A 72,089-nucleotide genomic window follows, 5' to 3' on the forward strand; every position below is an offset into this window, starting at 1 on the left:
TAAGACCAACTTTTCTGCTGCAAGAAAGCTGCCTGGTGAGCTCGGGACACACGGAGGCAGAATTCCTCTAGGACCGGGCACGTCCTGTGTTTACCGGAAGTCCCACACCCGCGGATCCCGGCCTGCAGCAGCTCTCTGCTCCCAGACTCCGTGAGAGAGAGACCCAACCGCCTGGTCAGGTGGGCACTCCTGAGGCTGCAGAGCAGAAGAGACCACCAACACTGCCCACCCCTGCCCACATCCCTGGCCCAAGAGGAAACTGTATAAGGCCTCTGGGCTCCCGTGGGGGAGGGCCCAGGAGCGGCAGGACCCCTGCCTGAGACACCGCCGGAACCTGAGGGAAACAGACCGGATAAACAGTTCTCTACACCCAAATCCCGTGGGAGGGAGAGCTAAACCTTCAGAGAGGCAGACAAGCCTGGGAAACCAGAAGAGACTGCTCTCTGCACACACATCTCAGACGCCAGAGGAAAACACCAAAGGCCATCTAGAACCCTGGTGCACTGAAGCTCCCAGAAGGGGCGGCACAGGTCTTCCTGGTTGCTGCCGCCGCAGAGAGCCCGTGGGCAGCACCCTGCGAGCAAACTTGAGCCTCGGGACCACAGGTAAGACCAAGTTGTCTGTTGCAAGAAAGCTGCCTGGTGAAATCGGGACACACAGAGGCAGAATTCCTCTAGGACCGGGCACGTCCTGTGTTTACCGGAAGTCCCACACCCGCGGATCCCGGCCCGCAGCAGCTCTCTACTCCCAGACCCCATGGGAAAGAGACCTCACCGCCTGGTCAGGTGGGCACTCCTGAGGCTGCATAAGCTCCCGGAAGGGGCAGCACAGGTCTTCCTGGTTGCTGCCGCCGCAAAGAGCCCGTCGGCAGCACCCCGCGAGCGAACTTGAGCCTCGGGATACAGATAAGACCAAATTTTCTGCTGCAAGAAAGCTGCCTGGTGAACTCAAGACACAGGCCCACAGGAACAGCTGAAGACCTGTAGAGAGGAAAAACTACACGCCGGAAAGCAGAACACTCTGTCCCCATAACTGACTGAAAGAGAGGAAAACAGGTCTACAGCACTACTGACACACAGGCTTATAGGACAGTCTAGCCACTGTCAGAAATAGCAGAACAAAGTAACACTAGAGATAATCTGATGGCGAGAGGCAAGCGCAGGAACCCAAGCAACAGAAACCAAGACTACATGGCATCATCGGAGCCCAATTCTCCCACCAAAACAAACATGGAATATCCAAACACACCAGAAAAGCAAGATCTAGTTTCAAAATCATATTCAATCATGATGCTGGAGGACTTCAAGAAAGACGTGGAGAACTCCCTTAGGGAAACACAGGAAAACATTAATAAACAAGTAGAAGCCTACAGAGAGGAATCGCAAAAATCCGTGAAAGAATTCCAGGAAAACACAATCAAACAGTTGAAGGAATTAAAAATGGAAATAGAAGCAATCAAGAAAGAACACATGGAAACTACCCTGGATATAGAAAACCAAAAGAAGAGACAAGGAGCTATAGATACAAGCTTTACCAACAGAATACAAGAGATGGAAGAAAGAATCTGAGGAGCAGAAGATTCCATAGAAATCATTGACTCAACTGTCAAAGATAATGTAAAGCGGAAAAAGCTACTGGTCCAAAACATACAGGAAATCCGGGACTCAATGAGAAGATCAAACCTAAGGATAATAGGTATAGAAGAGAGTGAAGACTCCCAGCTCAAAGGAACAGTAAATATCTTCAACAAAATCATAGAAGAAAACTTCCCTAACCTAAAAAAAGAGATACCCATAGACATACAAGAAGCCTACAGAACTCCAAATAGATTGGACCAGAAAAGAAACACCTCCCGTCACATAATTGTCAAAACACCAAACGCACAAAATAAAGAAAGAATATTAAAAGCAGTAAGGGAAAAAGGTCAAGTAACATATAAAGGCAGACCTATCAGAATCACACCAGACTTCTCGCCAGAAAATATGAAGGCCAGAAGATCCTGGACTGATGTCATACAGACCCTAAGAGAACACAAATGCCAGCCTAGGTTACTGTATCCAGCAAAACTCTCAATTAACATAGATGGAGAAACCAAGATATTCCATGACAAAACCAAATTTACACACTATCTTTCTACAAATCCAGCACTACAAAGGATAATAAATGGTAAAGCCCAACATAAGGAGGCAAGCTATACCCTAGAAGAAGCAAGAAACTAATCGTCTTGGCAACAAAACAAAGAGAATGAAAGCACACAAACATAACCTCACATCCAAATATGAATACAACGGGAAGCAATAATCACTATTCCTTAATATCTCTCAACATCAATGGCCTCAACTCCCCAATAAAAAGACATAGATTAACAAACTGGATACGCAACGAGGACCCTGCATTCTGCTGCCTACAGGAAACACACCTCAGAGACAAAGACAGACACTACCTCAGAGTGAAAGGCTGGAAAACAGCTTTCCAAGCAAATGGTCAGAAGAAGCAAGCTGGAGTAGCCATTCTAATATCAAATAAAATCAATTTTCAACTAAAAGTCATCAAAAAAGATAAGGAAGGACACTTCATATTCATCAAAGGAAAAATCCACCAAGATGAACTCTCAATCCTAAATATCTATGCCCCAAATACAAGGGCACCTACATATGTAAAAGAAACCTTACTAAAGCTCAAAGCACACATTGCACCTCACACAATAATAGTGGGAGATTTCAACACCCCACTCTCATCAATGGACAGATCATGGAAACAGAAATTAAACAGAGATGTAGTCAGACAAAGAGAAGTCATGAGCCAAATGGACTTAACGGATATTTATAGAACATTCTATCCTAAAGCAAAAGGATATACCTTCTTCTCAGCTCCTCATGGTACTTTCTCCAAAATTGACCATATAATTGGTCAAAAAACGGGCCTCAACAGGTACAGAAAGATAGAAATAATCCCATGCGTGCTATCGGACCACCACGGCCTAAAACTGGTCTTCAATAACAATAAGGGAAGAATGCCCACATATACGTGGAAATTGAACAATGCTCTACTCAATGATAACCTGGTCAAGGAAGAAATAAAGAAAGAAATTAAAAGCTTTTTAGAATTTAATGAAAATGAAGGTACAACATACCCAAACTTATGGGACACAATGAAAGCTGTGCTGACAGGAAAACTCATAGTGCTGAGTGCCTGCAGAAAGAAACAGGAAAGAGCATATGTCAGCAGCTTGACAGCACACCTAAAAGCTCTAGAACAAAAAGAAGCAAATACACCCAGGAGGAGTAGAAGGCAGGAAATAATCAAACTCAGAGCTGAAATCAACCAAGTAGAAACAAAAAGGACCATAGAAAGAAACAACAGAACCAAAAGTTGGTTCTTTGAGCAAATCACCAGGATAGATAAACCCTTAGCCAGACTAACGAGAGGACACAGAGAGTGCGTCCAAATTAACAAAATCAGAAATGAAAAGGGAGACATAATTACAGATTCAGAGGAAATTCAAAAAATCATCAGATCTTACTATAAAATCCTATATTCAACAAAACTTGAAAATCCGCAGGAAATGGACAATTTCCTAGACAGATACCAGGTACCGAAGTTAAATCAGGAAGAGATAAACCAGTTAAACAACCCCATAACTCCTAAGGAAATAGAAGCAGTCATTAAAGGTCTCCCAACCAAAAAGTGCCCAGGTCCAGACGGGTTTAGTGCAGAATTCTATCAAACCTTCATAGAAGACCTCATACCAATATTATCCAAACTATTCCACAAAATTGAAACAGATGGAGCCCTACCGAATTCCTTCTATGAAGCCACAATTACTCTTATACCTAAACCACACAAAGACACAACAAAGAAAGAGAACTTCAGACCAATTTCCCTTATGAATATCAACGCAAAAATATTCAATAAAATTCTGGCAAACCGAATTCAAGAGCACATCAAAACAATCATCCACCATGATCAAGTAGGCTTCATCCCAGGCATGCAGGGATGGTTTAATATACGGAAAACCATCAACGTGATCCATCATATAAACAAACTGAAAGAACAGAACCACATGATCATTTCATTAGATGCTGAGAAAGCATTTGACAAAATTCAACACCCCTTCATGATAAAAGTCCTGGAAAGAATAGGAATTCAAGGCCCATACCTAAACATAGTAAAAGCCATATACAGCAAACCAGTTGCTAACATTAAACTAAATGGAGAGAAACTTGAAGCAATCCCACTAAAATCAGGGACTAGACAAGGCTGCCCACTCTCTCCCTACTTATTCAATATAGTTCTTGAAGTTCTAGCCAGAGCAATCAGACAACAAAAGAGGTGAAGGGGATACAGATCGGAAAAGAAGAGGTCAAAATATCACTATTTGCAGATGATATGATAGTATATTTAAGTGATCCCAAAAGTTCCCCCAGAGAACTACTAAAGCTGATAAACAACTTCAGCAAAGTGGCTGGGTATAAAATTAACTCAAATAAATCAGTTGCCTTCCTCTATACAAAAGAGAAACAAGCCGAGAAAGAAATTAGGGAAACGACACCCTTCATAATAGACCCAAATAATATAAAGTACCTCGGTGTGACTTTAACCAAGCAAGTAAAAGATCTGTACAATAAGAACTTCAAGACACTGAAGAAGGAAATTGAAGAAGACCTCAGAAGATGGAAAGATCTCCCATGCTCATGGATTGGCAGGATTAATATAGTAAAAATGGCCATTTTACCAAAAGCAATCTACAGATTCAATGCAATCCCCATCAAAATACCAATCCAATTCTTCAAAGAGTTAGACAGAACAATTTGCAAATTCATCTGGAATAACAAAAAACCCAGGATAGCTAAAGCTATCCTCAACAATAAAAGGACTTCAGGGGGAATCACTATCCCTGAACTCAAGCAGTATTACAGAGCAATAGTGATAAAAACTGCATGGTATTGGTACAGAGACAGACAGATAGACCAATGGAATAGAATTAAAGACCCAGAAATGAACCCACACACCTATGGTCACTTGATGTTTGACAAAGGAGCCAAAACCATCCAATGGAAAAAAGATAGCATTTTCAGCAAATGGTGCTGGTTCAACTGGAGGGCAACATGTAGAAGAATGCAGATCGATCCATGCTTATCACCCTGTACAAAGCTTAAGTCCAAGTGGATCAAGGACCTCCACATCAAACCAGACACACTCAAACTAATAGAAGAAAAACTAGGGAAGCATCTGGAACACATGGGCACTGGAAAAAATTTCCTGAACAAAACACCAATGGCTTATGCTCTAAGATCAAGAATCGACAAATGGGATCTCATAAAACTGCAAAGCTTCTGTAAGGCAAAGGACACTGTGGTTAGGACAAAACGGCAACCAACAGATTGGGAAAAGATCTTTACCAATCCTACAACAGATAGAGGCCTTATATCCAAAATATACAAAGAACTCAAGAAGTTAGACCGCAGGGAAACAAATAACCCTATTAAAAAATGGGGTTCAGAACTAAACAAAGAATTCACAGATGAGGAATGTCGAATGGCTGAGAAACACCTAAAGAAATGTTCAACATCTTTAGTCATAAGGGAAATGCAAATCAAAACAACCCTGAGATTTCACCTCACACCAGTGAGAATGGCTAAGATCAAAAACTCAGGTGACAGCAGATGCTTGCGAGGATGTGGAGAAAGAGGAACACTCCTCCATTGTTGGTGGGATTGCAGACTGGTAAAACCATTCTGGAAATCAGTCTGGAGGTTCCTCAGAAAATTGGACATTGAACTGCCTGAGGATCCAGCTATACCTCTCTTGGGCATATACCCAAAAGATGCCTCAACATATAAAGAGACACGTGCTCCACTATGTTCATCGCAGCCTTATTTATAATAGCCAGAAACTGGAAAGAACCCAGATGCCCTTCAACAGAGGAATGGATACAGAAAATGTGATACATCTACACAATGGAATATTACTCAGCTATCAAAAACAACGAGTTTATGAAATTCGTAGGCAAATGGTTGGAACTGGAAAATATCATCCTGAGTGAGCTAACCCAATCACAGAAAGACATACATGGTATGCACTCATTGATAAGTGGCTATTAGCCCAAATGCTTGAATTACCCTAGATGCCTAGAACAAATGAAAGTCAAGACGGATGATCAAAATGTGAATGCTTCACTCCTTCTTTAAATGAGGAAAAAGAATACCCTTGGGAGGGAAGGGAGAGGCAAAGATTAAAACAGAGACTGAAGGAACACCCATTCAGAGCCTGCCCCACATGTGGCCCATACATATACAGCCACCCAATTAGACAAGATGGATGAAGCAAAGAAATGCAGACCGACAGGAGCCGGATGTAGATCGCTCCTGAGAGACACAGCCAGAATACAGCAAACACAGAGGCGAATGCCAGCAGCAAACCACTGAACTGAGAATAGGACCCCCGTTGAAGGAATCAGAGAAAGAACTGGAAGAGCTTGAAGGGGCTCGAGACCCCATATGTACAACAATGCCAAGCAACCCGAGCTTCCAGGGATTAAGCCACTACCTAAAGACTATACATGGACTGACCGTGGACTCTGACCCCATAGGTAGCAATGAATATCCTAGTAAGAGCACCAGTGGAAGGGGAAGCCCTGGGTCCTGCTAAGACTGAACCCCCAGTGAACTAGATTGTTGGGGGGAGGGCGGCAATGGGGGGAGGGTTGGGAGGGGAACACCCATAAGGAAGGGGAGGGGGGAGGGGGATGTTTGCCCGGAAACCGGGAAAGGGAATAACACTGGAAATGTATATAAGAAATACTCAAGTTAATAAAAAAAAACAAAAAAAACAAAAAAAAAACAAAAAAAAAGAAAAGAAAATATCATCCTGAGTGAGGTAACCCAGTCATAAAATAACAGACATGATATGCACTCACTGATAAGTGGATATTAGCCCAAAAGCTTGGAATACCTTAGAAAAAGTTCACAGATCCTATGAAGTCCAAGAAGGAAGACCAAAATGTGGATGCTTCATTCCTTATTAGAAGGGATAACAAAATACTCATGGGAGAAAATACAAGGACAAAAAATGGAGCAGGGACGGAAGAAAAGGTCATTCAGAGACTTCCCCACATGGGTTATCCATCCCATATGCAGCCACCAAGCCCAGTCACTATTGCTGATGCCAAGAATTGCTTGCTGACAAGAGCCTGATATGGATATCTTGTAAGAGGCTTTGCCAGAGTCCTACTGACACAGATAAGGATGTTTGAGACTAAGCACTAGACTAAACAAGGGGACCCCAATGGAGGAGTTAGAGAAAAGACTGAAGTAGCTGAAGGGGTTTACAACACCATAGGAAGAACAACAATATCAAATAACCAGACCCTCCCCTGTCCCAGATTTCCCAGGGACTAAACCACCAACCAATGAGTACACATGAAGGGACTCATGACTCCAGCCGCATGTGCAGCAGAGGATGACATTGTCTGGCATAAATAGGGGTAGAAGCCTTTGGGCCTGTAAAGGCTCATTTCTCCAGTGTAGGGGAATGCCAGGGTGTTGAGGTGGGAGTTGGGTGGGTGGGACTTGGAGCATCTTCATAGAAACAGGGGAAGCGAGGAAGGAAATGGGAGAGGAGGGAAAGGAGATAACATTTGAAAGGTAAATACATAAAATAGCCAAGAAAAATAAAATCAAATAAATAAAAAGAAATAAAAAATAATAATTTATATTTATCAAAAGTTTACATACTAAGAACTTCCATCAGTGTCAATATTTGCTGAAAGTGAAAAATGACATGTTTATATATTATTAAATATACCATTGCATATATAGTGTGTTAAGCATAGGAAATACACAGATGATCAAAAGACAACACCCTCCCTCTCATACTATATATGGTTACATAGCAGGATGTGGTGTTTTGAATACAATCCCCACCCCCGTAGGCTTACAGATTTCAATGCTCAGTCATTAGAAAGTGGTATTACTTCAAAGATATTAGGAGGTGTGGTCTTGTTGGAGGAGGTGTGGCCTTGTTGGGGGAAGTGTACCACTGGGGATTGGCTTTCAGATCTCAAAAGCTCAAGCAAGTCCATGTGTCTCTTCCTGGTTCCTGCAGATCCAGATGTAGGACTCTCAGCTTCTCCAGCACCAGGTCTGCCTGCGTGCCACTATGTTCCCCACCATCATGACGGTGGACTAAAACTCTGAAACTGTAAGCCGACCCTAATTAAGTGCTTTCCTTGATCAGAGTTGCTGTGGACATGTTGTCTCTTCACAGCCACAGAACACTGCTCAGGAACGACAGTAGAGCACTGTAGAAAGGAGAACAGGATTTTGTCTCTTCTTTTAGAGACAGTTTAAAGTCAAACTTGTCAGGTTTGGAATGATTGTCAGAGGCTTCTCAGGCAGTTCATAGCATCTTCCTGATGGTCACTAAACCAGTCATGCTTCTGTGATGACGATAAGCAGAAAAAGCTCTGAGGCAGGCAGCCTGGTTGTATTAAAAAAATAAAAATAAAAACAAAGCTCTTTCCCCCTATCATATCCAATTGAATTCTCCAAAATTTCAATATCAAGCGTTATCAGCCACTTGATTCCTTGGAGCCCATACTAGGTAACTTCTGACTATCAAAATCAAAACAACCCATCAATGATGAAATAGCATTGAAGATATGCAAAAATGGTATTCGAAGGTAATTCCTGTAAATATGTCTAACGTATTTTAAATAGGGATCTATAGTGCTATAGCCTGCAATTCCAGCTGGAAGCTTTGGAACTGCTTAAAGGTGGTAGAATCTTTAGGAGACAGGTCCTTGTGGGAGGAAGTTGGGAGACACACCATTGGAGACGGTGTTGGGAGCTCAATATAATTGTTCCTTCTCTCTTTGTTTCCTGTCTGCCACAAACCACACTTACCTGCTTATCCACCTCTGCTGTGTCATGCTACCTCACCAAAGACAGCAAGGCAAAACAACCAGGAAACAAAGTCTTGGAAACCAGGAGCCTCCCTCCAAACCCTTTCATACTTTAACTCAGGCGTTTTGTCGTTGGGCAGAAAATGTGGTACATCTACACAATGGAATACTACTCAGCTATCAAAAACAACGAGTTTATGAAATTCATAGACAAATGGTTGGAACTGGACAATATCATCCTGAGTGAGCTAACCCAATCACAGAAAAACACACATGGTATGCACTCATTGATAAGTGGCTATTAGCCCAAATGCTTGAATTACCCTAGATGCCTAGAACAAATGAAACTCAAGGCGGATGATCAAAATGTGAATGCTTCACTCCTTCTCTAAAAGGGGAACAAGAATACCCTTGGCAGGGAAGAGAGAGGCAAAGATTAAAACAGAGACAGAAGGAACACCCATTCAGAGCCTGCCCCACATGTGGCCCATACATATACAGCCATCCAATTAGACAAGATAGATGAAGCAAAGAAGTGCAGGCCGACAGGAGCCGGATGTAGATCGCTCCTGAGAGACACAGCCAGAATACAGCAAATACAGAGGCGAATGCCAGCAGCAAACCACTGAACTGAGAATAGGACCCCCGTTGAAGGAATCAGAGAAAGAACTGGAAGAGCTTGAAGGGGCTCGAGACCCCATATGTACAACAATGCCAAGCAACCAGAGCTTCCAGGGACTAAGCCACTACCTAAAGACTATACATGGACTGACCGTGGACTCTGACCTCATAGGTAGCAATGAATATCCTAGAAAGAGCACCAGTGGAAGGGGAAGCCCTGGGTCCTGCTAAGACTGAACTCCCAGTGAACTAGATTGTTGGGGGGAGGGCGGCAATGGGGGGAGGATGGAGAGGGGAACACCCGTAAAGAAGGGGAGGGGGAGGGATTAGGGGGATGTTTGCCCGGAAACCGGGAAAGGAAATAACACTCGAAATGTATATAAGAAATATTCAAGTTAATAAATAAAAAAAAAAAAAAGAAGTGGACAGAAAAAAAATAAAATAAATACATTCTCATAATAATGTAAAGATTGAACTTACATGAACTAAAAGTCCTTGGGAATTTGTTTCCACATAAATACCCCACATATTGCATGACTTATTACTTATAAGTCTAGCGTTCCTATTGGTTCATCCCCATATAGTTTTGAGTACCTGCCTTTTAGGAAGAAGGTAGAGAAATAAACACTTGTTTTTCTTTGTTAAAAAAAAAGAAAAGAAAAGAAAAGCAAATAGTCTAACATAGTGCCCAGTCTGTGATAGTGCAACTCAAATCCTTTAACTCTATGGGGGTAAGAAAGCAACAGGTATTCAATACAACCGTACTTCGCATTTTGAATTTAGATCCTTTCTTGGGCTGATTGTTTGCGACACGAGCCAGCCACACCTGCCAATGAGCCACGCTGTCATAAAGCTAAAACGGCCTAAATTCTACATGGTGCTGTGATGCTAAGCCAGGATGCTTGTAGGTTAAGTATTCTAAATGCATTTTCTACTTAGGATACTTTCAATATATGGTGAATTTGTAAGTCAAGGAGCATTCTAGTAAAAGTGGTGAGGAACGGGGAGAGAGGCTGGGGTGGGAGGAACTTGAAGGTAAAAAGGCTGCAGTGTAGGGGGAAAATAAGAATAAAAAAAATCTTTTTGGATAAAAGAGAAAAGATGAGGCCAAGGAGGAAAATAAATAATATAAATATTTATTTGACCATTTCCAAAAAGTAATTGTTTTAAGATTAAACTCAGGTTTAGTAATTACAGAGTGCTTTGAATTAGACTGAACTCCTAGAAGTCTCTCTCTCTCTCTCTCTCTCTCTCTCTCTCTCTCTCTCTCTCTCTCTCTCTCTCTCTCTCTCAATGCATTCCAAAGAATAAACTGTTTAAAGCTGTGCTAGCACTTGCTTGTAATCCTAACACCCAGGAACTTGAGGCAGATAGGAGCTTAAGGTCATACTTAGCTGTGTAGTGCATCTGAGGCCATTGCAGTCTCCGTGAGACCCTATCTCAACAGAACAAAGGAAAAATACAGTTCACTATTTTATCAGTGTATCTTGCAGGCAGCTCATCATTGTAGATCAAAGGGAGTGTAGCTGGATTTTTGTTTGCCTTTCTCCTTTGGTATTATGTAAAGTACCTTCCAGTGAAGGTTAAATTTTTGAATATAACAAACTCCATTTATTGAGTGAGGTCCACATTTCCCTGCCTTTCTCCTGGGAACACTTCCCAGTGCACATGTGATTCAGGGTACAGAAAACTCAGACGGAAAGGCACATCATTAAATTAAGAAGCCAGAGAGCAGACTTCAGCTCTGCCCAATAAATGGCCTCCAAAAGCTACATATAAATTGTTATAAATTCTTGGCTCTTCCTCCAAAACTATGCTTAACAGAGATAAACTCCAAAACCTTGTAAGAAAAAAAAGAGAGAAAAGAAAAAATAGCAGGAAATATAAAAGAACCGAGTAAGAATTTTATTTGCTGTGGAGATTGGGATGTAACTCAGTTGGTAAAGTGCTTGCCTAGCATGCATGAAGTCCTGCGCTCAACCCCCAACACCACATACTTGCTATGGGGACATATTTATAATCAGGAGGTGGGTGTCAGGAAGAACAGAAGTTCTAGGTCATTCTCAGAGAAATAAACAAGTTTAAGACCAGTCTGAGAAGCATGGGATGCTATCTCAAGGGGGAAAAAGAGAAAGAGAGAGAGAGAGAGAGAGAGAGAGAGAGAGAGAGAGAGAGAGAGAGAACTATTTGCTACACATAGGGAAGAAGTTTGGAATCTGAATCCTATCAATTAGAAGGGCTTAGAAAACCTTCAGAACTTTCCAGAAATATGTTATAACAAAACAGATGACCAACAATACAAAGGCGGTAAGCCAATAACTGAAGTTTTCACTAAACCAAACAGCTTACAGGAAAGGAAGACAATAGAGTTATTGCAAGCTTTTAATGGGAGCCTGACCAGTTCATAGCTTGGTAAGGTACTTATCTCACAAACATGAGTACCTGTATTTAGATCTCTAACACCTACATATAAAGCCAGGAACAGGCTGTTGAAATGTGTGTGCACAGAGGAAATGACCTAAATTGGATTCCCAGATTCGGCAAGGTAGCAGGAGAGGAGCAACGCCTGAGAGTTGCCCTCTGACCTCTATATGTGTGCTGTGGTATATGTGTGCCTGAGCGTGTACTCACACACTCACAAGCGCACACACACCCACCTATGCACACATATAGACACACACACTAAAAATAAATAAACCAGACACAGACTCATCTATCTGTATATTAGGGATAGCAGAAGATATAGGACAGAGTACAGGACGCACTAACCAACCAGTCTGGTTGAATAAGCAATGTCCAGGTTCATCAGAATTACCTGTATCCAAAAAAATGTGGAGAGTATTTGAGAAAGCCACTAGACATAGACCTCTGGCATACACATATACATTGCATGCACATGAACATGTACATACACACACACACACACACACACACACACACACACACACACACACTGTACCCCTCAACATACACACACACCCACAAAATGAATAATTAAATAAATTAACCATGTTCCAGTGAATGAATGCAAACTTGTAAAATAAGTTAATGAACTTCAGATTAAACTATCAGAAGCCCACTCTGGAGAAAAGAAGAAAAAGGAAGTTTCAGCGGCATTCAGGACAAGATGAAGTGACCTGAGAAAACGAATGAGAAGAAACAAATACTTTAGGTCATAGCTGGAGATTTCTCACATCTTGTGAGGGGGAAAAAAATTACTCACAGATTGCACAAACTCAGAAAGCTACTAATCTGTGCAGCAATATGCCCAACGGCGAAAGCCTGACAATGAACCAAAGAACAGAACACAGATGTGCAAGAGGACACATTGCTTGGGCTTACACACCCAAAGTTCCGGAATAGGCAAAAATATGTGCTGACAGAAAAACACGTAAACACTTGCCTACAGGAAGTGGGAAGAATATAAATATGAATGGGCAAATTTGCTGGGGTAAGAGAAATATCTGTATCTTCCTTGTAAATAATAACCCAGGAATATACAGTTATCAAAGCTCAGTGAATTATACAGACCCCCCCAGAGCTGTGCACATTTCACTGTATGAAAACTTTCCCTTGGTGAAAGATGAAATCCAGAAAGAAGCATTTTTGTCACATTCAATCCTTTGCTGAGAATGTGAGTATAGATCATCCTGAATGTAGAAACGGCATCTGGGAAAAGAGGAAGGGGATTTTTGCATCTGTTGCAAATCATTGTATGATAAAAGGTTTATCTACTTTGGACCCAGCGTCTTTCATCTGAGAATATGTCAGCTAGTACCAAGCAAGTTCCTTGAATAACAAGCGCACCATTCCAAGCATTTCTGAAATAACTCGTAATACTTTGATAATCCCTTACCCTGGCTCTTAGCAATGTTTAGAGAAATCCGAGCTGCAGGATGGCAGCTGCAGTGTAACAGAACTTGGTGGCATCTCAGTTAAAACAGCGTTGCTTTCCTTTGAAAGACCCGTGTGTAGGATGCCTCCTTCTCACGCCCGGGCCGGCCCTGTGAGTGACCTCTGATGAACCACGTGTCTCAGGAATGCTGACCAACTGGAAACTGACTAGAATGCCTTCCGAAAATAGAGGATGAAAGCCATACTCTAAAAATTACATCCAGCTGGCATGGCTCACACTGGGTTCTTAATAACTGCTTTCCCCACATGGTCAAATGTGGGGCATGCTGGAAGTACAAGGAAACGGAGCAAAGTCAGACTTACAGAGTTCATGGAGGATCAGAACAATGGTTAGCTGAGAGATTTTCATCATGGTCTATGGAGCTTCTTGGAGCTATTCTCTTCTTGTGTACTACCATCAAAAAGAGTCCTAATTGGAAGTTATGGAAGAGAGGACTACATGGTACTAGGACCTACTAAGGTTAGATAGGACCCTGTCTACTTTACCAAATTGACAGTTGAAGACTGAGTTATGTGACTACCCATGACTACCAAGGTTAAGTACCTAACCACTTTTGATCTACCTTTATTTGGGGAACTCTTTGTGAAACCTTACGTTACAAGAGTAAAGGTGTTGGCCATAAGAAAAGAAGAATATCGTGATGGATGTGTTCCTGTCTCACTTTCAAGATGGGAAACTTACCAGCACGTATTGGAAATGGATCTTGGGTCCACCTTTAAATTTCAGCCAATGATGTATTAAATGGAGACATGTGTAGAAGAAATAAACACACAATTTAGAGCCATATGCATACATCCTTCTAGATAGCATCCTATGCAGTCCCCATTATCTGCCATATTTAAATTATGGAACTATTTGTGATAAAACAGACTCAATATGAATCTGTCATTTTAAGTGCATATTTCTGAAGAAGTAAGGGTTTTACTCTTCTGAGGCACACCATAGGTGTACGGTTAAATTTAAACATATTCACTGCCTCCTGTATCATCCTAGTATCAGCATCATAAGATGGCTTTGTGAGCCAGTGTATTCATGTCCTTGTTATCTTTTATTCTCTCCATGAGAATATTCAAGCTTAACAGAATAACCAAGCAAGGAGACAAATGCTGTGTTCTTGGATACAGTTTTCTGGAGGCTATACATCTGTTGGACTAATCTATTTGGAAAATCCCGAAGTAACACTAGTATAGCTTGTAACTGGGAATAATTGGGCCGGGAGCAAAATTTCCTTACAAAGTCAGAACATATGGAAGAAAGACTTGGAACTTTGGTAGCTCCACATGAAGGACATAAAGATAGAAAAAAAAGGCAGAAACCATAAGGTCACCCATACAGACATAAGCCTAGGAAATGGTATGCCCAACCCAGAGAAGGTATTTGAAAAAAAATAATGACAGGTATATCAGAATAAGATGAAGCTATTCTTCCAAGATTTTGGCATGGGATTGGGAAGTCAGGTGAAGCCTACAGAAATCACATCAGCAATGACCATCATAATTAGCCTTGATTAGATGATGAATGCCTTCCTAATTCCTCACCCTTACTTCAAACACTAAAGCAGAGCTTAAGCAAGATGCAGAGAGCAGACATATTCCAGAGTCTGACGCCTTTCTCCATATAGCTTGAGATAAAATTAGGAAGTGAGCCCTGACCAGAGGCTACAAAGTTTCAAACCACCCAGGTAGATTTTCAACAGCTGATGAAAACGAGCTGTTCTGTTAAAGACAACCATAAATGTAAAGGGATGGTTATGCAGTGACACCAGAATTGATACTAAGTGTTAATTTATATTTATACTTGTACACATACAGGATAGAATTCATTGACAAACCTAACACTTATACAAGAGAGTATATAGCCAATGCTGGGAGATAGTTGTGCTCAAAAGCTGATTCTTTAATGTGTCAAGCTAAGGCAACAGAGAGTCCCTGCAACACTGTGAATGTCACAGTATTAGAGGGGCGGTAATAAAGAGCATTGAAAGGGAAGGTGAGGAAATAGGAAAACTAGTTAGGTGCCATTTCCATCACAGTAAGAAATAATACAGACCTCCATCACAATAAGAAATAGTACAAACCCAAACTTCAGCGATCTAACAAACTGAAGAGAAAAAAAATTAACAGGATTTTGGATGTGCATATATGGATATGATAGAAATATCTATCGTAAGATAGGCATATCTTATGATTACTATGACATGCCTATCTATATCATGTCTTGTGTCATATATCCTAACATATAAATGACCTGATTTAAGAACAGTTTAAAATTAGAGTTTAGAAGGAGCTTCATTGTCAAAAAAAAAAAACTAGGATTTTAGCACATTGAATAGATACATAATTATCCATCTCACTGACCTGTGAAATGCGGAATAAACAGAATGTTTCTCTCTGTAATCAGATGATGGCTTAATTGAATATTGCAAAATAGATAGAAGACAGGATAATGAGTACTCACAACACAAAGAAATTATAAAGGTCTTTGGCGATAGATATGCCAAATATAAAAATGTTAAAAAAATATTGCACCATAACCTATAGCTATGTATAATTGATATGTGTCCATTTAAAATGAAAATAGAAAGAATAAAAGGTATTGAGCAAGTGTTCCATGAATCTTCGAAATTACATATCATGGACACATAGTAAATACTTGTTCTACAAGACATGCTTAACTTGATACAAGTTTGAAATGAGATGTTCATGAGCAAACCAAGTGGATACAGATGGGTGGAGAGATGAGAATGCTGGTTTCAAAGTTTATGAAAAATTGGTAGTATAGTAAAATAATTTTAAGATTATTGGTAATATAATATGGATAAAAGAACACCCTAGTCTGAGACTTGAGGAACAATAATATTTTGAGAAGTAAGCCAGTACTGGAGAGATGGCTCAGTGGTTAGGAGCACTGACTGCTCTTCCAGAGGTTCTGAGTTCAAATCCCAGCAACCACATGGTGGCACACAACCATCTGTAATGGGATCTGATGCCCTCTTCTGGTGTGTCTGAAGACAGCTACAGTGTACTTACATATAGTAAGTAAATAAACCTTTAAAAAAAAGAGAGAGAGAAGTAAGCCAAAGGGGGGGTGTGGGGATGTGGTGGGGATATTTGTATGGGGGAAGGGGTGTCAATGTCAATAAAAAGAAAAGGCCAGAGGAAATCCAGAAATCCATCTCAAAAGGTAGTCAGCAATAGTAAATGCTATCGAAACCCTAGTGAAATAAGAACAAGAAAAATTGTGGCTTTAATAACTGAGTGTGAAATCTAGGAAAACACTGAGAGCATCAGGAAAGGCAATTCTACTGTGGTCCCTGGGAGCAGATGCCAGTTTGCCATGTGTTTAGAAGTGAACCATTGGTGGCATGGAAGCTCCCAGTTCTATTTACGATTTACCAAGTTTCAATTCCAAACAAAACGTGAACACAAGGCAGTAACACTGTTTAGAAGAGTGGCCAGAGTGTGGCCTGGACAGAAAGTCAAAGGGAATCCATCGGCTTGATGATTCTGGTAGCTGATAATGATTAAGCATGCTCATAAACTTTGGGGAGGGAAACACTGGCTGACTCCTGATGACATTGAACCTATGAGAGAGAAAAGATAACAAAATAGAAAAATAAGCAGAGACTCAAGATTATAGTCTTAAGATAGAGAATGGGTGTAATGGGCAGGGAGAGAGCTCAGTCAGTCCAGCACCTGCTGAGCTGAACAAGCATGAGAATTTTAATGTGATCCCCAGCACCCTTGGGAAGAGCAAAGTATATTCTCAGAAAAACAACCATCTCTTTGTGGATCCTGAATTTTATAGATACGTAAGATCCTATGTGTACAAACAACGTGGATGTCAGACCAGGGCAGCAGGGGATTCATGAGAAAGGGAAGATCAGGGAGAGGAAGGCCATGTGGTCCAGAGGGTATGGTCAAAGCACATTAATTATACACTTGCATGAAAACTGCCATCTGGGACCATATGTGTGAGCATAATATAACGTGATAATTGCTGAGTAGATCGCTTGACCTGAGTTTCAAAAAACTGTTAAGTGAATTTTGGCATGAGTTTAGGACAGAATTCCAACACTTCAGAAAGAAGTGACCCTAAACATACTTTTCTACCATATTGTGCTTTGAATTTAAGCAAAACAGCCTTCTCAGCACTGACAGTCGTAAAATCAAATTTTTAATCAGCCAAGATATGGCTCTTTGTATGAAAAATAAACAAGAACACTCACCGAGTTTGTACACACATTTGCTTTCCTCCTCTCAAAAAAGTAAGCAGTGAGTGTCCACTTCCAAGTCATTCTGTGTGGCCAGTAGACATGAGAGAAAGAGCAAACAAAACGCTGAACAAAGAAAACAACGAGCAGACTAATATCAGAAAATATAGGAGCAAAACTTGACAAAATACTCTCAAGGTAAGCATGGTAGGACATACATGTATCCCATCAGTGAATGACCGGGAAGGAGAAGGAAAAGCTTGAGGTCAGCCTGGTTTACTTGGTAACCTAGTCTGTAGGTTGATGTCATTATGCAGGTGAAGGCAGGTACAGGATAGAACGAGGCCTGTCATTGGATGAGAAGGAAGAATGGGCGGGAGAAAAGTTTTAAAGAGGCAGAGGAGGCCAGAAAGAGGGGAAGGCACAGCCGAGAGAACATGGCCGCAGATGTTAAGATTTCTCTCTGCACATTTACAGGTTGCTATGACTATTCTTAAGGGATGGATGTGTACAGGACTTTGTGTGTCTGGATGAGCAAATTATATCTTATCTAGGTGGGCGGCTTATATCCTTATCGATTGACTGTAACTTAATTGTGTGGATGTATTGTGCGTTGAGCATTTAACATATAAATCTGGTTGTTGGGTCCCAGTTTGTTGAGAAATGATTTCACCCGGTAGTTGAGAGTGTGAACAGAGTCTGTGACAGGAAGCCATGCTAGGCTATAGAATGCTTGGGGCTAGCATGGCTTGGGGCTAGCATGGCATAGGGCCACACTAGCACAGCCCGCAGAACGTGATTTGTGTGTCAGGCATGGTAACAACGGCCAGGGGGACAGTGTGTGAAAGCAGTAACAGAGAAACAGCTAAAGCGCGTGGATTCGCAAGGAGTGGGAACTCGCAGGAACCCTTTTGTGCCCGTTTTTTATTATTACCAGGGGACGGAGGAAGTGAGGAAAGGAACAAAAAGGAGGACAGGGGAGGGGAGGGGAGGGGAGGGGAGGGGAGGGGAGGGGAGGGGAGGGGAGGGGAGGGGAGGGGAGGGGAGGGGAGGGGAGGGGATGGGAGTTGTGTGACAAAAATTTTCCTCAGGAGATACAACACACATCTACTCACCCCAGACAGCAAGCCTGTGACAGACCAAAGTACATATACTACCAAAGTCCAACTTGATGAACCAATGAGTTTTACTGAAGTTATTACAGAAGCAGAAATGACTCAAAGTCAGTTACATCACCAAAGCCCACTCCAGCACAGGCAACAGCTTATAAAATATGGGAACCCGGTGTATACTGTGTAGCCTACAAGAAGGCCACCAGGGTGGAGAATGTCTTTTGAATAGCCTCAGTCAGTCTAAACCTCTTCCAGCTGGTTTCTGCTGCTAGGAAACTTTTCCTGTCTCAAGCAAGAGTTTCTTTTGCAGTTTTGCTTGTCAATGACATTTCTTTGCCACTTAACTTTTCTTACTCTGGCAAGGCAGGATCTGGTGAATCTAGTCAGTTTCAGAGACTCCCTGAAGACACCAGAGAGAGAAAGCAAGGAGAGAAATACTATTATGATGGAGAAGGAGGGGACTTTAAAATACTTGCCACAAAAGCTTGAGGACCTGATTCAGATCTCTAAACCTGTGTAAAAAGCAAAGTGCTACACTATGTGCTTCCCCAAGCTCTGGGGAGGTGGAGACAGGAGAATCTTCAGTGAGGGCTGACTAGCCAGTCTACTCAAAAGATGAGGTCCAGCTTCAGTAAGAGACCCTGTCTTAAAACTTAAGGTGGAGGGTGGTTAAAGAAGATACTTGACAGCACACAGGAGGTAGAGGTAGGTGGATCTCTGTGAGTTTGAGGCCAGTCTGCTCTACAGAGTAGGCAACAGGACAGCCAGGAAGGAAGGAAGGAAGGGAGGAAGGAAGGAAGGAAGGAAGGAAGGAAGGAAGGAAGGAAGGATAAAATAAGATACTTGATAAGACATTTGGCATCAATCTCTGTTCTCCACCTCTCTCTCTCTCTCTCTCTCTCTCTCTCTCTCTCTCTCTCTCTCTTTCTCTCTCTCTCTCTCTCTCTCTCTCTCTCTCTCTCTCTCTCACACACACACACACACACACACAAGAAGGAAGTGACACAGCAGGCAGCACAGCAGGCAGCAACCATACCTAAGGTTATACACTGCGCCCCCCAAAAAGAATATGTCCCTGGGAACCCAATTGTGAGATATATTACTACTATTAAAGAGTCATATGATCACTCAATGAAGAAGCACATGGCAAATTGTTATATCCCTCCATGATTTAAAGCATAAACCAGAAATAGTGGAGACACAACCCACTGAGCAGAAATCTCTCCAAACAGTCAACATGGTGCTTAGCAGTGAAAGACTGAGAACATCTCCCTGAGTGGGAAGAAGACAGAGACGATGGTGCACATGCTGAACCTCGTTGTGCTGCAGCTCCAGCCAAGCAGTTAAGCAAGAAATTAAAACATCCAGATGTGAAGGAAAGAAGGAAAGCTATCAGTTCATGACAGGATCGCGTATGCAGAAATTGTAGGAAAGCCACACAAAATTTGCATTTTCCAAAACTTTTCGTCTTTTATCATCAAGGAGATATAAACAAAAAAATCACATTGAGATGATATCAGTTTGTAACAGAATCAGATGGGTATAATTTTAAAAGCCAGGGGCTGAGGAGATGGAAAAGTTGGTAAGGAGGTAGCCCCACAAGCATGAGAACCTGTGTTTGATCCCCAGCACCTAAAATGACAGACTTGGCAGGATTTGCTAATCTGTTCTGAGCAGATACAAATGAACTGAACTGTGCTACTAGGAATCAGCCAGTCACTCTAATTCAGTGAGCCTCAGGTCTCACTGAGAGACTCTGTTTCAAAACACAACTTGTATGGCTCTTGAGTAACAACATTCAAGGTTGATTTCTGACCCGACTCATACATGCACATACATGTATCACACATATGCACATTCATAATATGTGACGCACATACAAAGTAAAATAAAATACATGTTATAAATAAACTACGGGGTGAAAGTATGGCTCAGCAAGTGTTAGCTGCTCTTGCAGAGAACTGATCTGTTTGGGTCCCAACAACATATCCAATATCCAGTTCTTCACAAGCACTTGTAACTACAGCTACAGGGGATCCAGCATTCTCTTCTGATTACCATGGTGATACACACACACACACACACACACACACACACACACACACTTCAAAATTTTAATATTTCAAATTAACCAAATAGACTTTAAAAATTAAAAATTAAGGTAAATTAAAAGGAAATTTAAAACTTTAAAAGGTAGACAGGGTATGTGAAATCCCACAAACATGCCAGTCTTTGGTAAGGACTGAATCAGAGCCCATGAGTTCGTTCAACAGCCTTTCGCCTGGTGGTTCTCAACTTGTGAATCTTGACTTCATTTTGAGTTGACTGATCCTTTCACAGGGGTCCCTTATCAGATATCCTGCATATCAGGTATTTACTTACAATTTATAACAGTGACAAAATTAAAGTTATAAAATAGAAAAAAAAATAATCTATGGTTGGAAGTCACTGCAACATGAGAAACTGTATCAGGATACCAACACTAGACAGACAGAACCACCGCTCTAGCCTGACTCTGACCATAGTGGAAGCTGCTCTCCCAACACTATACTTTCTCCAACAGGTCAGGGACAGACATTCAGAATGTTCCTGTGTCTAGTATTTGTTCTAACTATGATGAGTGAAGAAGGCTGGCACACAAAATGAATTCTATTGGTCACTCTTGATCTTGCCAGTTACAATCTGATTTATAAAGAGATGTGAAGAGGCAAGCATGATGCTTCTGCTCAAAATCACATACAGCACCTTGCAGATTTTTTTTTTTTTTTGGTTCTTTTTTTCGGAGCTGGGGACCGAACCCAGGGCCTTGCACTTCCTAGGCAAGCGCTCTACCACTGAGCTAAATCCCCAACCCCCACCTTGCAGATTTTAATTTCCTGAAGATGACCCAGTCATTTACGTTGCCTTTAGTAAATTCCCAAAGGCAGCTGAATAGCTCACTCCAGAAACATCTCTTCTTGATACAAAAAGTGTACTTCATAATTAGCAGTGCAGTCTACCTGAATTAGCATTTTTATTTAAATATAAAGTCTGTTTCTCTTCACGCCTAAGGATTATGGAACCAAGATGAAGGTGTCAAAGAACTAGTGTATTAACCAGTTGACATAAGATGCTCACAGGTCACCTACTTGTTTCTAGGTATGAAGAACACAAGTTGAATACTTCAAATGTAAACTATTCTAGCTTTCAAAAAATTAATTGTTTAGTCAGATTATTTTAAAGCTTAAACACTTCTAGTTTCTAAACCCTATAAGGCTTTCTAAACCAGCTGAGGGGTTCCCAAATGGAAATAATAAGAAAACATGTTCTAGAATCAGTGTTCCCAAAATCTATGCATAAGCCCTTGCTTTCTGAAGACCCTGAGGCTCAACACAGGAACTTCTGAAAGTACAAACTATATTATTATCTAGCTTTGTACTATCATTCTTTCAATAATAAGTGTCCCAGAGCAGAGCTGCCTTTCCACTTTAAGATAAAATAGTTATTTACTGAGTCTTAGCTCTGTTCTCATCAGGGGGCAAAGTCCCATGGAGAAACGTTGATACATGGTGAATGTTCCACGCCACTGTGGGAATAAAAGAGAAAAAATGTTTTTCAGAAATTATCCAGGCAGAGCCTAGCTTCGCCCCCAGAATATAGTAGCATAGTGATGCTTTGGTGTAGGAACAGCTCTAAGCAGAGTTGACAATATTTAAACTGTTTCTTAGCTGAGTGGATTACATAGAATTTTCAAAGACTCATAGTTTCTTTCTTCCCTCTGACAAATCTGGGAGATTCTGAAGGTTGGGGGAGAGTGTAATTATAACCATGACAATCCAGAAGTCGTTGTGTCTTTAAAATATAAATGAGTTTGTCACTTTTCTGCATAGATCCAGCCTAATGGTACCCACTAGTTTTAGGGAACATGTCAAACTCTTCAGGGCAACTTGTAGCCATGCTTCCATCTCTAACCCCATCACTGCTGCCTGTTCGCTGGCCCCCCTCCCACCAGCCCCTCTGCTGCCAGTTAGGTTGGCTGTGCTCATTCATGCCTCAAGACCTGCCTCAAGTCTGCAACCAGCCTTCGTTCTTCCTGCAGCCCTTGCTCCCTTCCATGCTGTCAACATCTCAGCAGCTGTCCTTGATGCCTCTAATGGACTCCCTTCCTACCACGTTCTTCACAAAGCCTCATACCACCTACCTGTTTGTTCTTCTGTCGTGTTGTAAGGTAAGTTCCAGCAGAGCAAAGAAAAAGGAAATTCCACAATAGTCCCTATCACTGATTTGTCAAGAAATGTTCAATAATGTCTTCGTGCTTGAAATAGATGTGATTTCAGTAGAGGGAGGGGAGGCCAGTGGAACTGTCTCCTTCATGGGTAGGTCCCTTACTCTGTAGATCTGTTTCCAGAACCCTGAAACTGCATCAGCTTCTCCATGACTTCTCTCTCATCATAGGTGCAGATGACCCGATAAGACATTTGGGAAATGGCCAGAGCCCTTTAAGGTGATATATTTCCATTTAATATCATAAATATCTCCTTCTCTAAAAGTGATTGTGAATTCAAAAGAGGAGAACAAAGAAATATACATGTGGGATTTTAGGTATGCCTGAAAGTAACTGCCTGTGTGGGGAGGTTAATCTTCACAGTCAATCTGACAGGATTTAGAATCACTATGGAAACACAGCTCTGGTGTTTTGTATAGGGATCTTTCCAGAAAGGTTCAAAATTAAAGAGGGAAGATCCACCCTGAAAGTGAATCTTTTATTCCCTCTATAAGGTGAGGTCCAAGACTGAAAGCAAAAAAAAAAACTGTACACCACTGTACACACTGTACACCAGCATTCACCTCTGCTTCCTGTTCACCAGCATTCACCTCTGCTTCCTGTACACCAGCATTCACCTCAGCTTCCTGTACACCAGCATTCACCTCTGCTTCCTGTACACCAGCATTCACCTCTGCTTCCTGTACACCAGCATTCACCTCAGCTTCCTGTACACCAGCATTCACCTCTGCTTCCTGTTCACCAGCATTCACCTCTGCTTCCTGTTCACCAGCATTCACCTCTGCTTCCTGTTCACCAGCATTCACCTCTGCTTCCTGTTCACCAGCATTCACCTCTGCTTCCTGTTCACCAGCATTCACCTCTGCTTCCTGTTCCACCATGATGGAAGGTGGAGGCTGTCAGGTACACACTCCAAACTTCCTGAAGATGCCCACCACCATACTATCCCCTCCGTGACAGACTTAATCCCCTCAAACTGTGAGCCAAAATGAACTCCTCTTCCCTTAAGGTACTTCTGACTAGCTATTAGGTCACAGCATCAAACAAAAGTAATTAATACAATGCCTACATAAATTTGGGTGTTTTTGCAAAAATCACTTCTCTATTTTATTTCAAAGTCTCTTATGATTACCATGACCAAAAGCAACTTGGGGAGGAAAGGGTTTGTTTCAGCTTACAGCTGTAGTGTGTCCTGAAGGAAAGTTATATAACATGCTACTTACTGGATTTTTCTTCACAGCTTGTTTATTTTGCTTTCTTGTACACCCCAGGTTCACCAATCCAAGGATGGCACCACCTGTAGTGGACTGGGCCCTTCCATATCCATCAGCAATCAAAAATAAAACAAAAAACGAAAACAAAAACAAAAAACAACAGACTTGTTTACATTGCCTGCTTTGTCTTTGTAGGATACTAAGTTTTTTCTTCCTTTCTTAAAAAAGTTTCAAGATGAGGCTTAACAGGATACTGGAAGAGTTATCATAAAATAGATGCTTAAGACTTCAGAGGGTTATTGATTAAGATACAATACATCCAATTAAAATAACAGTAAGATTGGAAACAAGATAAAAGGGACAGTGTTGTGAGAGCTACCTGGAGAAAGAGTGGTAAAGACACAAAAAGTATATTCCACTTTGGAAAATGAAGTCAGTTGCCCAGAGACTCAACCTAAAAGATAGGAAATTAAAAATGTTGAACAAGAAAAGAAAATGAGGGGTGGGAGGATGCTCAATCTTTACCAACAGGGGGTTAAAAATGTAAAGTGGTATTTCTCTTACTAGGACCCACAACCCTCAGAAAAGTTCCATGTGTGGGCTTGGTGATGCATATGAATAGTAAAGAAAAAATCTTGATGCCTAGAGGCTGGAGATATGCTGATCTCGAGTCCCAGGATGACAAATGCCCTACAGGAACTGTTGAATTCTGTGGGCCAAGTTCCCTCAGTGAGTCTACTAAGAAGTACATGGTAGGATGGTTGCTTTACAGGAAGATCAGCTCTCTTACCTCCCAGCATACAGCAGGATCTTGTGTGTAGTGTAAAGCATCTCTTACAGAGTCTCACATTGGTCACCAGGACAGGGAATGACAACTCTAAAAGTCCAATGCTCCCTTAGCTATTTTCAGAAAGAAAGGCCTAAAGATTAGTTGACCAGAACATAGTCTATAGATTTTAAGTTCATAAAACGAAGCAACAACAACCAGTTTGTTGATACACACCTGTAAACCCAGAGACAGAACAGGAGGCTCAGATCCTGTGTGAGCTATACAATGAGTTCAAAGTCAACCTGAAAAATTTAAAGAGACCATGGATTAACACTGTTAAAAGATTTAAGTGTTAGAGTGGAGGAGACCACCAACACTGCTCACCCCTGCCCACATCCCTGGCCCAAGAGGAAACTGTATAAGGCCTCTGGGCTCCCGTGGGGGAGGGCCCAGGAGCGGCAGGACCCCTGCCTGAGACACCGCCGGAACCTGAAGGAAACAGACCGGATAAACAGTTCTCTGCACCCAAATCCCGTGGGAGGGAGAGCTAAACCTTCAGAGAGGCAGACAAGCCTGGGAAACCAGAAGAGACTGCTCTCTACACACACATCTCGGACGCCAGAGGAAAAAGCCAAAGACCATCTGGAACCCTGGTGCACTGAAGCTCCCGGAAGGGGCGGCACAGGTCTTCCTGGTTGCTGCCGCTGCAGAGAGCCCGTGGGCAGCACCCCACGAGCGAACTTGAGCCTCAGGACCACAGGTAAGACCAAATTTTCTGCTACAAGAAAGCTGCCTGGTGAACTCAAGACACAGGCCCACAGGAAAAGCTAAAGGCCTGTAGAGAGGAAAAACTACATGCCCGAAAGCAGAACACTCTGTCCCCATAACTGACTGAAAGAGAGGAAAACAGGTCTACAGCACTCCTGACACACAGGCTTATAGGACAGTCTAGCCACTGTCAGAAATAGCAGAACAAAGTAACACTAGAGATAATCTGATGGCGAGAGGCAAGCGCAGGAACCCAAGCAACAGAAACCAAGACTACATGGCACCATCGGAGCCCAATTCTCCCATCAAAACAAACATGGAATATCCAAACACACCAGAAAGGCAAGATCTAGTTTCAAAATCATTTTTGATCATGATGCTGGAGGACTTTCAAGAAAGACATGAAGAACTCCCTTAGAGAACAAGTAGAAGCCTACAGAGAGGAATCGCAAAAATGCCTGAAAGAATTCCAGGAAAACATAAATAAACAAGTAGAAGCCCATAGAGAGGAGACACAAAAATCCCTGAAAGAATTCCAGGAAAACATAAATAAACAAGTAGAAGCCCATAGAGAGGAGACACAAAAATCCCTGAAAGAATTCCAGGAAAACACAATCAAACAGTTGAAGGAATTAAAAATGGAAATAGAAGCAATCAAGAAAGAACACATGGAAACAACCCTGGATATAGAAAACCAAAAGAAGAGACAAGGAGCTGTAGATACAAGCTTCACCAACAGAATACAAGAGATGGAAGAGAGAATCTCAGGAGCAGAAGATTCCATAGAAATCATTGACTCAACTGTCAAAGATAATGTAAAGCGGAAAAAGCTACTGGTCCAAAACATACAGGAAATCCAGGACTCAATGAGAAGATCAAACCTAAGGATAATAGGTATAGAAGAGAGTGAAGACTCCCAGCTCAAAGGAACAGTATATCTTCAACAAAATCATAGAAGAAAACTTCCCTAACCTAAAAAAAGAGATACCCATAGACATACAAGAAGCCTACGGAACTCCAAATAGATTGGACCAGAAAAGAAACACCTCCCGTCACATAATTGTCAAAACACCAAACGCACAAAATAAAGAAAGAATATTAAAAGCAGTAAGGGAAAAAGGTCAAGTAACATATAAAGGCAGACCTATCAGAATCACACCAGACTTCTCGCCAGAAACTATGAAGGCCAGAAGATCCTGGACTGATGTCATACGGACCCTAAGAGAACACAAATGCCAGCCCAGGTTACTGTATCCAGCAAAACTCTCAATTAACATTGATGGAGAAACTAAGATATTCCATGACAAAACCAAATTTACACACTATCTTTCTACAAATCCAGCACTACAAAGGATAATAAATGGTAAAGCCCAACATAAGGAGGCAAGCTATACCCTAGAAGAAGCAAGAAACTAATCGTCTTGGCAACAAAACAAAGAGAATGAAAGCACACAAACATAACCTCACATCCAAACATGAATATAACGGGAAGCAATAACACTATTCCTTAATATCTCTCAATATCAATGGCCTCAACTCCCCAATAAAAAGAAATAGATTAACAAACTGGATACGCAACGAGGACCCTGCATTCTGCTGCCTACAGGAAACACACCTCAGAGACAAAGACAGACACTACCTCAGAGTGAAAGGCTGGAAAACAACTTTCCAAGCAAATGGTCAGAAGAAGCAAGCTGGAGTAGCCATTCTAATATCAAATAAAATCAATTTCCAACTAAAAGTCATCAAAAAAGATAAGGAAGGACACTTCATATTCATCAAAGGAAAAATCCACCAAGATGAACTCTCAATCCTAAATATCTATGCCCCAAATACAAGGGCACCTACATACGTAAAAGAAACCTTACTAAAGCTCAAAACACACATTGCACCTCACACAATAATAGTGGGAGATTTCAACACCCCACTCTCATCAATGGACAGATCATGGAAACAGAAATTAAATAGAGATGTTGACAGACTAAGAGAAGTCATGAGCCAAATGGACTTAACGGATATTTATAGAACATTCTATCCTAAAGCAAAAGGATATACCTTCTTCTCAGCTCCTCATGGTACTTTCTCCAAAATTGACCATATAATTGGTCAAAAAACGGGCCTCAACAGGTACAGAAAGATAGAAATAATCCCATGCGTGCTATCGGACCACCACGGCCTAAAACTGGTCTTCAATAACAAAAAGGGAAGAATGCCCACATATACGTGGAAATTGAACAATGCTCTACTCAATGATAACCTGGTCAAGGAAGAAATAAAAAAAGAAATTAAAAACTTTTTAGAATTTAATGAAAATGAAGGTACAACATACCCAAACTTATGGGACACAATGAAAGCTGTGCTAAGAGGAAAACTCATAGCGCTGAGTGCCTGCAGAAAGAAACAGGAAAGAGCATATGTCAGCAGCTTGACAGCACACCTAAAAGCTCTAGAACAAAAAGAAGCAAATACACCCAGGAGGAGTAGAAGGCAGGAAATAATCAAACTCAGAGCTGAAATCAACCAAGTAGAAACAAAAAGGACCATAGAAAGAATCAACAGAACCAAAAGTTGGTTCTTTGAGAAAATCAACAAGATAGATAAACCCTTAGCCAGACTAACGAGAGGACACAGAGAGTGCGTCCAAATTAACAAAATCAGAAATGAAAAGGGAGACATAACTACAGATTCAGAGGAAATTCAAAAAATCATCAGATCTTACTATAAAAACCTATATTCAACAAAACTTGAAAATCTTCAGGAAATGGACAATTTCCTAGACAGATACCAAGTATCGAAGTTAAATCAGGAACAGATAAACCAGTTAAACAACCCCATAACTCCTAAGGAAATAGAAGCAGTCATTAAAGGTCTCCCAACCAAAAAGTGCCCAGGTCCAGACGGGTTTAGTGCAGAATTCTATCAAACCTTCATAGAAGACCTCATACCAATATTATCCAAACTATTCCACAAAATTGAAACAGATGGAGCCCTACCGAATTCCTTCTACGAAGCCACAATTACTCTTATACCTAAACCACACAAAGACACAACAAAGAAAGAGAACTTCAGACCAATTTCCCTTATGAATATCGACGCAAAAATACTCAATAAAATTCTGGCAAACCGAATTCAAGAGCACATCAAAACAATCATCCACCATGATCAAGTAGGCTTCATCCCAGGCATGCAGGGATGGTTTAATATACGGAAAACCATCAAAGTGATCCATCATATAAACAAACTGAAAGAACAGAACCACATGATCATTTCATTAGATGCTGAGAAAGCATTTGACAAAATTCAACACCCCTTCATGATAAAAGTCCTGGAAAGAATAGGAATTCAAGGCCCATACCTAAACATAGTAAAAGCCATATACAGCAAACCAGTTGCTAACATTAAACTAAATGGAGAGAAACTTGAAGCAATCCCACTAAAATCAGGGACTAGACAAGGCTGCCCACTCTCTCCCTACTTATTCAATATAGTTCTTGAAGTTCTAGCCAGAGCAATCAGACAACAAAAGGAGATCAAGGGGATACAGATCGGAAAAGAAGAGGTCAAAATATCACTATTTGCAGACGACATGATAGTATATTTAAGTGATCCCAAAAGTTCCACCAGAGAACTACTAAAGCTGATAAACAACTTCAGCAAAGTGGCTGGGTATAAAATTAACTCAAATAAATCAGTTGCCTTCCTCTATACAAAAGAGAAACAAGCCGAGAAAGAAATTAGGGAAACGACACCCTTCATAATAGACCCAAATAATATAAAGTAACTCGGTGTGACTTTAACCAAGCAAGTAAAAGATCTGTACAATAAGAACTTCAAGACACTGAGGAAAGAAATTGAAGAAGACCTCAGAAGATGGAAAGATCTCCCATGCTCATGGATTGGCAGGATTAATTTAGTAAAAATGGCCATTTTACCAAAAGCAATCTACAGATTCAATGCAATCCCCATCAAAATACCAATCCAATTCTTCAAAGAGTTAGACAGAACAATTTGCAAATTCATCTGGAATAACAAAAAACCCAGGATAGCTAAAGCTATCCTCAACAATAAAAGGACTTCAGGGGGAATCACTATCCCTGAACTCAAGCAGTATTACAGAGCAATAGTGATAAAAACTGCATGGTATTGGTACAGAGACAGACAGATAGACCAATGGAATAGAATTGAAGACCCAGAAATGAACCCACACACCTATGGTCACTTGATTTTTGACAAAGGAGCCAAAACCATCCAATGGAAAAAAGATAGCATTTTCAGCAAATGGTGCTGGTTCAACTGGAGGGCAACATGTAGAAGAATGCAGATCGATCCATGCTTATCACCCTGTACAAAGCTTAAGTCCAAGTGGATCAAGGACCTCCACATCAAACCAGACACACTCAAACTAATAGAAGAAAAACTAGGGCAGCATCTCGAACACATGGGCACTGGAAAAAAATTCCTGAACAAAACACCAATGGCTTATGCTCTAAGATCAAGAATCGACAAATGGAATCTCATAAAACTGCAAAGCTACTGTAAGGCAAAGGACACTGTGGTTAGGACAAAACGGCAACCAACAGATTGGGAAAAGATCTTTACCAATCCTACAACAGATAGAGGCCTTATATCCAAAATATACAAAGAACTCAAGAAGTTAGACCGCAGGGAAACAAATAACCCTATTAAAAAATGGGGTTCAGAGCTAAACAAAGAATTCACAGCTGAGGAATGCCAAATGGCTGAGAAACACCTAAAGAAATGTTCAACATCTTTAGTCATAAGGGAAATGCAAATCAAAACAACCCTGAGATTCCACCTCACACCAGTGAGAATGGCTAAGATCAAAAACTCAGGTGACAGCAGATGCTGGCGAGGATGTGGAGAAAGAGGAACACTCCTCCATTGTTGGTGGGATTGCAGACTGGTAAAACCATTCTGGAAATCAGTCTGGAGGTTCCTCAGAAAATTGGACATTGAACTGCCTGAGGATCCAGCTATACCTCTCTTGGGCATATACCCAAAAGATGCCTCAACATATAAAAGAGACACGTGCTCCACTATGTTCATCGCAGCCTTATTTATAATAGCCAGAAGCTGGAAAGAACCCAGATGCCCTTCAACAGAGGAATGGATACAGAAAATGTGGTACATCTACACAATGGAATATTACTCAGCTATCAAAAACAACGACTTTATGAAATTCGTAGGCAAATGGTTGGAACTGGAAAATATCATCCTGAGTGAGCTAACCCAATCACAGAAAGACATACATGGTATGCACTCATTGATAAGTGGCTATTAGCCCAAATGCTTGAATTACCCTAGATCCCTAGAACAAATGAAACTCAAGACGGATGATCAAAATGTGAATGCTTCACTCCTTCTTTAAATGAGGAAAAAGAATACCCTTGGCTGGGAAGGGAGAGGCAAAGATTAAAACAGAGACTGAAGGAACACCCATTCAGAGCCTGCCCCACATGTGGCCCATACATATACAGCCACCCAATTAGACAAGATGGATGAAGCAAAGAAGTGCAGACCGACAGGAGCCGGATGTAGATCGCTCCTGAGAGACACAGCCAGAATACAGCAAATACAGAGGCGAATGCCAGCAGCAAACCACTGAACTGAGAATAGGACCCCCGTTGAAGGAATCAGAGAAAGAACTGGAAGAGCTTGAAGGGGCTCGAGACCCCAAAAGTACAACAATGCCAAGCAACCAGAGCTTCCAGGGACTAAGCCACTACCTAAAGACTATACATGGACTGACCCTGGACTCTGACCCCATAGGTAGCAATGAATATCCTAGTAAGAGCACCAGTGGAAGGGGAAGCCCTGGGTCCTGCTAAGACTGAACCCCCAGTGAACTAGACTATGGGGGAAGGGCGGCAATGGGGGGAGGGTTGGGAGGGGAACACCCATAAGGAAGGGGAGGGGGGAGGGGGATGTTTGCCCGGAAACCGGGAAAGGGAATAACACTTGAAATGTATATAAGAAATACTCAAGTTAATAAAAAAAATAAAATAAAATAAAAGAAAAAGAAAAATCTCAAAAATAAAAGATTTAAGTGTTGAGGATAAAATGCAGTGGTAGATTGCTTGCCTAGAATATATGAAGTCTTTAGTCCACTTCAAAGTTCCAGGAAAAAAAATAAAAAGAGTTGAACTGAAGGAGAAATTGAAAAAAAATTGATACTTACAATTGAGTAATGCAACCTTTGGTCACATAGGAATTACAAAAGAATGAGTCTGTGACTTATATAGGGACTACATGTATGAGAACTGAACAGCACAGACTTCCTTCAATCCTCTGATGAAACATACTTTCTAACCCTTCTCCCCTACCAGTCTTTCCACTCACTCCATGACAACAAATTCAATTTCCCATAGCCCTGACTGACCATGTCATTTATAGGGTACCTCTGAACATTCAAAAGTTCTTCATTTGGCTTGCCTGTGATCTCTTGTATCCTTGTACCTCTCTTCATCTTTATTCTGAAGTTCTTTGCAGTCATGTCCTGGGGTGACTCATAACTGAAGTTATGCCCAATAATGTTATACCTTTTGTAATGCTTTTCAGAATAATAGTCAATCTAAGCCCTGTCAAACACGATGAAGGACAGAGCCCATGTAGCTGCTTTGTAGGGTTCCAGGCAATGCCACAGAGCATGAAAAAAAGAATGCATCTGGGTTTTTTAGGCATCTCTTCTTGCCCTCAACCCTGAGTGCTGCGTATAATAGTCCTACCTTTGTGACACATAAGAAAAAGCATTAATAAGGTGACTGATAGTTCAGACAATGGACCTACTATCTGTTTGAAATGTCCCATACCTTCTTCCTAGTGTGATTCCCTCCTTAACTGCAAAATGGGATTGAAAATATCTAACTATTGAAGGTTGTGGTATAAAGATTAAATGTTCCACAAACCGCTGCTGAGGACTAGCACAGGACTCGTTCTCTTGGGGTCTGTGATGTTAGCTCTATCGTCTCTCCACCGCTGCCTCCAGTCTTGAGTCATCACAGAGCCACGGCTAGGTGGGCTTCTCAGTTGAAAGCAATGACTATCTATTTCTGAGATTAAATGCTATGTTTGTTTTGTGAGTCACCGGGCAGAAGGTATCATTGTTCTACAGGACCTTTCAGAGCTCATAATGTGTTGAGTCACAGATGATTCTTCATTCCCAGAAAGAAGTTCATAGGTAGCCATGACAAGAATGAGATACCACTGAGCCATGCAATTCTCCCGTGACTCTCCTGGACTCCTAAATAGCACCAAATCAAAGGTGCAAATGGAGCAGATTCTGACTAACAATGGAAAGAGTTTATATACATCTCTGAGACACGCATGTGTGTGCATGTGTATGTGCATGTGTGTGTGCATGTATGTATGTGTGTGTTCTATGCATCTGCATTCCACACTAAATGATTTAGTATATTGAAGATGGAAAAACACCATATTAAAGACATAGACTTATTACTGCATAAGTAATATAGCAGAACACCCACTTATACAGCATTTGCACTGTACCGAAAGAAATCCAGAGATGGTTTGAGAAGCCTAGAGATAATCTGTATTTAACTTGAGCATCCTTGGATTTTGGTATGGTTGGGGGCATTTGAGGTTGGATGTTCTGAAACAATGCCCCATAGATAGCAAAAGATGACTGGTTTAAGTCATCTTATTCTTGAAGTATTTTAGCCACCTTTTCGTCTACTTTTCTCTCTTCTCCTTCCTCTGTAGCCAGCATGCCATGACTTCCTCCCACTCTCCTCAGATCTCCTTCCCTTGTTTGTTGGTCCCTTCACCAAAGTCTTTTTAACTCTTCATCAAATCTTCTTCTCTCTTAAATTGAACACCTCACCATCTGACTACTGCTCATTTCCTGCTAACAAGTGGGAAACTTTATTTTCCATACTTGTAGCAGCCTAGCTTGGTCTTTTCTCTCAGGAAAGATTGATCCCTTCTTAGAGGAATTCAGGACTGCTTAATAGCAATTTTACTCTGTATCAGCAGTGAAATGAACATTGGACAAGTCTACAAACCGCACAGGTAACATCTTTTGACCCTGGTAGGGGATTTCCTTTCCTGGTACCTTCCCACCTTTTCCTGATAACAGCATGACTCCTAATAATAGAGAAAGCAATTCTGGAGTTGGAGAGCAAGAAGAAGCCTTTCCCCTGTGTTCTGTGGCATGTGCAAGAAAAATGTGGGAAAAGGAAAGAGAAAGCACTCCTGGACACCGTGAAATGTGTGGCTCCAAAGCTATACAAAACAGCACCAAACTCATTCCAGCTGAAATAAACCCCCAGCAGCCCCTGTGCATCATTCTCCCTTATTAAAAAAGATGCACGGCCTATTCATGGGCTTCAGGATCTCCCTATGTTGGTCCCTGGCTATGAACAATAGTGATGACTGTCCCTGTATGTGGAGCTTCTCTGTCAAAACAGCTGAGTGATTGACAGCAGGCAGGCATAAGGAGGGCAGAATAGAGCGTTCTAGTATCTATTGCAGTCGTTTGCCAGTGTAATGGAGGCTTGTCAATTATCTTGTCATGCATCAACTTACATTGAATTTGAAAACAGTAAATGTCATACAAAAGTATAAGTGATTTATATACAAAACTACAGGATCACTTAAAATCTGCAATGAAATGAAACAAGATACACCAACAGATTGCACATTTTGAGGCTAGTACTACAGAGGAAAGACAAAACAAAACAAAACAAAACAAAGGGGAAAAAACCCCTTGAGAAGTGAAATAAAATAACTGAGAGCAATCAGTCTAAAAGCACAAATGGATCCTCACTTCCCTCCTCCCCCAACTTCAGAAAGCTCAGTCCATCAATCTGACTAATAATGCTTTTGTAGTTTAGATAACAAAGCCGGCAACACTCAAATCAAGCCTATTCTTTACTGCACTTTGCAGCCTGATAAAACTGCAGGGAAAGGGCGGGGAGGGGGCTTACACACACGCACGCGCACACACACACACACACACACACACACACGCACGCACGCACGCACACACACACGCACGCACGCACGCACGCACGCACGCACATGCGCACTCACACCTACACGCTACATTCCGGGAGGAGGAGACAGAGAGAAGAAGGGAAAGATGAAAAGAGGGAGGAAACGGGGTGGACAGGGAGGCAGGGAGGAAGCGGGAAGAGACAGAAGTTAAAAGACGGAGCTGAGTGACCGCAGCACGGTAACCCATCTTGAAACAGCCACACTCTCATTTGTGAGTAGAGGCTGGCCCTTTGCAAACACATTTTTTAGATGGAAACATTGAACTGTCTTGCTTTTCACTGCTAAACCCATTACGAAGGACAAGACAAGCTCAGAGAGAAGGAATCGGGAGTTGGTCACTCGTAGTCTCTCTTTTCTATTCTATCCTGACCCCATTCTGCTATTCCATCACGGAAGCAGCTGTAGCTTCCTATCTGGTGACATGATTTCGGTATGTCTGCCTCTTTCCCTCTTCAGCCCTCCTTGTTCTCAGCCTTTCACTGTGGACCATAACCTGGGTCCACAGCTAGTTCTTGGCTTCTTGCACTTGGCTTACATGTTTTGTTTTGTTTTTTTTCTTTTCTATTCTATTCACACTCACATCGCTGGGCTGTTGCCCACTTTCCCCTCTGGCTTTACAGCCCAATTATTTTGCTATTTTTCTTTTATCTTTACTGCTATTTTTTTCCTACAGAACTTTTATTGTGGTTTCTATAATTACATGTCTCTATGTGGTTCGGAAGGTTGCCACTAAATGTTCAGTGCCCCAGTTTTCTTTTATTGTGTCACAGATAATTTTCCTAGCCAAAAATCCTGTTCTCCCTTTCCAAAACCCACCTGAATATCTCCGCACAAAGCTAGGCTTCCTCTACTCAGGCAGAAACTGACCAGACATAATTAAACAGAGTACAGAACAACTCTAAATTAGTTCAGCCTATGACATAGGCACACTGGATTCTTTTTAATAAACAGACCCAGGCAGTTTCACTAAGAGCAAATTGAATGTTCCAGCCACTAGCACTGAAGTGGTGTATTCATTATTCTATTTATGGAATTCATTGAACACTAGCAAATTCAAATTTTAAGAAGAAATGGTAAATATGGGACCCAATCTGAATAATCAAACTTGCTTTAGTCTTTCGCGCTAGTTATGGCTCAATGAAGTTAGCAGGTTAGAAGGTAATGAGGTATATGTGTTTCATTAATTTCTGTGCCCTTATATTTATATAGCATAGCACACCTGTAAGCCTTATAGGTGAGCAACTGACCTCAACATATCATGTACCTTACTACACAGTTTTACTTAAAACTGCAAATGGAATGTTTTCCCTAAGGAATATAGAAACCTCTTCAAGTCTTTTTGCCTATTTTTGACATCGTGAACAACCAGGCAAACATTTAGAATTATGTAAAATGAGCCACCATCTTCCCAACTCTGGATTACTATATCATGAGGAAGTTTCTGCAGAAAACCACACTGAGTCATTGTTTATTATCAGCACTGTCAAGATGATGCCTTGAGTCCAAGGGTCATGACACCTGGTAGCTTTCAAAACCAGAATGAAATTAGAAATATCAAAAGAAGTAACTGCTATATAAATAAAAAGTGATTATAGGCTAGGCACACACCAGGAATCCCAACATGTAGAGACCAGCCCAGGATGCACAGCAAGACCATGTATCAAAAAATAATGAGTCTTTAGCAGAGATAAACTTTCCACGTTCTTTTGCCAAAGAAATTACATAAAGGTGTGAGAAATAGGTCAAGTCAAATCAGAGTTCAGATCCCAGTTCTACTGTTCCTAGTCAAGTTGCTTATTCTGATAACTTTCCATTTCTTTTGTTTTTATTTGGATAAAATGATAATTTCCAATAGCTTCATAATTATAAGCAGCAACAAAACCATTTAATAAATGATGTTTCCCCTCTTTCTCCTCCATATGTCCCAGTCCAGAAGTCCATCCTAATCCCACTGCTATTAGCTGCTCTGTGACCCTTAACCTACCTGGCTCAGGACCTTGAAGCTTGCTCCTCCTGTTGGAGGGCTCATACCCATAATTCTTTTCATGCCTAAGTCTCCATCATTCAACTCTACACGCCAATTTCTCGCACTCAAAAGAGAAGCCAGCCCGATCCCAGTGAGTCCTTATCGCATTGTTGTGGCATCCTCATGATAGCACTTACTGCACATGAGCTCACTGTACTATTTGTCAGCTCCATTATTTATAGATTGTTCACACACGCACTCTCTCTCCCGTAAAAGGAGAGAACCCGAACACCTCAATCACTGCCAAACCAGCCCTATATTTAAACCTGACTCTGAGCAACAGAGAACCAGGGGAGTGGATGAAATGGTTATAATCTAGTAAAAGGCAACATGGCTACGGCATGAAAATGGATTGAGTCTGACAAAGGGAAAGCTAGGGAAACAGGATAAAGATTAGTGTTTGCCAGGGTTTGATGGGAGGAGGGATGGATAGGCAGAGAACAGGGGTTCTCAGGGCCGTGGAGCAACTCAGCATGATACTATGATCATGGGTTACACACCATCATACATTTCTTAAAACCAATTAGAATATACAACACCAAGAGGGACTAGAAATCATGGCTTGGAGTTTATCAGTTATAACAAAGAAACCTGGGAATCTGAGTAATGGGGCAGGGGAGGAGGACATGTTCCAGACAGGGAGTATGTGAGAATTTTTGTTTTTGAAAATGAGTCTGTGAGGGCAACACTCAAAGAGACCGAAGCAAGTATAGCCAGGCAAGATATAAAATGAGCCTAAATTGTAGTGATAGCATACTCCCTAGGCTGGCCAGGCTCACATCTGCAGAGCGTAAATGTGCCTCTTAACAACACAAAATACCTTCAGTCGGGTACAACACTGGCGGCAGTACCCTGATAATTGACACATTCTCTTAGCTATGTTGATCTACTTACTACAATAGGTTCCTGATTAGGTTACATGTGACTGAATCACAAATATATTTTATATAACATACCACTAAAATACACTTGCCCTCTCCTGAATATTTTTTAATATTCAATGATTCCGGGCTAGCCTGCTAGACTCTTGAGGTCATTTTGATTCCTTACTGAATTGGCTGATCATGACTGTCACCTTGATTATATTTGGAATTCCCCAGTAGGCACAGCTCCAATGTGTTGATGAAATTGTTTTCAGAGACAACGAACTGAGGAGGGGAGACCTGCCCACAAACTGAGCACCTTTTAATGGTCAGCTCAATACCAAGAGATCAGGGGAAGCAATGCTTTTATTGCTTTTTGCTTCCTGAGTGCATGTACTGAGATGCTGCCACCCTCCATTGGCACCAGCCTCCAGCTTTTACAACCTGCCACTGTGAAGTCAGTACTGATAGTTCTCGAAGGAGCTTTGGACCTTCCATACCATGTTGGTTCTACCGAGACATCCATTTTCATAGAGTGAGCCATTACCAAGTTCTCTGTCTTTCTATAAAGCAGACAGCCATTGTTGGACTACCCAGCCCCTACCTTATAAGCCAATCTAATAAACCTTCTCTTATGGGGTATAGCTTCTATTTGTTCTGTTGTTTCTTTTAAACAACTAATATTATACTGCCTAATATGCTTCTTCATACAATCTAATGTTTGATTCATCATATTAAATTGTCTATCACCTGCATATTTTATAAGCAGGATGTCTACATTTTTCCCATTGCAACAAACAATTCTTCATAAGCAACTAGAGGGTGTAGAGACTTATAGGGCCTACAATTATCATTCATCCCATATTTAAGTTATGTTCTGTGCTAAATCCTGGTACAGGGAAGAAGTTACCCAAGAGTGTTTACAGATCTATATGGGAAAAGTGAAGCAGCAGATGCAGGAAACACTTCATTTTGCATTGTCGCATTAACCAGAGTTCTTTGCTTTGGATTCTCCTGTCACGTGTCTTCACTTTATGTACAAGGCTATCAAGAGATAATAACCAAAGTTGTCAGCAGCATTGAGAATAAGCCCATAGTGCCCAGTGTCTATACACCACATGCCATTCTATCTCCATGTGGCACTGGTTAAAAATGACCACAGCTCCTGCCTTCAAGGGGCCTGGGTGCAAGAGATATGGCATTACAACGGTACTTGGAGGCAGGTCTTTTCGAGGAGCAGCAGTTCATTCTTTTCATTGGTCTCTCTTAAGGACTTGAAAGTCGGGAGCCCTTAGAAGTTCACATTGTTCCTTTACATGTGTCCTTTGAGCCTTCTTCTAGTTGCATATCCTTCTTAAGATTCTGGACTCACCGGGCTGCTTAGGACACAAAGGCATTTATTTCTTTGGCTACCTCCTTTGTCTACAGACTAGTCGTGACCACAGCTGGGGATAGGCAGATTTGCCTACAGTCCTGGCTGTTGTTTGAGCAAATTACTCAGCCTCTCAGCCTATTTCCTCATCTATAAAATATGAATAAACAGACATACTCCAAAGCACTGTTGTGAAGAATTAAAGGGCATCTGATGTAAAACCCTTCACAAAGTGACCAGCCCAAAGGAACTCTTCACCATTTGTTTACACAAGGTCTAATCCTCTTGATTTTTGTGCTCGCTGGGTTGCTAACAACGCTCTCAGCCTTTCCTTTTCCTTCATAGAACTATAATTGTACATTGCGGTTTAACGTTACATTCTTCAGTGCTCTCTATGTTCCTTTAAGTTTGCTTCAGGTCAGACGCCCAAGTGTTGCTGTAGCCTAGACACCCACTGCCTCACCCGAAAGACACTGGGCTCCACGGAGGCCAACAAGTTGGATTTCTGTCTTCCTCACAGACATCTCTCAGCACCTAATGCAGTGCTAGCACACAAAAGGCACACACGTACAGATTGAAAGAACCGACTTGCTTTAGAGTATATTTCACCTATACCTGCCTGCTCTTCCATAATTCACTAACACCAACTCAAGAGCATCAAGCCACTCTCTCAGTTTCGATCGCTTGTAAATCACTAAGTACATTTTCTTGTCCTGGGAAAAGGCACATTCATCTTGAAAGCCAAGGTCTAGGCCGAAGAATAACTATATTCATCTTGAAAAGTTCCAGGATCATGAAAGCTGCCCATGTGATTATGACATGAATATTTGCAGTAGATTCTTTTGGTTGTTGGCACAACAGTCCAGCTTTATTTCACAGGCTTGGTTTTACCTTTTATTTTTATCTGACATTTGTTAACATCAGGCAATGACAATCTCTGAGTCTGCAGGCTGGCAGGAGGTCTAATAAAAACACCAGTCGTCTATCTCTTTAGCTTGTAAGGCTGTGGGAATGGGTCATTGCATCACAGTGTAGTGATTACTTTGGAGATATGCAAAAAACTATTGAATTAGCTAAATTTAGATTGAAAGATACAAATGACATGTTAGCTAGACAGACTTGAGAAACCAATGCTTCTCCCTTGCTGGTATCGTTTGATCGTTGTCACTATTTTGGACAGTCTATGCAAGGGAAGGAGAGTAGCAAATGGCAGCTTTTATACATGTGAGTGTAAAAAGCTGTCTGTGATGATCTACACAGTCTAACTCTAAGCACAGACCTTGTTTATTTCATTATTCTTTGAGGAAAGAAAAACACAGGAGGGTTAATAAGAGCACATATTGTGATTAAGCGGTATATTTTTTTTACAACTTTTTTTTTTTATTAACTTGACTATTTCTTATTTACATTTCGAATGTTATTCCCTTTCCCGGTTTCCGGGCAAACATCCCCCTATTCCCTCTCCCTCCCCTTCTTTATGGGTGTTTCCCTCCCCACCCTCCCCCCATTGCCGCCCTCCCCCCAACAATCTAGTTCACTGGGGGTTCAGTCTTAGCAGAACCAAGGGCTTCCCCTTCCACTGGTGATCTTACTAGGATATTCATTGCTACCTATGAGGTCAGAGTCCAGGGTCAGTCCATGTATAGTCTTTAGGTAGTGGCTTAGTCCCTAGAAGCTCTAGTTGCTTGGCATTGTTGTTCAAAAGGGGTCTCGAGCCCCTTCAAGCTCTTCCAGTTCTTTCTCTGATTCCTTCAACGGGGGTCCAATTCTCAGTTCAGTGGTTTGCTGCTGGCATTCGCCTCTGTATTTGCTGTATTCTGGCTGTGTCTCTCACGAGAGATCTACATCCGGCTCCTATCGGCCTGCACTTCTTTGCTTCATCCATCTTGTCTAATTGGGTGGCTGTATATGTATGGGCCACATGTGGGGAAGGCTCTGAATGGGTGTTCCTTCTGTCTCTGTTTTAATCTTTGCCTCTCTATTCCCTGCCAAGGGTATTCTTGTTCCCCTTTTAAAGAAGGAGTGAAGTATTCACATTTTGATCATCCGTCTTGACTTTCATTTGTTCTAGGCATCTAGGGTAATTCAAGCATTTGGGCTAATAGCCACTTATCAATGAGTGCATACCATGTGTGTTTTTCTGTGATTGGGTTAGCTCACTCAGGATGATATTGTCCAGTTCCAACCATTTGTCTATGAATTTCATAAAGTCATTGTTTTTGATAGCTGAGTAATATTCCATTGTGTAGATGTACCACATTTTCTGTATCCATTCCTCTGTTGAAGGGCATCTGGGTTCTTTCCAGCTTCTGGCTATTATAAATAAGGCTGCTATGAACATAGTGGAGCACGTGTCTTTTTTATATGTTGGGGCATCTTGTGGGTATATGCCCAAGAGAGGTATAGCTGGATCCTCAGGCAGTTCAATGTCCAATTTTCTGAGGAACCTCCAGACTGATTTCCAGATTGGTTTTACCAGTCTGCAATCCCACCAACAATGGAGGAGTGTTCCTTTTTCTCCACATCCTTGCCAGCATTTGTTGTCCCCTGAGTTTTTGATCTTAGCCATTCTCACTGGTGTGAGGTGAAATCTCAGGATTGTTTTGATTTGCATTTCCCTTATGACTAAAGATGTTGAACATTTATTTAAGTGTTTCTCAGCCATTTGGCATTCCTCAGCTGTGAATTCTTTGTTTAGTTCTGAACCCCATTTTTTAATAGGGTTATTTGTCTCCCTGCGGTCTAACTTCTTGAGTTCTTTGTATATTTTAGATATAAGGCCTCTATCTGTTGTAGGATTGGTAAAGATCTTTTCCCAATCTGTTGGTTGCCGTTTTGTCCTAACCACAGTGTCCTTTGCCTTACAGAAGCTTTGCAGTTTTATGAGATCCCATTTGTCGATTCTTGATCTTAGAGCATAAGCCATTGGTGTTTTGTTCAGGAAATTTTTTCCAGTGCCCATGTGTTCGAGATGCTGCCCTAGTTTTTCTTCTATTAGTTTGAGTGTATCTGGTTTGATGTGGAGGTCCTTGATCCACTTGGACTTAAGCTTTGTACAGGGTGATAAGCATGGATCGATTTGATTAAGCGGTATATTAATGATCATGTCTGAGGAATAGGTGGGCAATGGAACCACTGCCCCCGAAAGTATATATGTATCATTCTTTTCATTTTCCCTCATCACACCAAGGTTTCATGGTGATTGTCTGTCATACAATGTGACAGGTTAAGTATGCAGTCTGTTGACGTCTACTAGAATATCTCAAGTTTAGGAAGTCAGAGGTGCCCAACAAGGCTGCTTACAGGCTTTGGGTCCCTCTGTCTCACTGGCTCACCAGACTGCTACTATTACTATTTCTATTTTAGAAGTTGGCGAGCACAAATATATACAATTAAAAATTTAATATCCACTAAAAAAGCAATATGTCCCTTAAAATGATCTTCAAAGAGAAGAAAAACCCTAAAGACATACACACACACACACACACACACACACACACACACACACACATATATATATATATATATATATATGTATATATATATATAATTTTTTAAAAAATATCACACATAATTCCTTAAACTGGGATAGAAGGGACTAATTGTACATTTTGTTATGATTAAATTTTTCTTTTTTTTTTTATTTATTTATTTTTTTTTATTAACTTGAGTATTTCTTATATACATTTCAAGTGTTATTCCCTTTCCCGGTTTCCGGGCAAAATCCCCCTCCCCCCTCCCCTTCCTTATGGGTGTTCCCCTCCCAACCCTCCCCCCATTGCTGCCCTCCCCCCATAGTCTAGTTCACTGGGGGTTCAGTCTTAGCAGGACCCAGGGCTTCCCCTTCCACTGGTGCTCTTACTAGGATATTCATTGCTACCTATGGGGTCAGAGTCCAGGGTCAGTCCATATATAGTCTTTAGGTAGTGGCTTAGTCCCTGGAAGCTCTGGTTGCTTGACATTGTTGTACTTTTGGGGTCTCGAGCCCCTTCAAGCTCTTCCAGTTCTTTCTCTGATTCCTTCAACGGGGGACCTATTCTCAGCTCAGTGGTTTGCTGCTGGCATTTGCCTCTGTATTTGCTGTATTCTGGCTGTGTCTCTCAGGAGCAATCTACATCCGGCTCCTGTCGGTCTGCACTTCTTTGCTTCATCCATCTTGTCCAATTGGGTGGCTGTATATGTATGGGCCACCTGTGGGGCAGGCTCTGAATGGGTGTTCCTTCAGTCTCTGTTTTAATCTTTGCCTCTCCCTTCCCAGCCAAGGGTATTCTTTTTCCTCATTTAAAGAAGGAGTGAAGCATTCACATTTTGATCATCCGTCTTGAGTTTCCTTTGTTCTAGGGATCTAGGGTAATTCAAGCATTTGGGCTAATAGCCACTTATCAATGAGTGCATACCATGTATGTCTTTCTGTGATTGGGTTAGCTCACTCAGGATGATATTTTCCAGTTCCAACCATTTGCCTACGAATTTCATAGACTCGTTGTTTTTGATAGCTGAGTAATATTCCATTGTGTAGATGTACCACATTTTCTGTATCCATTCCTCTGTTGAAGGGCATCTGGGTTCTTTCCAGTTTCTGGCTATTATAAATAAGGCTGCGATGAACATAGTGGAGCACGTGTCTCTTTTATATGTTGAGGCATCTTTTGGGTATATGCCCAAGAGAGGTATAGCTGGATCCTCAGGCAGTTCAATGTCCAATTTTCTGAGGAACCTCCAGACTGATTTCCAGAATGGTTTTACCAGTCTGCAATCCCACCAACAATGGAGGAGTGTTCCTCTTTCTCCACATCCTCGCCAGCATCTGCTGTCACCTGAGTTTTTGATCTTAGCCATTCTCACTGGTGTGAGGTGAAATCTCAGGGTTGTTTTTATTTGCATTTCCCTTATGACTAAAGATGTTGAACATTTCTTTAGGTGTTTCTCAGCCATTCGGCATTCCTCAGCTGTGAATTCTTTGTTTAGCTCTGAACCCCATTTTTAATAGGGTTATTTGTTTCCCTGCGGTCTAACTTCTTGAGTTCTTTGTATATTTTGGATATAAGGCCTCTATCTGTTGTAGGATTGGTAAAGATCTTTTCCCAATCTGTTGGTTGCCGTTTTGTCCTAACCACAGTGTCCTTTGCCTTACAGAAGCTTTGCAGTTTTATGAGATCCCATTTGTCGATTCTTGATCTTAGAGCATAAGCCATTGGTGTTTTGTTCAGGAAATTTTTTCCAGTGCCCATGTGTTCCAGATGCTTCCCTAGTTTTTCTTCTATTAGTTTGAGTGTGTCTGGTTTGATGTGGAGGTCCTTGATCCACTTGGACTTAAGCTTTGTACAGGGTGATAAGCATGGATCGATCTGCATTCTTCTACATGTTGCCCTCCAGTTGAACCAGCACCATTTGCTGAAAATGCTATCTTTTTTCCATTGGATGGTTTTGGCTCCTTTGTCAAACATCAAGTGACCATAGGTGTGTGGGTTCATTTCTGGGTCTTCAATTCTATTCCATTGGTCTATCTGTCTGTCTCTGTACCAATACCATGCAGTTTTTATCACTATTGCTCTGTAATACTGCTTGAGTTCAGGGATAGTGATTCCCCCTGAAGTCCTTTTATTGTTGAGGATAGCTTTAGCTATCCTGGGTTTTTTGTTATTCCAGATGAATTTGCAAATTGTTCTGTCTAACTCTTTGAAGAATTGGATTGGTATTTTGATGGGGATTGCATTGAATCTGTAGATTGCTTTTGGTAAAATGGCCATTTTTACTATATTAATCCTGCCAATCCATGAGCATGGGAGATCTTTCCATCTTCTGAGGTCTTCTTCAATTTCTTTCCTCAGTGTCTTGAAGTTCTTATTGTACAGATCTTTTACTTGCTTGGTTAAAGTCACACCGAGGTACTTTATATTATTTGGGTCTATTATGAAGGGTGTCGTTTCCCTAATTTCTTTCTCGGCTTGTTTCTCTTTTGTATAGAGGAAGGCAACTGATTTATTTGAGTTAATTTTATACCCAGCCACTTTGCTGAAGTTGTTTATCAGCTTTAGTAGTTCTCTGGTGGAACTTTTGGGATCACTTAAATATACTATCATGTCATCTGCAAATAGTGATATTTTGACTTCTTCTTTTCCGATCTGTATCCCCTTGATCTCCTTTTGTTGTCTGATTGCTCTGGCTAGAACTTCAAGAACTATATTGAATAAGTAGGGAGAGAGTGGGCAGCCTTGTCTAGTCCCTGATTTTAGTGGGATTGCTTCGAGTTTCTCTCCATTTAGTTTAATGTTAGCAACTGGTTTGCTGTATATGGCTTTTACTATGTTTAGGTATGGGCCTTGAATTCCTATTCTTTCCAGGACTTTTATCATGAAGGGGTGTTGAATTTTGTCAAATGCTTTCTCAGCATCTAATGAAATGATCATGTGGTTTTGTTCTTTCAGTTTGTTTATATGATGGATCACGTTGATGGTTTTCCGTATATTAAACCATCCCTGCATGCCTGGGATGAAGCCTACTTGATCATGGTGGATGATTGTTTTGATGTGCTCTTGAATTCGGTTTGCCAGAATTTTATTGAGTATTTTTGCGTCGATATTCATAAGGGAAATTGGTCTGAAGTTCTCTTTCTTTGTTGTGTCTTTGTGTGGTTTAGGTATAAGAGTAATTGTGGCTTCGTAGAAGGAATTCGGTAGTGCTCCATCTGTTTCAATTTTGTGGAATAGTTTGGATAATATTGGTATGAGGTCTTCTATGAAGGTTTGATAGAATTCTGCACTAAACTCGTCTGGACCTGGGCTCTTTTTGGTTGGAAGACCTTTAATGACTGCTTCTATTTCCTTAGGAGTTATGGGGTTGTTTAACTGGTTTATCTGTTCCTGATTTAACTTCGATACCTGGTATCTGTCTAGGAAATTGTCCATTTCCTGAAGATTTTCAAATTTTGTTGAATATAGGTTTTTATAGTAAGATCTGATGATTTTTTGAATTTCCTCTGAATCTGTAGTTATGTCTCCCTTTTCATTTCTAATTTTGTTAATTTGGACGCACTCTCTGTGTCCTCTCGTTAGTCTGGCTAAGGGTTTATCTATCTTGTTGATTTTCTCAAAGAACCAACTTTTGGTTCTGTTGATTCTTTCTATGGTCCTTTTTGTTTCTACTTGGTTGATTTCAGCTCTGAGTTTGATTATTTCCTGCCTTCTACTCCTCCTGGGTGTATTTGCTTCTTTTTGTTCTAGAGCTTTTAGGTGTGCTGTCAAGCTGCTGACATATGCTCTTTCCTGTTTCTTTCTGCAGGCACTCAGCGCTATGAGTTTTCCTCTTAGCACAGCTTTCATTGTGTCCCATAAGTTTGGGTATGTTGTATCTTCATTTTCATTAAATTCTAAAAAGTTTTTAATTTCTTTCTTTATTTCTTCCTTGACCAGGTTATCATTGAGTAGAGCATTGTTCAATTTCCACGTATATGTGGGCATTCTTCCCTTATTGTTATTGAAGACCAGTTTTAGGCCATGGTGGTCCGATAGCATGCATGGGATTATCTCTATTTTTCTGTACCTGTTGAGGCCCGTTTTTTGACCAATTATATGGTCAATTTTGGAGAAAGTACCATGAGGAGCTGAGAAGAAGGTATATCCTTTTGCTTTAGGATAGAATGTTCTATAAATATCCGTTAAGTCCATTTGGCTCATGACTTCTCTTAGTCTGTCGACATCACTGTTTAATTTCTGTTTCCATGATCTGTCCATTGATGAGAGTGTGGTGTTGAAGTCTCCCACTATTATTGTGTGAGGTGCAATGTGTGTTTTGAGCTTTAGTAAGGTTTCTTTTACGTATGTAGGTGCCCTTGTATTTGGGGCATAGATATTTAGGATTGAGAGTTCATCTTGGTGGATTTTTCCTTTGATGAATATGAAGTGTCCTTCCTTATCTTTTTTGATGACTTTTAGTTGAAAATTGATTTTATTTGATATTAGAATGGCTACTCCAGCTTGCTTCTTCTGACCATTTGCTTGGAAAGTTGTTTTCCAGCCTTTCACTCTGAGGTAGTGTCTGTCTTTGTCTCTGAGGTGTGTTTCCTGTAGGCAGCAGAATGCTGGGTCCTCATTGCGTATCCAGTTTGTTAATCTATGTCTTTTTATTGGGGAGTTGAGGCCATTGATATTGAGAGATATTAAGGAATAGTGATTATTGCTTCCCTTTATATTCATATTTGGATGTGAGGTTATGTTTGTGTGCTTTCATTCTCTTTGTTTTGTTGCCAAGACGATTAGTTTCTTGCTTCTTCTAGGGTATAGCTTGCCTCCTTATGTTGGGCTTTACCATTTATTATCCTTTGTAGTGCTGGATTTGTAGAAAGATAGTGTGTAAATTTGGTTTTGTCATGGAATATCTTGGTTTCTCCATCAATGTTAATTGAAAGTTTTGCTGGATACAGTAACCTGGGCTGGCATTTGTGTTCTCTTAGGGTCTGTATGACATCAGTCCAGGATCTTCTGGCCTTCATAGTTTCTGGCCAGAAGTCTGGTGTGATTCTGATAGGTCTCCCTTTATATGTTACTTGACCTTTTTCCCTTACTGCTTTTAATATTCTTTCTTTATTTTGTGCGTTTGGTGCTTTGACAATTATGTGACGGGAGGTGTTTCTTTTCTGGTCCAATCTATTTGGAGTTCTGTAGGCTTCTTGTATGTCTATGGGTATCTCTTTTTTTAGGTTAGGGAAGTTTTCTTCTATGATTTTGTTGAAGATATTTACTGGTCCTTTGAGCTGGGAGTCTTCACTCTCTTCTATACCTATTATCCTTAGGTTTGATCTTCTCATTGAGTCCTGGATTTCCTGTATGTTTTGGACCAGTAGCTTTTTCCGCTTTACATTATCTTTGACAGTTGAGTCAATGATTTCTATGGAATCTTCTGCTCCTGAGATTCTCTCTTCCATCTCTTGAATTCTGTTGGTGAGGCTTGTATCTACAGCTCCTTGTCTCTTCTTTTGGTTTTCTATATCCAGGGTTGTTTCCATGTGTTCTTTCTTGATTGCTTCTATTTCCATTTTTAATTCCTTCAAGTGTTTGATTGTGTTTTCCTGGAATTCTTTCAGGGATTTTTGCGATTCCTCTCTGTAGGCTTCTACTTGTTTATTAATGTTTTCCTGTGCTTCCCTAAGTGTGTTCATGTCTTTCTTGAAGTCCTCCAGCATCATGATCAAATATGATTTTGTAACTAGATCTTGCTTTTCTGGTGTGTTTGGATATTCCATGTTTGTTTTCGTGGGAGAATTGGGCTCCGATGATGGCATGTAGTCTTGGTTTCTGTTGCTTGGGTTCCTGCGCTTGCCTCTCGCCATCAGATTATCTCTAGTGTTACTTTGTTCTGCTATTTCTGACAGTGGCTAGACTGTCCTATAAGCCTGTGTGACAGGAGTGCTGTAGACCTGTTTTCCTCTCTTTCAGTCAGTTATGGGGACAGAGTGTTCTGCTTTCTGGCGTGTAGTTTTTCCTCTCTACAGGTCTTCAGCTGTTCCTGTGGGCCTGTGTCTTGAGTTCACCAGGCAGCTTTCTTGCAGCAGAAAATTTGGTCTTACCTGTGGTCCCGAGGCTCAGGTTCGCTCGTGGGGTGCTGCCCACGGGCTCTCTGCAGCGGCAGCAACCAGGAAGACCTGTGCCGCCCCTTCCGGGAACTTCAGTGCACCAGGGTTCCAGATGGTCTTTGGCTTTTTCCTCTGGCGTCCGAGATGTGTGTGCAGGGAGCAGTCACTTCTGGTTTCCCAGGCTTGTCTGCCTCTCTGAAGGTTTAGCTCTCCCTCCCACGGGATTTGGGTGCAGAGAACTGTTTATCCGGTCTGTTTCTTTCAGGTTCCGGCGGTGTCTCAGGCAGGGGTCCTGCCGCTCCTGGGCCCTCCCCCACGGGAGCCCAGAGGCCTTATACAGTTTCCTCTTGGGCCAGGGATGTGGGCAGGGGTGAGCAGAGTTGGTGGTCTCTTCCGCTCTGCAGCCTCAGGAGTGCCCACCTGACCAGGCGGTTGGGTCTCTCTCTCACCGGGTCTGGGAGCAGAGAGCTGCTGCGGGCCGGGATCCGCGGGTGTGGGACTTCCGGTAAACAGAGAACGTGCCCGGTCCTAGAGAAATTCTGCTTTCCTGTGTCCCAAGCTCACCAGGCAGCTTTCTTGCAGCAGAAAATTTGGTCTTACCTGTGGTCCCGAGGCTCAGGTTTGCTCGTGGGGTGCTGCCCAGGGGCTCTCTGCAGCGGCAGCAACCAGGAAGACCTGTGCCGCCCCTTCCGGGAGCTTCAGTGCACCAGGGTTCCAGATGGTCTTTGGCTTTTTCCTCTGGCGTCCGAGATGTGTGTGCAGGGAGCAGTCACTTCTGGTTTCCCAGGCTTGTCTGCCTCTCTGAAGGTTTAGCTCTCCCTCCCACGGGATTTGGGTGCAGAGAACTGTTTATCCGGTCTGTTTCTTTCAGGTTCCGGCGGTGTCTCAGGGACAGGGGTCCTGCCGCTCCTGGGCCCTCCCCCACGGGAGCCCAGAGGCCTTATACAGTTTCCTCTTGGGCCAGGGATGTGGGCAGGGGTGAGCAGAGTTGGTGGTCTCTTCCGCTCTGCAGCCTCAGGAGTGCCCACCTGACCAGGCGGTTGGGTCTCTCTCTCACCGGGTCTGGGAGCAGAGAGCTAAATTTTTCATTATGTTATTTCTTACAGGTATTTAAGTGGATCATCTACTAGAGACAACTTATAAACATTGTAAAATAAAACTATAAACACATTAATCTATAAAATAAAACCATTAAAAGCAATCTTTATGGGGCAAATAAATAAGTTAACAGGCATCATCTAATATTGATACTCCAATACCTTAAAGAAGGACCTGAAATGTCTACGTCATTGGCGAAGTCAGGGTGGTTGTGTGTTTTTAATAAGTGAGGATGTTTTGGAATCTAGCCATGCCCTTTTCATGCATGTCTGCTACAGTGACATGGTTTATGGATGCAACAGGAACTGAGTAGTCTTCATATTTTTAAATATTAGTTAACTGCAAATGGACATAATGTTATTACTGACTTCTCCCGTAGAACCTAAAATGTCCTGGTCCTGCCATTTCCAAAAGGACAGTACCTAAGTAGGTAAAGGAAAAATATGGTTTGTGCTTGCATATATCCATGCATGCCTGTGGGTCTGCGTGCATGTATGTGGATGGACGTGGGGAGGCAGAGGTTCTTCCTCAGGAGGCAGCAACATTATTTTGAGACAGGGTCAAACTGGCCTAGAATTGACTAAGGAAACTAGACTGGCTGGCCAACATGCCCCAGAAGTCCGGCTATCTCTGATTCCCAGCACTGGGAATTCCAAGCACAGATCATCACCCCCATCTTTTTCACATGGGATCTTGGGATCCAACTCAAATCCTCATGCCTGTGGAGCAAGCACATTACTAAGGTACCTCCCTAGCCCCTAAAAAAATACCCTTTAGTGTTTAACAAAACCTGTCGGAATCGAAAGACTGTAAAATGCTAGCATAATATTACAAAAAGACTTCAACAAATTTATAATTAGTAAATGTACGATGTACTCAACACCCCGGGTATTCTGATAGCTACTTTACACACATGTTTTGCAGTTTACAAAGCGAGCCCCTGGGATTTCTGAGATAGATTTATCTTACAGCTATAAAAGCTGAAGCCAAGTTAAGAAAGTTAGAGACTGGAAGTTTATATCCTAACACTCATGTATTGAAGCCCTAACTGCCAACGGGATATTTAGATATAGAGCCTTTGAGAGGTAAATAGGCTTGGATGAAGTCAGAGGCTGGAGACAGCATAATAGAGCTGGTGTTCTCATAAACAGATTAGATGCCTTGTGCTCTTTGTCTGCTCTGCCCTTCCCCTATCTCTTTAGTAAGCAGAACAATACCAGGGAAAATGGCTGCCTGTGAGTCAAGAAGAATGTCCTACAAAGTTGACATCTTAACTTTACATTTCAATCTCCGGGACTGAGAAAAATACAAATTTGCTGTAACCACGATATAATATTATGTTATGGCATCCACAACATAATGGAAACAGCCAGATCGATTCCAAAGAACAGCCTCGACTCCAGATGTCTCCTCTTCGTGTCTTCCAGCTCCTCGGGGGCATCTTGTGTAACCAGTACTGAGTAGTAATCACTGTCACAAATATCTCCAGCAGACTCTGAAATCCTGCATTGACAAAATGCTACTAGAAAAGAGTACGTCTAAAGCCTTCTCTTTGGAAACAAAGGACAAATGGCAATTCTATTCCACACTCCCATCTGGCACCAACTTTAAAATGAGAAACAAGATGAAATACAGGATACAGAAGACTCAGCTCCATGCCTTATCAATGAAGAGCGGCACCACCTGCAATGCAGCTTGGTTTACATTGAGGGAGAAAAAAGACTGAGAATAGATGCAAGAAGCCGGTTGTCAAGTAGTCCATGATTTATGCATCTGCTAATTTGTTTGTCTTCGAGCTTAATCTTCCAAGGGGGTCATTTTCCATTTGAGTCCATGAACAGGGCACAGCAGTCCATGACATGAATGCCGCTGAAAGGCCACAGGAGACCAGGGGCCCTACCTTACCAGCTTGTCATAATCCCCTCCCACGCCCAGGGCTTCCAAACCTCCCTCTCCTTACAGCCACACACTGCTCCTTTTGTCTCCTACTTTATAAATAGGAGCTAATGTGGATAGACAATTGCATCCATGGACAATTGCTTTATACAACTTGTATTGCTTTATTAAGATCTCCACGCTTCCACATGCCCAATACTTTTTGCCAAAAGGGCTATTTAATGCTTCTTTGATACTAGAATAATTTAATTGAGTTTTTGTTTGTACGTTTGTATCTATGTAGGGTGAGTGAGTGGAAGTGTGATATGTGCCCACAGACAAGTGCACACTGAAGCTGGAGAAGAGCTTGGGAACTTGGGTACCCTGCCTCAGTCTCGTACATCAAGATCTCTCATCGGGTTGCTAGCCTCCTATCTCTGCTCCCCATAACACTAGGATTACAGTGCCATACAATTACACTGGGTGTTTTATGTAAGTTCTGGGGATTAGAACTTTGGTCCTCATACATGCATATTAACTGTTCCTTCTCACCAAGCCATGTCTCCAGCCCCTATAAGTACATTCTTTAAATTACTGTACATACACTAAAAGGCATAAATATTTCAGAACTTTGACAAGTATACATACCTTGGTAATTATCATCCAGAACAACATGTAGAACACATCCATCAAGTTAGGAAACTCCCTCATGCTTCATTTACACATATTTATCATTGTTCCCGGTGCAAATGTTCTGATCTCTAGCTATACCCACAGACCAGTGGTTGTTTTACTCTAAAAACCTCATATAACTGAAGCCATTAAGGCTGCTTTTGTCTCTCACTCGTTGAGCTCGGCATCTTTGTAAGATTCATCTACATGTTGATGCTGCATGCACAAGTAGACTAAGACAACACATAACTTGTTCATCCATTCTCTCCTAGGTGACTGACTTATGCCCAGATTTGGACTGCTATGAATATTCTTGCATGTTTGTTTGTGAAGTCATTTTGGGTGGGAGTACATAGCCAGTACTGAAATTACTGGGTATTAAGGCAACAAATTTTTCCATCTTTTTGGAAACTGAAGAACAGATTTCCAAGGTCATTAGACTGCAATATCTATGTTTAAACGTTCTACGTGCAACCTCCTAAGTTTTGCATCCCTATGCCTTCTCCTACTGCTTCCCAGAATTCACGTCTGATGCTTACACATTGAGTTCCATGAACCTTCTGGGTTCATTCCACGTGTCTTACCTTCTGTAAAGTTGTCATATCTCCAACTCCTGCACACCAGCCAAAACTTTTCTTTCTGCAGTAATTTCTTGTTGTGTGTTTTGTCACTTCCTCTGGGGTCCTCTTCACTCAGCTGTCTGTACTGCACACCATGACCATGTTACAGAATATTTTGTTCCCTGTGCCTCACTCGCAGACAGTGCCAAGCATACCACTGGTACAAAGAGTTGTTCAAATGATGAACTGTTACTTCCATATATATTTAATCTCTTCCCTAAAATTATAAACTCCTTGATGTCAGATCATGTTTTATTAATGTGTGCAGAAAAGAGATTTCTCTGCGTTAAAGTAGCTGAAAAACTATAATGTGTACTAAAAAAATACTGTATTAAAGATGCACAAATATTGTAATTAAATCAAATTCAATTTAAAGAATATGCAAAATAAGCAAGAGATTTAAATTTCATCCTGTGGTTTTATAATCTGTTTTCCAATTCACTGAAAAACTACTACTTTTTGTTAAAATGTAATGCTAATATGGCACCATAAAAATGGTATTTCTTAAGCCTTTTTTCAAATCATTTCATGTACTATTTTCACAATATACATGTATGCAAATGTAGTCACAGAGATTCTTAAATATTAATCAAGAGTCTTTAAGCATTTGGTTGTTCCAACTGATTCTCAAATGATAGGAAATTTAATTTTTTTAAAGACTGTTGTATTAAAACTCAATTATATCTTATGCTATTATTGCATTAATAGTCTTAATTTTTGAATCACCAGGCATTGCATTAAATGAAAACATTAAATTAATGTAGGAGTGGGTAAAGTGTCTTTCTCTTAAGATAAAATATTTCTTTTACAATAACTTTATAGGTTCATCTGAACTCAAATGTGGAGTGGCTTTCCGAAATACTGGCCTTTGTTCTAGACTAACCATTTACCTTTTGAGACCAAGGGAACACTTCAGGCCGCCGCCACACAGAGCTTCATACTAGGTGTTCCCCAACATTTTGTCTGCAAGTTTCAACACTCGCTATTATGAGAAATGCTAAAACATACAATACACTTCACTGTCAGTGGAAATTTAAAAGGAAGTATGGACACAACATTGAATTCTAATATTTTATTTAACTAGTCTAAGAGATAAGCTTTCAGGTAGAAAACATATAAAGATAACAATCTAAATTTTTACAAAGACAAATAGCCTTCAGAAGAGGAAAAATGCAAAACACATGGATGTGACTATTACAGCAAAAATCACAGCCTAAAACTTTCCAAAGAGTGGTTTAGCAAGATTGGTTGGAGTGGGTTATATGTTGAGTTTGATGGTTTTGGGTTTTTTGAAGCATATTTTCATCATTTAAGATCAGAAAGTTGTTTTTATAAATGGCCCAATAGTTTCTCTCTCTTTCTGTCTCTCTCTGTCTCTCTCTGTCCCTCCCTCCCACACCCCCCCTCTCCAAATCTCTGTTGTCACTACTCAGTTCTGTAATAGACAATGTCCAAACCAATGGGTCAGTTGTGTTTCGGTGCTATTTTAAGTTGACTCTAACTCAACCAAACATAAAATCAGTTCTATTAACTATTTAGTAAGTTATTTGTTATCTCTCTATGCCCTCTTCTCTCTCTCTTTCTCTCTCTCTCTCCCTCCCCTCCCCGTGTGTGTGTGTGTGTGTGTGATCCTAAGGATTGAGTAGAAAGCCTAGTGCAGGCTAGCCAGGTACTTTACACCCACAGCTCCTTCTACCCCCTTTTGTCAGTTTTAACTTTTACCCCTGAACTGTTGTGTTTATTGAATAATTTGTATGATTCCAACACCCAGCTTGGGAAGTGGAAGCTCCCTGTGGTATTTAACAAGTTGTGACAAGGTGATAGCATTTCCATTTTGACTTTTGAGCCCAAGTCGCCCCAACTAGCCTTGAGTTTGATCCTCCTGCCTCAGCCCTCCAAAGAGCTGAGATTACAGACACGAATCGTAACCCCTAGTGTGTGATAGAAGTGTACCAGAAGGTTTCTCATTTCATTTCAACTCCAACGTCAATTAAAGAAGTGAGTTCATAGGAAAACCACCACCCCTGAAACCTGCAGAGAAATCAAATATCGGAAATATTATCAACAGCGGCTCACCCACGAAGCACAAACTGCTGGCCTACAGTCTCAGAGGAACACGTGATTATTCAGTTCAAAGAAGAGTTAGGCAGTAGTCCTCAGTCTGTGGGTGGAGAACCCTTTGGGAGCTGCATATCCGGTATCCTGTGTATTAGATGTTTACACTACGACTCATGATAGTAGCAGTTAACAGTTATGAAGATAACTTATGACGATAAGATTACAGTTTTGAAGTAGAAACAAAGTAAGTTTATGGGTGGGAGGGTCAGCACAACAGGAGAAACTATATTAAAGGGTCACAGCATTGGAGAAGTGCCCAGGGGGTTCCCACCTTCTCAGAAGAGAAGGACAGAGGAATGGGAAAAGGATTGTGGGAGGGGTGACCGGGAAGGGAGCAGTGAAAGGGATGTAAAGTCAATAAGTAAAAAAAAAAAAAAAAAAAAGGAAGAAAGTTGTTGTTAATGAAGTACCCAAATTGCTTTTGCTTTCCCATGGGTAATGAACGAGAATTCCCAAGGTGCCCCTGTTTAACTGGGTTTGCACGCCCAGACTCAGGCCTTTCTAATATGTGTGTAGAGTTGTAGTTATTCTTTTCAAATAACCTGTAGTGTGAGCATATTTTCTGATGCTTATTTTCTACCTGTGCATTCTCTTTGCCATAGTGTCCAGTATGGTCTTCCTCTCATTCTTTCCATCCCGCTGTTCAGTTTACTCCTCTGTGTCGTTTATAGAACAATCCTTCATAAAGTTTGTCTTTTGCAAACTCTTTCTCCCCATCTAGATCTCGTCTTCTCTCCCTCATGACAGTGCTTCTCTTACAGCAAAAGGCTTCATTTTAATGAGATGTATAAAGGCCTTTCCTTCTGAGATCAGACTGTGGGATCTAAAATACCTATCACCAAATACAAGTCATCTCAAATTTTTCTCTTGCTGTGTTCCGGGAGTTTTCTGCGTTTTTCTTTTTATTTAGAGCTGTGATCCATTTGACTTTGGTTTTTACAAATGGTCCAAAGTCTTTATCTAGAGTCAGTTTTTAAAATCAACTTTTAATGAGCACACACAGTATTAGGTTGCATTGCAGCATTTTTAAGCAAAATGTGTGTTTGTTGTTTTTCCCTTTCTCTTCTCTCCTGATCTCTGAGTTCCCCTTCCACCCTCCCACCACCACCCATAAATTCCTTTTCATTTTCATGAATCCTGTGACCTACTGACCCCCCCCATCCTAAGACCTCTTTTTTCCCCATTGTGGTCTACTCTCAATGTCATAGCCTATACCCACACTTCTTCCCACTTATTTACCGTACATCAGATGTACTTTTTGCAGATGAATGTCCAGACATTTCAGTACCGTATGTTGAGAAGACAGCCTTGTCTTTATCAAGATGCCTCTGCCTTCTCTTGAAAGAGCTGGTGGGGCTACCAAAGTAATATTCATTTTGTTACAATGGGGTTTTGATCTCTGGAATTTTATTCTTTCTTAGAATTTCTGTCTCCCTGTTTCTTTTATATTTCTCCTTTTTATTTTTAACTGAAGTTTTTCGCATATAAATTAGCTATATAAAACTCTCAACCTGGGAAGTCCTTTAGCCTTGCCATATATGGCTCTAAATCTCCTGCATCCTCTTTCTCTGGAAACTGTTTGTGGGGGAAGGAATATGTTTTGTTTGCCTTTAAAGTATACCTTGTAATCATTTTTGTGTGAGCCCGACATGATGTGTAGAAAGAAAGGCCTTGTGGCAAACATACCTCTAAGGACAAGACGGTAAGGGAGTTGGAGAGAGGCACCATCTCTACTTGATCTTATAATGACCCTGTGTTGCTGAACTGTGGCAGTCTCATGACCTTCTCAGAGTCTCCAGTCCCCTACAGGTGAGGCAGAAAGGCTAGACAGAACAAGTGCTGATTCTTTCTTTCCCCAGCATGAAGGCTGAAGAAGGCTGGATGAGGAAGGCATTTCCCTTCTCCCAGGGGTTAGACTCTAGAAAAGCGCAGAGTGTACTTTGGTTAAATAAATAAATAAATAAATAAATAAATAAATAAATAAATAAAACAATGGCTTCCTAGAACAGACCTAGTTTAGAAGGACAGTGTTGTTGTAAAAATATAAAAATAAAAAAGTAAAGTTGTAACTCTGGCACCATAGTGTCCCAAGTTATCTGTTAGATATCTTGGTGGAAACACACATCCCCACGCTTCGCCAGCCCAGTGTCTCTTGCCACCACACACTTTCCTACACTCAAACTGTCACATAAAAGAACACAATAATCTTTGACCCCATTGATAAGATATAATTACCCATTTAAACATACAAAGCCCTTTACCATCCATCCCTTAGGAACATTAATAACAACCTATAAATACACAGAGCAGAATCTTAAGGTCACCTGCCATGGCTTCTCACCCTCTCCTCTCCTCTCCTTTCTCCCTGTCTCCTCCTCTTCCTTCAAACTTATCTCCCATCCATCCTTCCTTCTCCTCCAAAGACAGGCCTCCTTCTATCCTGTACCTGCCCCTCACCTGCACTTTACAAATTCAATGGAGATGTGGTTCTGGTGAAGTCACCTGAGTTCTGAGTCCTTGACTAGACAGCTGTCCTTGGGGCAGTGGAATTAGCATCAAAATACAGATAACTTCAGGGCAAACCACAACAGGACAGAATACCAGAATACTCTGGGCATATTTTTAAGTATCTTATTTCTTCACCATTCCCCTGATATATGCATTTTTCCCTCTAGTTTTCAAAGTGAGAAACTGCTGGCCTACTGGAGATAGGCAGGCAAACATAGCCACTGCCTGCCTTGGGTGGAACTCACATATGCCCCACTGAGCCTCTAACCAGGTTCTCAATTGTTTTCCTAGAATGGTTCTCATTCATATGGTGGTTTCTGCTTCTACTAAGCTGTGATCTAAGTGCCAGCCTATCCAAGCTGAGGTCCATAGCAAATTTATTACCCTAACTACTGACAGAGACAAGAGGGATTGGTTACAGTCTGATCGACATTTTGCTTACTGTTGACATAGCCAAATTCTAAGCTCCTTACGGGCTGTATTAGAAGGGAGTGCTAGAAACATTTCCAGATACTAGTTAAAGCTAGCAGGCCAGCCTTGGTGGAGACTTGCCACAGCAGAGGGCACGCCAGTGTACACTGAGGGAAATTCCAACTAAGACAAAGGTGACTGAAGATTTTAAAGTAAGAACAAAGGGAGCAAAGGGAGGCCATGGAAAGTGAGAGGGAGGGGAAAGAAAAGGAACTGAGTAGAAAGTAGGAAGAAGTGATAGCTAGAGAAAGCAGGTAAGTAGACAGTTCTAGAAAATTACTGGCAAGCCAGCGGTCAGTGAGTTGGCAGTATTTCTTTTCTTGAGCAAAACTCAGTACGGGATCACTTTTAGGGCCAAGTGGCAGGTGGCAGACAAGGTAATGTTTGATGAAGATGAATGAATCCAGTATTGAGATAAGGCTTTGAAGTCATATGAGTATTTTATGACGGCATCTGAACCACAGTTTAAACCAATAATAGTACAATAATCCATTCTATCCCTTGATGGTTTGTTTGGTTTACGTCGAGATAAGTTCTCACTATGTAGCAATAGTTGACCTCAAACTCACCGTGTAGACACAGATGGCCTCAAGCTGGCTGAGATGTCTGTCTCTGCTTTCTAGGTCCTGGAATATTTAAATAGCCACCTGACGCCAAATTTAATACTTTTTTGAAATCTTATTTTTTATTTTATTTTTAAGATTGGTTTATAATTACATTATTTTCACCTTTCTTTCCCCCTCCCCCACCCCGGAGCTGAGGACAGAACCCAGGGCCGTGCACTTGCTAGGCAAGCGCTCTACCACTGAGCCAAATCCCCAACCCCTGACCTTTCTTTTCCTTCCCACAAAACCTCCTGTGTATCAGTCCTTGCTCTCTTTCAAATGCCCTTTCCTTAATTATTGTTAATGCATATACATATATACGTATATATTCCTGAATATAAAATCTTGGTCTGTACAATTTAACACCTTTAAGCAAACTATGACTTTGTATTCACACTTTAGATGTTGTTTGAAAAACAGTTCTATTTCTCTTTCTGTTGATTCACTCTTTAAGAGATTAATTAAACGTTGTCATGTAGGAACCATTTTATGTCTTGGAGAAATTTAAGTTCATGGGTATCTAGGCTTTTTGTTTTGTTTTTTGTTTGTTTGTTTGTATTACATCCATTCTACCAAAATTTGGATATCTCAGCTTCAACTAAACATTCTTCTTCAGAAAACTCTCCCATACTGAAAAAATAAAGAAAGAAAAGAAATCAGTTTTTTTTTTTGAACAGTATTTCAGAAATTCTCAGTCCTAGATCTGTGCTCCTTAAATGTGAACCCCTGGTAAAATGTCCATTTTCAAAGCAACTAGAAGCCGAGCATAACTAGAAATTGGAAATCTACTGACCATTCACTTTGCCAGCACAGGTCCATAATTGTTCCCTGGAAAGTCTTAGCCAGGAATCATTTGGAAATTCAAAAAAAAAAATGTACTTGCAAAAAAGCAATTATGTGGTTTGGGCACGTGGCTGAGTCAGAAAGCAGTTGCTTGCAAGCAGAAGGACTTGAGTTCAGTCTCCAGAAACTACCCCCCCCCAAATAAAAAACAAAAACAACAGGTGCAGTGACACACTTGTGATTCCGGCACTGGAGAGGCAGAGGTAGGTGAAATGAAAGACTTGCAGGCCAGTGAGGTGAGCCTATTCTCAGCCTGTTCTATTTAAGAAAAAGAAAAAGAAGAAGACCATGATGTATAACACCTATGGAATAAGACCTGAGGTTGTCCACTGGCCTCCACACACACATGTATACATGTATGGTTACCTTTACACACAAATTCACCTGCACACATACACACAAAAACAAAGTAACATGTTATGTATACTCTTATATAGTGCTCACTGTGTGGTCTTAAATCAACCCACATGTGAAGCCCACTAATATTTTTACAACAAAACACATGAGTATTCGCATTAAATAAGACTGTGGTGGACTGAAAGCATACATACCACTCAACCTCACATCAGTTTCCACATAAAAATTCACCTCGCCAAAACTTTCAGTTCTCGGAATGAATGACATATGAGGGAAGGGGAGCCTGTGTCACCATGTGCCCTTTGCATTTCTAAACTGAGGTCTTTCAACACAGATCACAAAACCATGTCGAACTGGGTAAGAAAAGTAGAATAGGAGCGAATGTTTTCCCTAGTAACGTATAACAAGACTAGCTTTTCAGCTCTTTCAGATTCATCTTGACTAGCATCTAACACCTGGTAATATTATTTCACTTGGGCTGTGTGTGCAGATGTGCAAACTGTCTAGTCGCTTTTCACATGGGCTTTCTCCAAATCTCCTGTAATTGTCTGCATGTTCGTGCATGACAACCTCTACATCCTATGCTCCTCCGAGCATGGTCTGTCAAACTCCTTTGTGGCGTTCTCCCTCCTGGGCTGATATTTTGACAAGTATCTGATAATGCTATAGCTCTTGAAATCCATTTCTTATTGAACAAAGGAGTAAGAGTGACCACAGGTCTCATGGACCCCGTCCTCTTTCCCTCTCATGTCACTTGTGGAGGCTTGCGATGACAGGCAGTTTAAGGAGCATTGTGCCATGAGACAGCTCTCCTCTCCACCCCTCAAATGCTACTTTTAAATTACTTCAAATGTAATTTCGCTTTCATTTTTTTTCTGCCAAACGACTTCCTTCCCAATCAAGCCTTATCTATGCGTTTATCACTGTCAGAAAAGATGAATGGGCAAATTATCACACAGAAGAAGATTAGAACTCAATGTTTTAATACTTTCACAATCATGTTCAATTCTTCTTCCTGGGCGCTTTGATAAAGGCAGTCACAGAGAACCAGCAGTGTAACTCTGCCTTGGTTTAAATTCTGGGTTTCCTTCTTCACAGATGACCTTGAAGAAGCCATGTTGCTGTGCTGTCACATAGACCTTCATCGAGCTCATCAGGATGATGACTTTCTTAATTATTCCATTGTAAACGAATTGTATTGTTTTTGTTTTATTTCTTACATTTCCATACATATATGAAATGTACTGCAATTACATGGGTGCCTCCCCATCCATAATGTTCAGCTCCATCACAGCTGACAAACAATGTGTCACTCCCCATGCAAGGAACAGTGTATGTTGGCTTCATGGCTTCATGGTGGTTCCTACGAAATCCAGCTGCTAGGAACATTGACATACTTCTGCTCAAAACTCATCCAGAAGGGTATGAAGCAAAAGCCAAACTACTTGAGCTGCATCTCCCAATGGCTGCCTTTCAATCACCTATGCTACAGTAAATAATCTGCCAGCCATGTTCCTAACAAAGAACCCCCAATAAACTCATTGCTTCACCAAAACAGACTTGGGTGGAATCATTTTTTTGGTTCTTGGTGCCCTTTCTGGGATGAGTGTGTGTGTTTGTATCTTCCTAGGATAAGTCACGTAACAGGTTCTTAAAGTAGGCGGGAAGCTGGGACTATAGAGGAAGAGCAGTCAAAGAACTCAGTCACTGGATAATCCAATGAATAAGTCCCAACCATAGCTCAATCAGCCAAGTATCAACAATTTCTTATGAGTGGGTCTCATCTTCGATGTAATATACATATGATTTGTAATATGTATTGAATTCATTTTTTTATTTAATCTTTACTTCTTTAGGACTCTAGTAATCTTGTCTGAATCTCAGCCTTGGTGACTGCACCAGTCTTGATTTCTGATTGTTCCTTGGATGGGTGATGCACTCTTGTTTGTGGACTTCGACAGGAAGCACCTATGGGTAGAACAAAGTTGTTCTTCAGGAAGAGCTATTGATCTAGTCCCATTATCCCCTCCAAGGTCATCTCCAATGACCTACTTTCTCCAGGAAGGTCCTACTTCTTTAAAGTTTCATCACAAGCTGGGGACCAGGACTTCGGCACATGAGCTCAGGGAAAATTTTAGGATGCAAACCATAACAATGTATTCTAAATTATTTTTGAAAGACTTTTCTGATTTCCTGTATAGAAATCTTTATGAGTACACATGGAGGGACCCATGGCTCCAGTCTCATATGTAGCAGAGAACGGCCTTGTCTGGCCTCAATAGGAGAAGAGGCCCTTGGTCCTGTGAAGGCTCGATGCCCCACTGTAGGGGGATGCCAGGGCGGGAGGTAGGAGGGAGTGGGTGAGTGGGTGGGGCAGCACTCTCATAGAAGCAGGGGGAGGGAGGATGGGGTTTCCAGAGGGGAAACTGGGAAAGGGGATAACATTTGAAATGTAAATACATAAAATAGCCAATAAAAAATTATCTAAAGGTACCTAAAATGTTTGTTCTACTTAGTTGTGATATTAAAAGAGTAAACATTAAAAAAAGAAATCTTTATTATTTCTTTTTTGAGATTATAATTCCAACATTTCCCCTTTCATTTTCCTCCCTCCAAACCTCCCATATGCCATTCATCGATCTTTTTCAAATCCATGGCTTCTTTATTTCATTAATTGTTGTTGTTGTGTGTGTGTGTGTGTGTGTCTCTGTGTGTCTCTGTGTGTATGTGTCTCTGTTGTGTGTGTGTCTCTGTGTGTCTCTGTGTGAGTCTCTGTGTGTGTGTGTTTGTGTCTGTGTGTGTCTCTGTATGTGTCTTTGTGTGTGTCTCTGTGTGTGTGTCTGTGTGTGTCTCTGGGTGTGTGCGTGTGTCTGTGTGAGTGTTTCTAAATAGATAAGTACAACCCGCCCAGTCTGTATAGTGTTATTCTATTCATCCATGCTTTCAGGATTGATAATATGGTATTTGATAACCAATTGGTGCACTCTTCCCTAGGCAAGACAATTTCTCCCACTCTCAGTATTGCTTAATTTCCTGTAATTCTTGGAATAGGGTTGGAGCTTACTGGGCTTCCCACTTAGCATGTCTATTACTATTGTCCTTGCTCAGTTTACATCTAGGCAGCTGTCATGTTGGTAAGACTTTATGGGTGTAGTTACTAAGATCGTAGGATACACAGTCTCACAGCAAACTCCCTGACCCTCTGGCTCTTAATATTTTTCCACCCCCTCTTCCATGATGATCCCTGAGTCTTAAGTGTGGGAGCTGTGTTGCAGATGTAACCACTGGCACTGGGCTCCACAACTCTGCCTTTTTATTGCTTGTGGTTTCCTGCATTGCAAAGAGAAGTTTCCTAGATGAGAGGTGAGGACTACAGTTATCCGTGAATATAAGCACAAATATTTTTAAAGCCCTTGTTTTAGCAATCAAGGTACTGGAACTTTCCACATTGCTTTCTGTGACTACATCTCAACCCGTATCTAAATCCATGCTCAGAGACAAATCAGTGGTCGAGCTCTGCTCACTCAGCTCAGCCTGTTATTGCTAAGACTGCCAATAAGGTAGCTATCGCAATAGCGATTTGGGCAATGAAAGCATTGGTCTATAAGAAATTGGATTGAGAACAATTTATTTTACACAATATCCAGCCATCAAGTGATATAATTCAATCTCTATCAAACCATGACAAAAGTGAAAAATGCTTGCATTCCCTCTGGAATAAAAATCCCATCCCTATATATCCACATGGTTTTTGCTTTGTTTCTTCTTCATTCTCTCCCTCTCTTTCTCGCCTCTGTGTGTGTGTGTGTGTGTGTGTGTGTGTGTGTGTGTGTGTGTGTGTACACGAATGTATGCACCAGTGCAATTCCAAGTGCATGTGCATATAAAAGGCCAGAGGTTGACGATGTTGTTCTTCAGGGTTCTGCCTCTATTACTTTTGGGGGGAGGGGATTCCTGGTTTGGGTCCGCAGAATTGAGACGGTGTTAGTTTTCCTATTCTTCGGTAGGATTTTCTTTCTATTTTGCCTTTAATGCCTCTTGCCATCTCAGTTTCTTATCCTTGGCATATGCCCAAAGGACTTCTCTCTACAAATACTTGAGCAGCCATATTCATTGCCACTCTATTCACAATAGACAGGAAGTAGAAACAACCTGAATGCCCTTGTTTTAATCCCCACACACTTAAATCAAAACAACGGACTCAAACAATAATACTTACCATAGACATCCACAAGCAGTCTCCAGGTCAACAGAGCAGAGTGGCTTAAAGACGGTGAATGAGAAGTCAACTTCCATATCAAGAAGTCAGAAACCTTAAAGGTTTTATTAGCCTTTGCCCTTCAGTCATCCCATAGATTCAATCAGTAAGTCTTGACAATGCTTCTAAGTAGCTCTGGGGCCCATGGGTTCTTGACTTGAGCACTCTAATTCTTCACTTGAGCCACAACTCCCTCAGTACCTCGATGTCTCCAATAGACTCCTTATACCTCTAGAGTCTACTGTTGCACCTCTCTATTAACCATGGTGTATAAAACAGAAATTCATAGTATGTACATGTAATGTATAACATTATATAACATGTACATAACATGTACAAAGGGCATGTGTGTGAACGCCCCTGCACCATTCTTTCCTGTGGTGTCCAGATTAATACCCAAACACCCATGAGAAGGGTGAGCTATGGGGCCAGAACTGTAGACAGAGCTAACTACAGGGAGCATGGTGTGAATAAGTCTTGCAAACAATGTTGTGTGAAGTGAACCTTCAGGGAGAGGGGATGTCTCTGGTTTGCTTGTAATTCCATGTGCAAGAAGTCGAAAATTCAGGGAAATGAGTTTGTGTTTCTGGAAGTTAATACATTGATGTTCCACGAGGAGACAGTCACTGAAAATGGCCTCCTACCCTTAGTCTAGGTATTGGTTACATTTTCAATCTGAAATTTAAGCAAACTGCAAGTCTATGACTTTTGCTGTTTTTTCCACACGTTATACATCACACACACACACACACACACACACACACACACACACAGAAATTCTACTTTAAAAAGCAGACACTAACTTGATCATGCCATGCTCCTACTTAGCACCAGCCATGGAACTAAAGGCCAGCCTCATTAACAGGGCCTTCCAAGACCCTTACAACATAGCTCCTGCTTCAGAAAAAAAATCACCTTCCCATTCTGCAGACTGTAGCTTCTTTCAAATGCAGTCACATCTCTTCCCATATCAGGGCCATAACTCAGAACATCCCCTGACCTTGGAGCCCTTTCCCCTGCCAGCCTTTATGATTCAAATGTCAGTTTAATTAAACTTTGCAGAGAGACTTTGCATAGACAGACCTCGTCTTCCTGCCATGACTTTTCTCCCTTTCCTCACATGTTTACACACTCATAATCTGCTTCCCAACTCTTATAAACATGACTGTCTTCTTATCTTCCATCGAGTGCACCAGCACCATTAGGGAGCAACCATCTCTAAAGGAGACAGGCACAATGATGCCCAACCAACTTGATGCCTAGCTTTCCAAATGAGAAGATGGTGTTTGCCAAGCCCACCTACCATCATGTCTTGCTGTCACAGTTTGACACTCAAAATTGCCTACCATAGTTGTGTCATCCTAGCTGAGCCAGGGTCTGGCTGGACCTAAGCCACATCACATTTACTTCATGTCCACTTACACAAATCACCACAGTACATGGAGCCTCAGGTTCCTGGGCTTGTCTTTTCTATACTATCACACCTCTGTTCATGACGGCCAATGCACCAAGTGCAGTCTGAAGATAAACTCTTCATCTAGTGTTCACCCAGTGTCTCTTTCTTGGTTATGGGCAACTTTTAGAGTTGTAACTTAACTCTAGATGTTAGATTAGGAGCAAGGTTTATTTTTCAGCATCTTTTTTACTCTGAATCAAACCAGCCAGAAGCCAGTTTCTCAGCAGCTTGGATAAGAGGAAAGGTTCCAAAGTTATTCAAAAGGGTGGCTTGAAGAATCCCAGAAGATTCTTAAGAACAAAAAAAGAGTTCTCAGCAACAAGCCCCCAGTAATTCAGTGTCACAGGGCAGGCGAGCAATAAGAAAAGAGGAAGAAGGAGAGGTGTTATGGGTTACACTGACACAGAAAGAGGTGTAAGACAGAAAAGCAGGCCAATGTTGTGCGAGCAGGGATCTGCACAGTAGCTGGCATTGGAGAAGTGCTGTACATTTGTCAAAGTCACTGTGTGGTAATGTAAGAGGAAGTCATCTTGAAAGTTTGTGTTTAAGCTTGCTGTCTGGAAAACATAAATTTCTGTCTTTTCCTTTCTGTTGGAACTCACAGCAAACACTGCAATGTCAAACTAGCCAGTCAGTGTCTCTCTTGTGGTTTAGTGTGGCCTTAGCAAAATACCACTGAAATAAGCACATTAAAGGATGTATGCCACAAGATTCAGGTCAGAGACACAGGAGAGCAAACTTCACCTTCTCACTGAGACTGGCAACCAGCTAACGTAGGGCTGGGGAGTCAGGAGAATAAGCAACACTCACACATTGGAACTGGGCCTTAGAAATCCCTAGTTATGCGTATGGAAATGGTGAGGTTCCAATAGCTCCAATTACTCCTTCATGAGAATTAAGAAGCACAGCAAAGGAAACAACCATCACACTAAAAAGATATCGTGCACAATTGCAGAAAGTCTGTGCCAAGTAATCATTGAACAGCTAATTCTCAAAAGACTGCAAACAGACAACATATAGGTTCTAAAAGTCCAATATTATTATCTATCAAGAAAAGGCAAAATAAAACTACTGAGAGATCTCATCTAACCCCAGAGAGAATTGGCTAGCATTGAGAAAACATGATGAGGGTCAGAGCGATGGCTAGAGGTGGCCTGCCACCAAATTTGCTAATTTCAATTCAATGCCTAGGCCCAACATGGTGGAAGAAGAAAATGATTTCCTATGACCTCACACATATGCACCATGATACATGTGTGCCACATACATGTGTATGCACGCACAGTATATAAATATAATAATTACTTTTAAAGAAACCATATGATGGCAAATGTTGGAAAAGATAAGGGAAAGGGGAAACCCTATTCACTTGTGCAACTGAAAACTAGTGTACCCACTGTGGAAACCAAATGGACAGTGAAAAAACTATAATGTGATTCAGCTTTCTCACTCCTCTGTGTGTGTGTGTGTGTGTGTGTGTGTGTGTGTGTGTGTGTGTAATGATTAATTATCATTCCTTAAAGACAGCTGTGCATCCATGTTTATCCTAGCACTAGTCATTCAGCCATGAGGCCTATTAACAAATAAGAGAATGAAGAGAACATAGCATAAAGCACAGTGGAATATTATTCATCCATAAAGAAAAACAAAATCATATTGTTTGTAAGAAAGTGGATAGAATTTCCTACATGTGACCTACATTCTCTGTGGAAATTATGTTCAGAAACTGAGAAGCCGTTTCTTCCTTTAAAGTGTCTTGTCACGGTCCCTACTATTCCCTGTTGCCTCTTTAATTCAAAGTGAAGTGTCAGTTGCCATTTGTCAGTGTCGATGAGCTATTTCTTTACTTGTATTTCTCAGATGTGGAGGAAAGAGAGGAAAAACAACTTCGTCGTTCAAAAAAAATTGGAAAAGGCTATTTATTCCAAGATGTGAAAACATCTGATTTATCTTTTCAAAGTGTCTTTAACAAAAGAAGGCACACTAGACACAAAGCATTTTGCATTTTCATCATTGATTTTATTATGTATATATGTGGGTGGGTGCAAGTGCTACATCACACACCTACGGAGGACAACTTTGTCCCCTGGTCAGGGGGAAAAGCATGTACAACCTGTGCTGTTGTTTGTTGTTCACTGGTTGTTGTTGTTGTTGTTGTTGTTGTTGTTGTTGTTGTTGTTTGAGACAGGGTCTTACTGTTTAACCCTAGCTGACTTAGAACTCTCTATGTAGACCAGGCTAGCCCCTACTTCACAGATATCTTACTGCCTCTACCTTCTCAGTCCTGGGATTAAAGGTGTGCACCACCATGCCAGGCCAATACTGATTGTGTTAAGCTACTAAGCTTCAGGCCACTTTGTTACTGAAGAAGTGGTGATGAGGATACCCCTGATGATCCTGATAATACAACCCTATCAAAATAGTAACCTTACTTCAAGATCGAATTCAGGGCTTACTAGTGTAACTATTTCCTAATACTGCTTATGAATGACTTATGCAAAGACTGATTGATTGACTGGAGTGAGGGTGAATGTTCAAAAGAACACTGTGACGAGTGCCTTATAATATTTCAATTAACTTTTTAAACTGTATAAATAGAGCATTCTATCACATGTCTGTTAACCTAGATGGCTAGAACATCATTCAGAATATTATGGGCAACGTTGACAGAATAATATTCATAACAAACATACATCTCTCAGGAGAATTACCTCTAAACTGCTGCCCAGTAATTGAGTAGAAGAGATACAACCATGAAAATAACACCAACAAAGATCTCTGATATCAGTACCTTTAGGTTCCTCTTGCTTGCTGTCAAAGTTGGCAAGGAAATATGTGAGGAGAAGGGTAAAATAAAAACATTCACATGGAAGACCTTGACAATTAATATTAAATATTCATATCATGCTGAATTATAGAAATGAGAAAAGAAATATTTAGGACAAAAGTTCTCAATAAATCACAAATGCCTGTTGAGAGTATCTTAATATGACAACATAATAAACTGGAAAAGCTCTCTATATTGAGACCTACTACTATACTTCCCTTTCCCAAGAAGATTCAACCTGCAAAGTGGTGTCTTTAGTCATGTTTCTATTAAGAATTTTTAAACAGACAACCGCACATTTAAACTAGCCACCAAATCAAAATTTTTAACATTTACAAGGTAAAGTTTCATTAAGTTATTTTAAATTATTCTGTGACTTATAGTTGGGTTTTTGACAACCGATGTAAATTTGAGGTGGTGAAAATAGATTCTTTTCAGTGATGGACCATATTGGGGCGGCGGGCAACTCTTTTTTTTTTTTTTTTTTTTTTATTAACTTGAGTATTTCTTATATACATTTCGAGTGTTATTCCCTTTCCCAGTTTCCGGGCAAACATCCCCCTCCCCCCTCCCCTTTCTTATCGGTGTTCCCCTCCCCACCCTCCCCCCATTGCCGCCCTCCCCCCATAGTCTAGTTCACTGGGGGTTCAGTCTTAGCAGGACCCAGGGCTTCCCCTTCCACTGGTGCTCTTACTAGGATATTCATTGCTACCTATGAGGTCAGAGTCCAGGGTCAGTCCATGTATAGTCTTTAGGTAGTGGCTTAGTCCCTGGAAGCTCTGGTTGCTTGGCATTGTTGTACTTTTGGGGTCTCGAACCCCCTCAAGCTCTTCCAGTTCTTTCTCTGATTCCTTCAATAGGGGACCTATTCTCAGTTCAGTGGTTTGCTGCTGGCATTCGCCTCTGTATTTGCTGTATTCTGGCTGTGTCTCTCAGGAGCGATCTACATCCGGCTCCTGTCGGTCTGCACTTCTTTGCCTCATCCATCTTGTCTAATTGGATGGCTGTATATGCATGGGCCACATGTGGGGCAGACTCTGAATGGGTGTTCCTTCAGTCTCTGTTTTAATCTTTGACGGGCAACTCTTTAATAAATGTTTTTACTTGATGATGACTAATGTAAACAGAATTAGTAAATTCTATATTAGATGTGACTATTTTGAGGGGACTGGGATTTACTGTGTGTTCTGGGTGACCTGGAATGCATTATACAGAGCAGGAAGAGCCACTTGCCTCTGTCTCCCAGAGTGCTGAGATTAAAGTTATGCACTATGCATGGTAAGATATAACATTTTCATATTGTGAGATGTTATAACAAAAAAATATATAAATGTTTGTTGAAAAATAGGAGACAAGGAAAAAAAGCTTTGTAGTAGAATTTTTTCCTAGCACACTCAAGACACAGTTCTCACTCCCCAGAAACACACACACACACACACACACACACACACCCCAATGGAGGAATGTCATAAGAACACTAGCAGGTGGAAGCATATCCCACAGGGTGAGGTGAGAAAGTGATGATTCCGTCCTTTTAAAAAGTTGGAACACTTGAGTCAAAATTGGTAAGAGATAAAAGTATATACTTAAATATATTACTTAAGAAGTACAGTCTCTGCTGAATGATGACAAAGGTGTGGGAGTTGGAAAACCACCATTTGTAATCATCATGGGAAAGATTTATTGAGACAAGACAAGTTAGAAGATGATAAATATAGAAGAAATATTTTAGAGGAGGCATAGTATTTATGTGGTCTTTAAAAATATCTAGAGAGCCAGAGTAGATGGCTCAGTGACTAAGACCACTTACTGCTCTTACAGAGAACCCAAGCTCAGTTCCTAGCATCCATATTGAGAGGCTCATAAATGTATGTAACTCTAGCTTCGGAGGACCCAATGCCCTCTTCTTCTAGCTTTGGCTGCTACCCACATACATGCAGAATTCACTCACTTAGACACACACATGGACATAAATAAAAGTATTGAAAATAAGTCTTAAAAATATGTCTCAAGAAGCTTAATCACTATGGGAATGCCATTGAAGATAATAACCTGTAAAAGTTCTATATCTATATAGAATAATTATGGTTGACAACTGTTAATTCCATATTTCAAAATAACGTCTATATCGTATTCTCATTAGAAATACTACTTGAAGGGCTTAAATGAGAGCTCAATGGGTCAGAGTACTTCACACAAAACCTGGCAACCTGAGTTCAATCCCCAGGACTCATATAGTAGAAGGAGTGAACTGACTCACACAAACTGTCCTCTGACCTCCACATATTCACAGTGGCATATGCACCCTCACTCAGCACAGAAATAAAAAACAAAGAAATGTAAATAAATAAATAGATGGGAATAAAGAAAAACTACCTGAGAATCTAGTCATGGGGAAATATTTGATAAACCCCAAATAGTAATATCCCAATCAAAAGAAGGTGATGATATTCTTTTAAAACTTCAGTGTCATAAGACTCAGAAAATGTCAGAATGAAGATTAAAATCCAATTAATATATATTATTATTAGAAATTAAAATGCCTTAAAATTACATTGTTGGCTCTGCTGGAAAACACAGACAGTGGATCAAAGTACTGAATCAATGCTAAGTGTGTTGGTTTGACAAATCATCATGGATGTTGAAACCTACAGTGATGCGCCAGGACAATAATATATATGGCATATTCTCAGATAAGTCCCTGTGCGTGCGTGTGCTCACAGAGGAGTGAGGAATGAAAAACAGGAGAAAGAAAAAGCAAATGTTACAGTTGTTCAATGTTGACAGTATATAAATGTTAACAATGTTGAACTAAATTAACACTATACAAACCGTGTTGGATATAGGCTTTATGGATTTCTTAGTATTTTTCTTGCATGTTTTCTGTAAACATGAACTTCTTTCCATGTAAAGGTTCAATAACACTAAATTGGCATTTAAAATTAAACAGAAAGAAAAGAAGAAATAACATCAAAATCATAGTATGTACTGCCTTGCAGAGAACCATCAGTTCCCAGAACCCACGTCCAGTGCTTTATTAGCTCCTATAACTTCAACTCCAGGGGATCTTGGACTCCCTGGGCACCCGTACTCACAGGCACACAGCTACAAAGAAACATACACACGTACTGTCTTAGTTAGGGTTTCATTGCTATGAAGAGACACCATGACAAGGCACCTCTTATAAAAGTCACTCATTTATTTGGGGCTGGCTTACAGTTTCAGAAGTTCAATCCACTATCATCATGGTAGGAAGCATGGCATCGTATGGGCAGATGGTCCTGGAGAAGCCAAGAGTTCCTTGATCTGAAGGCATCTAGGAGGAGACTCTCACCCATAGGTAGCTAGAAGGGAGCTCTCTTCCACACTGGGCAGAGCCTGCTCATAAGAGACCTTAAAGCCTGTCTACATAGTGACACACCTCCTCCAACAATGCCACACCTCCTAATAGAGCCACTTTCCATAGGTCTAGCATATTCAGGCCACCACCTGTAAATGTAATTAAAAAGAAATCTTAAGATGAACATTTTAAAACAACTTCTCTAAGGACTACATTTAAATTAAGTATCCACTAGTATTCACATATGATTTCAGAAGCAACAAGTTTATGTGTGCAATTTCTTGATTTTTAGGTTCAAAATGACAATGCCATATGCTGACTTTTAAAAGCTTCAGAACTACACATGAACCTTGAGGTTCTTTGGAATCACATGCAGTCTTTGATCCTGTGA

The 72,089-nt window shown here is 41.1% G+C and overlaps 2 long non-coding RNA genes across 4 annotated transcripts; one reads left to right on the forward strand and one right to left on the reverse strand.

Annotated features, from left to right (window-relative positions):
* Positions 1-9,541: 9,541 nt before the first annotated feature.
* On the reverse strand, positions 9,542-18,492 carry LOC134481506 (uncharacterized). 2 transcript variants are annotated; one of them, XR_010057037.1, is made up of 3 exons: positions 17,874-18,492; positions 17,671-17,781; positions 9,542-14,155 (listed from the first exon to the last, which is right to left on the reverse strand). It is a non-coding gene; the product is annotated as an uncharacterized LOC134481506 (long non-coding RNA). The 2 variants fall into 2 exon arrangements; XR_010057036.1 differs by lacking the exon at positions 9,542-14,155 and adding an exon at positions 16,661-17,025 and having other exon boundaries at positions 17,874-18,488.
* LOC120096267 (uncharacterized) lies at positions 18,027-24,402 on the forward strand. Of its 2 annotated transcripts, XR_010057038.1 has the most exons (5): positions 18,027-18,132; positions 22,846-22,974; positions 23,202-23,250; positions 23,588-23,934; positions 24,303-24,402. It is a non-coding gene; the product is annotated as an uncharacterized LOC120096267 (long non-coding RNA). The 2 variants fall into 2 exon arrangements; XR_005492510.2 differs by lacking the exon at positions 23,588-23,934.
* Positions 24,403-72,089: the final 47,687 nt, after the last annotated feature.

The sequence above is a fragment of the Rattus norvegicus genome, chromosome 13 (assembly GCF_036323735.1).
Source record: "Rattus norvegicus strain BN/NHsdMcwi chromosome 13, GRCr8, whole genome shotgun sequence".
NCBI classification, from domain to species: Eukaryota; Metazoa; Chordata; class Mammalia; order Rodentia; family Muridae; genus Rattus; species Rattus norvegicus.